This window comes from Zootoca vivipara, chromosome 14 (assembly GCF_963506605.1).
Source record: "Zootoca vivipara chromosome 14, rZooViv1.1, whole genome shotgun sequence".
NCBI lineage: Eukaryota > Metazoa > Chordata > Lepidosauria > Squamata > Lacertidae > Zootoca > Zootoca vivipara.
This window is the reverse complement of record NC_083289.1, coordinates 54321298-54393079: the sequence shown is the minus strand read 5'-3', so window position 1 is coordinate 54393079 and position 71782 is coordinate 54321298. Positions and strand designations below refer to the sequence as shown.

Sequence of the window (71782 nt, the reverse complement as noted above, 5' to 3'; positions counted from 1 at the left end):
AAATTTCCTTTGAAAGAAATATTGCTTCTGCCCCCAAAACACAATTCTAAGCTATCAATTAGTTATAAACAAGTATCAGAGATAAGTGGACACCAGAAGAATGCAAGGGGTATTTCTTCTTCATAAATCATGGGGATGGAGGGTTAGGCAAGTCTTCACTGATTCCACAAGCTGTGGCAGGTGGGGAGCAGGCAGAGAACACTGGACATGTTCCGTGTCAATGCACAGATCTACTTTGTCAAGGTTAAAGTTGTGACTCTAGTTTGCCCAACTCTCTGTGTCCATCTTCTTTCTTCCAGATCTGAGTCTAACTGCTGTTCTGTAGAGGAGCACTGAACTGCTAATAATGGGGAACTGTTGAAATAGACTAGGAATCATTTTATGAAAGAGCAGATGATGTTTCCTACCTGTTTGATTTGAAATCATCCCACCTGGACATGAAGCACAGTCATAGCAACAAAATGGCAGCCCCTCCTCCTTTTTCCGGCTGTAGCCTGGCTGGCACCGATCGTTACACAAACCAAGGGGCAGGACCTGCCCAGAAAGAGGGGAGAAGAGGAAGCTCCCTTTTGCATGGTAAAGAACACAGTTTGAAGCAAAGAGCATTGGCAGAACAAGTCTGGGGGGCACACACAGCCCCTGGATCGAGACCAACCTCTCCAGGTGTCTTCCTAATGAAGCGCAGCCCGGGACGTCCATAAATCTTCAGTCCCAGTGCGCACCAGCGACACTTATCCAAAGATCTGTGCACACTCAATCAGCAGAGTATAGCAGAAATGACGTGGAGCTTAGGTGTGTGCATTCTAAGTATTTTATTAAGCAATATATACAGCATGAAGCAATCATGCCGTCCTCTCACATCTTCTCCAAGGGAGAAAGAGAAAGAAAGTACAAAAGTACAATACAGCAGAGGAGAAAAGACCGACTTCCGTTCTCACACTTTCCAACCCTGGAAAGTAAACATAGACCTGTGATATAACTATCACACATCCAGCAATGGGAGAGTGAAATGCTGACAAGCATTTGGCAGATTTATGTTATTCCAGAAAAGTGGTATATGCATGAATAAATTGTGATGTAAATACTGGGAGTGAAGCAGAAGGGAAATGGAATTTTCCATCTGTATAAGTTGGTGGATGGAAAGAGGACAGGGAAAGACGACCCATTCTGAAATACAGGGAGTTGGCAGAGAAGGCAAAATAGGAAGCATTATACATTAGGCTCAGAGAAACTCTTCCTTCAACACAAATGGAAAACTTAACCTCCCCTTGTCTTCTGAGAAATAAATCTTGCTTGGTTCCATAGGGTTTACTCCTACATTAGGAGCTCTGGTGGTCCTGTAGTCTAAACCACTGAGCCACTTGGGGTTGTTCATCAGACAGTTGGAGGTTCGAATCCACTTGATGGAGTGAGCTCCCACTGCTCTGTCCCAGATCCTGCCAACTCAGCTATTCCAAAGCATCCCAGTGCAAGTCAATAAAGAGCTACCACTATGGTGGGAAGGTAAATGGTGTTTCCGTGCACTCTGCCATTTGTCACAGCCTTTGACTGGACTTAACTGTACAGGGGTCCTTTGCCTTCCCTTTAGCTTTACTCCTACATTAATGTGACCTAGCTAAAGCTGGCAGTGGAGCTTCCCTTATTGTTGGAACCCCTTCAGGCATTAACTGGCCTTAAGAATCTTATTAATATTGAAATTCCTTCGGTAGCACCTTAAAGACCAACTAAGTTTTTATTTTGGTATGAGCTTTCGTGTGCATGCACACTTCTTCAGATACACTGAAATAGGAGTCCCTATTATTAATATTGGACCACCTTATTCTTGTATTTGTATTCTTAATATTAAAGAAATGCTCCCACCTGATTGAATGCTTTGTGCCATGTGATGGCTTCTTCATCCATGCTGAAGTTGACATAGTGCGATTCCTGTGGTTCTGTCTTCCCAACTTTCACTCGCGAGAAAGTTTGGTTGGGGAAAGTAACCCAGTTAAGAACATCAAATCCAGCTGCCAATTCCCCATTCTCATCAAAAGACACAAAGTCCCCAGCGCTGTTGTTGAAGGAGATACTCCTCAGGAAAGAGGGAAGCTAGACAGGATAAAACAAGGCAAAGGAAAAGTATCAATCCATATATGTCACACAATGGAAAGCAGTCAAAATACCCTGGAACTGCCCTCTACAAGGTGGAGAGGTGCTTCCTGGGCTCCGGGAAGGTTGCAGGGGGACCCTGGAATGCTCCCAGAGCCTTGTCATGACCTCCCAACACCCTGGGAAGCAAGGGGGCACCTTCTTTGCTGTCCTCTGGGACGCACCCAATGTCCTTGTGTCTCCTTCTCCGAGGCTGGCATGGAGTGCACTGCCATGCTCACCTGGCTTTGGGAGGGAACCCTTCCCAGAGCCCAGCAAGCAAGGAGGAGGCCTGTACACCCAGGGTCCTCCCTGGATCTTCTGAGAGCCTGGTAAGAAAGGAAGACCTTCTGGGAGGGCAGGGGGAAGGGGGGAAATAAGTAGAGAGCAGGTAATGGTGAGGTTTGTAATAGGGTGCTGAGACACAAACATCGTTAGTTTGTGCAATGTCAAATGGTGAGATGTTGCTCAAGGAAAGTACTGGAGATGTTCTTCCTGGATAAAAACCTCCCACCTTTCTGATATTAAGACATCATGAGGCCCAGTTGAACATGCCTCCTTCTCCACCACTCCTGACATATCAGCATCACAAACACATTGACAGCAAAACATGGAGCTCCTTCCACAACATTGTTGAGTTCTACAAAAAGGTTACATTTCTGTGTGAGGAAGTGAAGGAGGAGATACTTCCACCTCTGTAACTTGAAGGGGAAGGACAAGGAATATATTACTTCTGGCTCCAACTTGGAGGCAAGGAAAAGAACATTTCTTTTGTGTGGAAAGGTAAATACTGTATGAAGTGTTTTTGATTCTATGGACTGTGTCTCTACACCCATCTGATTAGCCCCATGCAAAGATTTATTCCGAATATGAAATCTTACCTGCCAAGGTTGCAGTTTGGGAGGATCGAGCCCACCTCTGCCTGCCATCCTTCTGTGTTTTGGTCTGGATGAGAGAATCTTATGCAAAGTATATGCAATGGCATAAACCGCATTATAGGTACTGTAACTTTGACCAGTCATGGTCATTTCAAAAATATGCCCAGGGAGGCTCTCCAGACTCTCATTGCCAGTGCATGTGTCTCTGCTTTCATTGGGGTCATTGGAAACAGAAAAGAAACAGTTGAATGCCTGTTGCCAGAAAGTCTGGAGGAATCCATCTCCATTTGGAGAGTTGGGGTTTAGGGTCTGCAGGAATTCTGTAAATCCCTGGACATTTTCTGTGTGAATTGCAAAAGACAGGGCACCATCAAAGACTTGAATATCGTAATACCTTTGCATTGCTTCTGATGAGAAGGACCATTGGGCTGTCAAAATCCACACTGTGCCTGCAGAATTCTCTGCAATATCTTCATCTAATGAATAGAAATATTGCAGCCACTTCACAACTGTAATGGTCTGAGGTTCCGCACATAGAACCAATATATTGACTTCTGAGACCATCAGGGACGAGAACTTATCCCGAATGAGTTCCAATGAACTGAAATGATCCATCCCTTGAGATAAGGATGGTACTTTTTCATTGAAGGCTGTGCAGACTTCATGCTGGGACAGCATTGGCCCTAAGATTTGCATAAACTTCTCTCCATTTTCATCATCTGAAGCAACAAGTCCAACCCATGTCCATTGGAAATGAAGCAGCAGCTTGACAATCCCTGCATATTGATATTTCTCATTGGGCACCGTCCGGAAGAAGGTTTGGAGCTGCAACTCGGTCCTTCTCACTGGAGCTAATATGCAATAAGCAATCTAAGGAAGACAACAATCTCACAATCATGGGAGAGTTATAGCAAAAGGTTGGGATTCATCTCACATAACTGCCTGAAGTGGAACCCATGAGAATTTATTGAAGGTAAAACTAGATTCTTTAGTTTTGTATATCAGAGGAATTTGAATGATAGTAAGCACAAGTTCCTTGTTTTAGAGGTATTATAACATAAAACTACTGAATTCTTTACTCATCAATGACAAACCTCTTGGTCAGCTTTATCATTTACCGTGAAGTATATAGAAAGTGAAATAGCTCTTAAATGGTATGAGATCTATGAGGATGAAATGCTCAAATCCTTTGTTTCCTAATGTCATCAATATTGTCATTTTCCTCCCAGAATTACCCTTTTGATTTACTACAGGCATGTCAAACCTGCGGCCCTCCAGATGTTTTGGACTACAATTCCCATCTTCCCCAACCACTGGTCCTGCTAGCTAGGGATCATGGGAGTTGTAGGCCAAAACATCTGCAGGGCCGCAGGTTTGACATGCCTGATTTACTACTTCAGTTTTGCAGTAAGGAGCTGGATAATGTCAACTGATTTCATGGAAAGCATCAGCTATTTGACGAATATTCATTTTCTTCATTTTCTTCTTCAGTGGTTGAATATTTTTCAACCCCATCATAGATTAATCAGTCAGTCAATCCATCAATCTTTAATGTGGTCAAAGACCAGAAAGCAACCACAACATATGCCACATCCACATGAAGAAGCTGGTGTAATTAAAGATTCCCTGTAAACTTATTTATATTAGGTAACATTCCTTCAGATAAAAATCTGTATTCTGGAAATTAAGATCCCCGCTGATTCATCAGCCATCACTGTAACTGCAGCCTGTCTTGTCCTTGTTGCCATAAAACAGAATTTTGCAACAGGCCTGATCATATTCAGATTATTTTGCATTCCTCCCTCCCCATAGGGTATTACCTTGATTGCAACTTCTTGGGAAGGTGAAGAACCCCACTAAAGGAGCACAAGAACTTGACATCTTCCTACAAATTCTGTAACATTGGAAGGAAGGACAGCTCAAGGGAACTGCGGATGGATTGTCTGCCCAGAAACTATTTTGTACTTGGACAACATGTTTTATTTCATGAGTGAGGAACCTACCCCCCCCCCAAAAAAACTTCCTGAACTCCAAGTCCAAGTGGTCAGCCAGATTTCTCTCTCGTTCACCATGAATTGCATTAGGTTTAATGGCTCTGGGTTATTTTTATCAAGGGAAAGTGACAAAGATCTGATCCATGAAATCCTGTGTGTTCAGAATTTCTCAATGGGTCTCTGAATGACACAGGATTTATTTTATATACTTATTTTATGCTTATGGTCTAATAGAATGTATGAGGGATTTGGCAAGATGGACGATAAAACCCAGCAATTTGAAATAATTACTTATTCTGAATGGGTATCCTAAGAGCATTGTGCTCTATGACAGAAGACGCATTATAAACTCATACAGCGAAATCCGGTAGGGAAAGACAGGACTCCACAGCTCCATCTGGTGTTACAGTTTTATACTGCATATACAATAGATATAGAACACTTTTCCTTTACCAATCTAGCTGAGTCCTTAGTCTTACTAACAACTCACTTTCCCCTAGATCTTACAGCACTTGCTTTAAGCTGAGGCTCCTTATCAGAGTACATTCCTTGCATATTATTATTATTATTATTATTATTATTATTATTATTATTATTATACCTGTGGAATCTTGTAGATGCCTAAGATCGTAGTCATGTGAAGGGAGATGTCAGACTCAAGTGCTCCAATAACAGCTATCATATTTATTTCCTTGTCACATTTGAAGTTGGGGACAATCCTGTCTGTGATGGACATAAGTTTCAGGGTGTTCTGATAAGTCATCCTTGTATTTAAGAAGCTATCGTAGAGGTGAAACCCAAAGCTCATATTCGGTACAATGTTAGGGTTCTCATTGATTTCTTTCACAGCAAACACCAGGGAGAGAGTATTTTGGTAGTACTTCAGTGTTGAACTAAAAAAGAGTTGGAAATGTTTTAGAGGTATTCATCTTTTCTGGCTTTTCCCAGCAAATTCCGAAAGATTAAATAACACAAATAAGCAAAAAAAACCTCATATGCATTGTGCTTCCTAACACTTCATAATGGAAATCAATGCTCAATATTCCCTCACCTTTAGGAATATTGCATCTAAAAAGCATTTAGTTTTGTGCAAAACATTCACATCCTGCAACACACACACACACACACACACACACACAAAAAAAAGTTATTCTGTTATTGTTAACAGATCAGACAAACCTAGAGGTATTAGTTTCAACTGGTCTACACTGCACATACCTCAGTTATATACTTTGTTATGAGAAAAAAGTTTGCAACACTTCAGTTAATTATACCCAATATTGTTTAAATGTTCCAGATGGATATAATCCAGAATCTGTGATATTCCTGTCTCACAGCATCTGTAACTGTCAGATTGAATGATGGTGATTGTGAATGTCAGGATCAAGCTTTGCTTCAAAGGAAAACTATCTATCCTTGGTGTGGAAGGAAAGACAGAGGGGGATGAGGATGAAGCATGAGATCAAGTGAGAAAAAAGAGTTCAGGTGAGGAGAAAGCAGAAGAGGCAGAAGACAGAAACCGCCAGATGAGGAATAAAGCAACACAGAAGAAGATGCCGTGATCACAATATAAAGAGAAGAACGTGTATTTTTAACCTTCATACTTGGAAAAGAAGTCAAAGGTTGTAGCCTATAGTAGCATATAGAAGTGTACACTATGAAGGAGATAGTTATTTCCTTACAAAAGGTCATCTGTAAACTTTGTTTTTGGGTGCTCCTGGAAATCTATTTGTTCAGAAAAATAGGCATAATTATTAACAATTCCTCCAATGATCAGGTCCCCTCTCTGATAATACTGGTATGGAAGCTGGAAAGGATCCGTCATGGTGCATCTCTCAGAGTCTTCCTTGCACTCAGTTGGAGGCATCTGCAGCCACAGGAAGAGAAGAATCAGCAGCAGAAATGCTCCTACCATCTTGACCAACAGTGATGCAGAAAGGCAGATTTCTTTCTCCTCCATAATAAATTGCATTACCAGAACTTTCATTTAATAGCCCTGGATTACTGTGATTAAGGGAAGGTGCCAAAGATCTGACCCATGAAAACCTGTGTGTTCAGAATTGCTCACTGGGGCTCTGAATATGACAGGGTTTATATAATATATGCTTTTACACTCTGATACTGACTGGGTTCATGGCCTGACATGGGATTTGGCAAGATGGATGATGAAATCCAGCAGTTTGAGATACCGGTAATTACAGATTCCACAGATTCTGTAGAGGATTGCGCTCTTCGAGAGAAAATAATAACAGTAAAGTAATCATATATATTTCTTGTTGAGAGGAGCACTGGGAATGGCAATTCACAGGAAAGGAAGCAGCCCACCTGAAAACCAGTAATCTGAAGGGAGCTCCCTTGTTTTTCCAGATCTCTTCCTCAATCACACATGCCCCGCATTCCTCAAGTGTACGTGTGTCACCAACGGAGGATTGATTTTTAGGATTTTGAACCTCAGGTGTGTAACAACAAGAGCAGCAGCGACAACAACAACTGGTGTATCCTTGTACACCAGTTATGGGGAGGGAGGAAACAGTTAAAATAATGCTGACTCCAGGTACAGGTGCAATACAGGATGTTACAATTTCCTCACAAAATAGAGAAATGCTTCGTGTTATGTACTGAGCTTGGATCCTAGAACAATAGGCAGGTAGGAACCTAGAATGCAACAACCTGATTGGCCTGCAGGAGCAGCCCAATTAGGCTCCAGGAGGGAAGCAGAATCAACCAATCACATGGGACCCATTGTGTAAGTAATGTCTATAAAGCCTGAGGTTTTGGGGAAAATTCAACCACTGTTTACAAGCTGCAATAAAGAGCATGAAATCACTACCCCCCAGAGAAACCATAACTGGATATGTGACCTCCCCCCACCAGGCTTGCCGGATCTGCAACTTCACAGAGCTGGAGAACATGCTCCGTGACTGCCTCGTGGATGGCCTGAGGGACGAGAAGCTGCAACGACGCCTCTACTCCAAGAAGGACCTGACGTTCCAGCTCGCCCTAGTGGAGGCCCTGACAACCGAAGCCGCCAAGAGGTCAGCACAAGGTTTCTGGCTGAACTCATCATCCCAACCAAGGGTCCACCATGAGGACCTCACCGACAACTCAGAATCCGACAGGGAATAATGCACTGAGTGCAGCGGCGCACACAAGCCGCAAACCCACCACAACTGCCTTGGCCAGAAGAGGGGAACTGCGCAAGCTGCGGGGAGAGCCATGAGCAGAGGACTTGCAGTTTCCACAAAGCAGAGTGCCGACAATGCAAAAAAGTGTGACCTATTGCCCAGGTGTGCTGTACCTGGCCCTCCCGCTGCCCCGCAGCAGATGGCCGACCCAGGAGTACCAGGCCCCACAGTCCAACACACCAAGGCAATGCAATGGAAATCACGGACTGGCAGGTATACCAGTTGCCTCATTCTAACATGGAAAAAAATTACAGTGGTACCTCTACATACGAATTTAATGCATTCCGAACGCACATTTGTAAGTCAGAAAAATTTCTAAGTCGAATCCCATAGGAATGCATTGGGAGAAAAAATTCGTAAGTAGAAGCAACCCTATCTAAAAATTCGTAAGTAGAAAAAATCCTATCTAAACCACATCCAAGATGGCGGACAGAGCTCCATTCATAAGTAGAAACATTCGTAAGTAGAGTTATTCGTAAGTAGAGGTACCACTGTACATTGAAGTACAGATAGGGGAGGCGTGCTGCATGGAGCTCAATACAGGCTCAACCCTGTCCATAACCTCGGCACGGACATTAAGAAAGTTGTGCCCAAAGGGCGTTCCCAAGCTCAGGCCAGCCCCATCCACTCTCCCGGACTTCCAGAAATGTAAGGTCCCCACGGTGGGGGTGGGAACCTTTAAAGTACAATATGGAGGTCGGAAGTGGCATTTGGACTTGATTGTGGTCAAGGGGCCCTACATTAGTTTACCACGTTGGCGTGGTTCAGGCCACTGGGGATAGCCATCACCAGGGTGAACCGCACCAACTCCCACGTGGACGTGGATGCCATATGCAAAGAATTTCTGGAGGTTTTCAATGGGGCATTGGGATGATATACTGCCCCCTCCGTCAGCCTACAACTAGACCCTGCCGTATGACTCAAGGCCTGCCGGGTCCCGTTTGCCCTGAAAACCCTCATAGACGAGGAATTGTACCGGCTCGTAGAGCAAGAAGTGCTCAAGCCAGTGCCCAACGCCCCCTGGGAAACTGCAATCGCCATGCCCGTCAAGCCCAATGGCTCAGTCCGCATCTGTGTGGACTACAAATGTACCCTAAACAAGGCCCTTACGGCCAATGCGTACCCGGTGCCAGTGGTTAGCCATGTCCTCGCTACCCTGGCAGGGTCTAAGATTTTTGGCAAGCTGGACTTGGCCCAGGCCTATCAGCAGTTGCCGGTTGACGAGGCCACCACTGAGACACAGACGATTGTAACACACAGGGGCACGTTCCCTGTGTGCAGACGGGAACTGTACGGCTGAGATTTGGCATCAGTGTGGTGCCAGGCATATTCCAAAATCTAATGGACTCTCTCTTCAAAGGAATTCCCACCATCACCCCCTTCTTCGATGATGTGTTCATTGCCGGAGCCATGCCAGGGGAGTTCTGGGACTGACTCCGCATTGTCCTGCACCGTTTCCAGACGGCCAGCCTCAAAGTGAAGTGGGGAAAATATCTACTAGGAGTGCAACAGGGGGACTTTCTGGGATTTACAGTGGACGCAGATGGGGTCCACCCAACCAGGGACAAGGTGCAGGCTATTTGCAGTGCCCTGGCACCTAAGCTAAGGCTGAACTCCAGGCCATCTTGGGACTATTGAACTTTTATCATGCCTTCTTACCTCATAAGGTGGTGGTAGCAGAGCCCCTACACAGCCTGTTAGACAAGCGGCCCCCGTGGGTGTGGGGGCAGCACCAGGAGGCCACATTCCAAGCAATCAAAGACTTACTCATCTCAAACTCAGTCCTGCCGGTGGTGCTGGCATGCAACGCCTCGCCCTACGGCCTCGGCACCATCCTAGGGCACCAACTACTGGTGCCCTTTTCTCAGACCCTCTCCGCAGCCAAGAGGAACTACTTACAAATAGACAAAGAGGGCCTGGCAATTGTGAAGGGAGTAAAGAAATTTCATGATTTCCTCTATGGGCACCCCTTTACCATGGTGACCGACCACAAGCCGCTGCTTCAAGTAGCTGCATAGTCTCAATCCTAAAGTACAGGCCGAGAGCCTGTCTGGAAGAGGGAGAGACACACGGTTGGGTTTAAAGCAAGAAGTTGTGTTTTTCTAAGCAAAGCTGAGCCTATGCTTGGATGAGCTTACATTTTAATAATGTGTTTCAATATATATTGACCACCTCATGAGAAGAGAAGACTCCCTGGGAAAGACCCTGATGTTGGGAAAGATTGAGGGCACTAGGAGAAGGGGACGACAGAGGACAAGATGGTTGGACAGTGTTATCGAAGCTACGGACATGAGTTTGACCAAACTGCGGGAGGCAGTGCGAGACAGGAGTGCCTGGCGTGCTCTGGTCCATGGGGTCACGAAGAGTCGGACACGACTAAACGACTAAACAACAACACCATCCCTTCTGCAAGTAAAGCTTCTGAATATATAAGGAATTTATGAACAAATCCTAAAAGGGTGTCAGTCTTACATGGGATTCAGCTTCCAAGCTGCTCTGCAACAATTCAGGCCTCCTTGTGAAAGGAGACGGCCCCTCCCTGCTTAGATGAGGCAGTGATAAGACACTTCTTAAGAAAGCCTCCCTTGAAAACTTTAAGGAAAGAATGGGCAGTCACTAATTTGTCCTTCTAGGGCAAAGTTTCTGATCTAGTGGTGATAGGCAGAGTCATAAAAAAACATTTTCTAGAGCCCAGTTTAGGCATGGAAACTGCTTTTATGGCCTTCTATGATAAGCTACGTTAGGAGAGAGATGGGCATAGCTGTCAAGTTTTCCCTTTTCTCGCAAGGAAGCCTATTCAGCATAATGGAATTTCCCTTTAAAAAAGGGAGAACTTGACCGCTATGGAGATGGGGGTTAATGTGTCAATTCTCCTTGATCATTTCCATACTATCAACTATGGGGTCCTTCTGCAGCAGACTGAGTTGGAGGTGAGCAGCACTGCTTCCTAGTAGTTCCAAGTCCTTCTTGGATGGTTTTTATCAGAGAGTGATGCTTGGTGAGTCTCACTTGGCCCCAGGGAGCCTTCTATGTAAGTCCCTTGTTCCATTTTATTCCCAATTTTGTTTAACATCTACATGCGACTGCTGAATAGAGTTATCTAGAGTTTTAGAGCATGTTGTCCTTGGTGGATTTTCTTCCAATAAATATCTGGATTTCTCATAATGCAACAATTAAAGGCTCAGACCAAAGGTTTTACATGTATGCAACTGTGGCGGCTAGAACATTAATTGCCCCAAAGTGGAAATCACAAGAGATACCCTCAATAACAGATTGGCAAACGAAGATGCTAGATTTTATGGAGGTGGCCAAACTGACCTACAGAGTCCAGGACCAGGACGATGAGAAATTTCAGAAAGAGTGGAGTAAATTTGTAGATTATGGTAAAGATAATTATAAAGAGATGAAAACGCTAGCGGCTATGAGATAAATCCTATATCTTTGGTGTTAAGTAAAAATTGGATAATAGCGAGAGGAAAGAATTAATTTACCTGCTTGGGGGGGGAGGGGAGTCAGAGCTGAAAAAAGATATATGTTTTACAGTTGCCAATTAAGCATTGTATAAATTGTTAAAATTGGAAAAAGAAATCAATAAAAAATTATGGTTAAAAAAAATGAAAGGCATCAACACAAGTTGACTCTTATTTGCTCCTCCGAATCAAGTGGTCTTTGCTGTTCGAGTCGGGCCTCAGAATGATTATGTACAATTTGGGGAAGAAGATGCAAGTGAGCAAACCTGCACTGGAGGCCAAGATTCAGAAGAACTCCACAGCCACCATCTGCTTAATAATAATAATAATAATAATTTATTATTTATACCCCGCCCATTTGGCTGGGTTTCCCCAGCCACTCTGGGCGGCTTCCAACAAAAAATAAAATACAGTAATTTATTAAACATTAAAAGCCTTCCTAAACAGGGCTGCCTTCAGATGTCTTCTAAAAGTCTGGTAGTTGTTTTTCTCTTTGACAGCAGATGGGAGGGCGTTCCACAGGGCAGGCGCCACCACCGAGCAGGCCCTCTGCCTAGTTCCCTGCAACCTCGCTTCTTGCAGGGAGGGAACCACCAGAAGGCCCTCGGAACTGGACCTCAGTGTCTGGGCAGAACGATGGGGGTGGAGACGCTCCTTTGGTGCTCAGATAAGAGGGGACAAAGGACAGCCAAACGCTGCAGAACACCAACATGCTGAAAGTGATGAACTTGGCTTCGTTGAAACTGTCTGGCAACTTCCTGGCCAGGAAAGCCATGGTGAAGCTGACAATGGCCAGGAATCCCAGGTACCCCAGGACACAATAAAACATGGTGGCAGAGCCTTCGTTGCATTCCACGATGATTTCCTCCGCCAGAGAGTTCATGTCCACATCTGGGAAGGGAGGAGCCGTGCAGAGCCAAAGAGCACAAATACTGGCCTGAAGTGAGCAGCAAGCCAGAAGAAGAGAGTTGGCAAGAGATTTCCCCACCCATTTCCTCATCCTGGATCCGGGTTTGGTGGCCATGAACGCCAGAACCACCGTGATGGTTTTGGCCAAGACACAAGACACCGCAAGGGAGAGGATGATGCCAAAGACCGTTTGTCGTAAAGAGCAGCTCGCTCGGTGAGGCTGGCCAATGAAGAGCAAGGAGCAGAGGAAGCAGAGCAACAGGGCAAGGAGCAGAGTGTAGGTGAGGTCCCGGTTGTTGGCTTTGACAATGGGAGTGTCCCCGTTCTTAGAGAAGACGCCAAGGACCAAGGCTGTGACCACAGCAAAGAACAGAGTTTCATTGAAACTGCCTGACAACATCCTATTATTAACATTAGTTTCTAATGTTTAATGTTTTACTGTGATTTTATAATATGTTGGGGCTAACTATTCCTGGTAAGGAAAGCCACAATAGATCTGGAAATGGCCAGAAATCACAAGCCCCCTAGGACTCAATAAATCATTATAAGACACCCTTCAATGCATTCCACTATTATTTCTTCTGCTCGAGTGCACATGGCAAAGCTTGGAAGTGGAGGAGAACTAAAGAGCCATATAGCACAAAGAATGACTGGTATGAAGGAGCATCCAAGAAGAATAGAGTTGGCCAGTTTGTCACTCACCTGCCAACCTCAGGGCAGCCCTCGATCTCTCTGGGTGGGCACAATACAAGGCCACCTCAACACACACAGGCCAAATCCCGGCTCAGCACAAGTTGGCCCCATTTTGTCTGGAATATGAGATTTGACCTAGATTATATATCCCACAATTAACTCAGGAGAGTAAGAACATGCCCCTGTGACATTCAGAGTTGTGTGCTCTATATAAATCAGCAGGTGATGTTTTTCACAAACATTGTCACCTGCAATATTTGAAGATCCAGGCACATCAAAAAGCAAAGAACATGGCACACAGGTAAAAAGATGGCAATCCTGCCTGGTGATGGTGTGTCAATCTGTGCTTTATCCTGAAGAGCTGTCTTGCAAGGAGCACAGATGTTCAGTGATGATGTCATAGCTAAAAGAGTGAGATTTTATTATACTTGTGTACTCAAGATCACCTAATACGGAATATTAACCTTTTAAAACCACCTTGTAATCATGGCAGTAAAAGGGAGGGGTGATTGTGCAACTAGGTTGATCTAGGAGGAGATGGTCTTTCCAAAATCCTGGCCCTATGCTGCTTAGAACATTAAGTATCATTATGGGTACTTTGAATTGTGCCTGCAAATGTACTGGCAGCCAATGAGATAGTTTGAGCAGTGGAGTCCCCTTCTCCAGGAAACTGGCCCTGGTCCACAGTCCGACCACAGCATCCCAGGCTAGATGTGGTTTCCAAATACTTTTCAGAGGCAGCCCCACATTAATGGACAAGTCCAAATTTAGTGTTCAAATGTTAAGCATTTCAGTGTGACGGGATACACATAGGATATTTGTCTGGCTGAGCGAGAAACATTTTGTGTGAGTTGATGAGCTCTGCCTGGGTGCTTCTGGCCCCAGTGAGATGTTGATATGATGACACCAAAGCGTCGGAGACAGCAGATGCGTCGCAGAGAGAGAAGAGCAGGTTTCTTTCTCTGCAGGAACTCAATTATCAGCTGATTGCCAAAGTTTATTTCATAATTAGAAAACTGGCTGCCGGCTTTAATTGCGCTTTCTGCTGACAATCATAGCTAACGGCACAGCACAGCCTTGCCTTGGGCTTTGGGGAGTTGAGCCTTTGGGGTTTGGCATAAGGTGGAAAGTACTGTGTCCAGATAAACACATGTTACAGTTAATATCATGTAAAATCTAAATGCTGTTTACAATGCAGGACAGAAAATTGCACAGCAAAGTTTAAAATAAACTAACTAGTTGCCATACTGAATGTCAAGTACAATTACGATAGCTGGATCTGTGACAATTGCTCCTAATTGCAACTTCACATGGCATATGTGATGGCTCTCCATCAATTATCTCTAATTGCAGGGTCTTGACATGGCTTTTGCTCTGGGGAGCTGCCCCTTGGAGAGGGCGCTGCAGATGGCAAGAGCAGCATTCAATTAGACAGTTTGACACTAGGGCACTTGCCAAGGCAGAAAGGAACTTTGATTTAACGTAGATGAGAAAATCCTTTTTTGAAGGATTGCCAACCTAGATCATGGTCTCTTCTAATCCAGCTAGCCCATTCCTACAATGACAAAAGTGCTTTATGTATGTGCAAAAGACCAAAATCATCTGCCATGAAATGTTGGATTCTGTCTTTAAGGCCAAGTCTGGGGAAACAGCCCCAGGGACTGAACTGGACTCTATCTGGTCCTTGAAACTCTCCCCAGGCCACACCCCTCATGGGCCCTGATTCACAGGCTGTATCCAATGCTGGTTATACGCAGAGTAGACCCAGTCCCAAAAATGAGCGTTATTTTCAGTGGGTCTAAGCAGACCTACTAGCATTAGATGCAATCCTGAGTGTTTCTGCCCAGCTGGACAGTTTCAGAGCTGTCAGGGTTCATCTTGGATTGGAGGTGGAGGGGGGACCTCTCCTTAACACCCCAGCATCAACTGACTTGCAGGGAGCTCAATTGAACTTGGTTACATCATGCCCCCCACCCCACCCCCATTCCTGCTGAGAACTGGCTGGCATGGCCAAACCCTGCAGAAAGCTCAAGATGAAACTTTCAATCCTGCCTGGTTTGGGTGCACCAGTGAGTCCCACCTGGGAACTGGCTGGCACTTCCAAATGCTGCAGAAAGTAGGATTCACACACACACACACACCCTCTGCACCAGCTTCTGTGAAAGAGTTCAATCCTTCCTTATTCTACTCTGGCTTCTTACAAGCCACTTAGATTTGTTGGCTGAGCACATGGAAGGCTGAGTTTTCCCTTTGGGTTGCAGACTCTTGCATTGGATAGAGTGGCTGGAAATGAGGATGCAGAACACACCCTGTTGCCCTTTTATCCCTGCCCAAAATAATGATGAAGTTGATGGTGCTTCTCATTTAGGTGGTGTAGTGATGGTTGAGTAGCTCATGTGCCCTAAATTCAGCGTACAGTATGAGAAAGTGCTGTTCTTGGGGAAATTTCAGCACCTAACGCTGGACAGCTCCCTTAGCCTTGAGGTGCCAGTGAGTCCCCATGGAAAACTGGCTGATGTACCCTAACCCTACGAAATGGAGGACAGAAGTGCACATTGACCAATGTGGGGGAGGGGGGGATTCAATCCTGCTTTGGCAATTTGTTCCCCCACCATCCTGGGCTAGCATTAATCGGTGGGCTGGAGAGTCCATTTGGCAATCATGCAGCATCTTTATGATGTCAGATGATTGGCAGGTGGGTAGGACCTCCCTCCTGCCAAAGTTGGCCTGCAAATGCAGGGGAGATAAAGATCTGGCCCACCAGGATGAAAAGGCTCTCTGACCCAACGTATCCTGCATACCAGCCGTCTCCAAGCATATCAGCACAAACATTTTCAGGGGTTCTAGGGGGGAAATGTCTGATCCATGCTATGAGCCATAGTGTGTAGCCATTGCAAGGAGGACAAATTTCAAAAAGTAAAAACCAGGACAAGTTTGGTTGCAGCTGGGGCAGATGAAGGCATCGGTTGTGCTGCTGCAGATGCACCACAGCATCTCTTCTCTCAGCGCTCCTCCCAGCAGCTGTTCCTCTTCTGGTCACTGCTGTGGATGCACCACCTGACCATCTGTCTCCAGTACCATATTGGTTGAGCTTTTTTAAGACAAACCCCAAAGTTACCAAAAAAATGCCATTTTTTATTCCCCCTGGACATCAATTCCGGATATATTGCAGCCCTAATTTAAGGAGCATTAAATAATGTGAAGGTAGAGGAATGAGGTTCATATGCGCTGCCCTGTTCATCATCCTAGAAGAAAGAATGATGTGGAGAAAATGTCATTAATTATAACAGACCATGGGTTTCCGGCCATGTCACAAACTCAATGGCGGGCAGCGAGGAGGTTCAGGCAAGGGAAAGCCAGGATTTATGAGGAAAAATCCTTGCAATGTTCTCCAGTGGGGCCTGGGGAACTCACTGCATCCTGCTGTGCCTCTCAAGCCCATGTCTCCCAACATGAAAGGCAGAGCAGGTGCGACCTGGGAGTGTGTCCCTGTCATGGATGAGCCTCTGTGGATGAGAGCCAGTGTGGTGTAGTGGTGAAGAGCGGCAGACTCGTAATCTGGGGAACAAGGTTCACGTCTCCACTCCTCCACATGCAGCTGCTGAGTGACCTTGGGCTAGTCACACTTCTTTGAAGTATCTCAGCCCCACTCACCTCACAGAGTGTTTGCTGTGGAGGAGGAAGGGAAAGGAGAATGTTAGCCGCTTTGAGAGTCCTTCAGGTAGTGATAAAGCGGGAAATCAAATCCAAACTCTTCTTCTTCATCTTCATCCGTCTCTGGCATGATTTGTGGTTGGTTCCTGCATAATTTGGACAATGTCAGCATAGGGTCAACAAGTGAACACTCACAGCTGACTGATTTGGACGGTGGCCCAGAATTGGGGAATGCAGAGGGGGAGCAGAGTGACCAGTTTAGAGAGATATCAGGAAACAGCTCTCCCAAAGCTCTTAAGATGTCACTTAATAGGAGAAAAAAAGGTGTGGTTCCCACAGAGGGATAAAGGGAGGCGGAACAATGCCGAACACTCAGATGAGTCATCAGACTAGTCGTAAGTCAGTGAGAGCAGTGGCTTGAGACTGTAGCTTGTTGTATTTTGTTACTGTAAATAAAACTTCTCTTCAACGTTGAAACGTGTGGCATAGCTGCCAAGTTATCCCTTTTTTACAGGGATTTTCCCTTATGCTGAATAGGCTTCCTCGCGAGAAAAGGGAAAACTTGGTAGCTATGACGTGTGGGCATCTTGAGGTCGAGACTTAACAGCCAATTGGCATTAAGCAAGAGGCGCTCCTGGACCAACATATGCTAATGGGCTGCAATCAGTCTCCTGCCAAAAGGACTGGGCTTGGCTCTTTGAAGGTATCTGAATGTTTTCTTTGAAGCCTGAGAATCCTTACAACAGCTGGGAAAGGGAGGGGAAGACAAGGTGCTTTGTGCTTTCTTATGGCTTTCAAATGGTCTCCTTTTTTCCTGTCTTCCCCTGATAAGGAAAAGGATGTGTGTAGCCGCTGCTATGTTATTCTGTTGGTTACTTTGGGAAAAGGGGGAGAGGCCTTTGATTTACGCTCAACAAGGAATTTAACAAGGTTTTACTATGCCCCCCCCCTGACCGAAGCTGAATGGACTTTATTTAAAATTATTCCTGGAGTGCTGTTGAATGCAGGTGGGGGGGGGGAGAGAATGAACTACTGCTGACCAGATGTGGCAAAGAGGCTGAAATTGAGAAGAGATTTTGTTTTTAACTGTGTGCTGAGGAAGAACTCCAGAGCAGAATTTTAATGGCGTTTGCATATGCATTCTGTGAGTTATTTATGGCTGCAGCTCGTACACTGGTCGACAAACATTATACCATCCATATAAACACTGCAAATAATTTAACAATGGAAGATAGTCATTAACTCTCCCAGCACACAAGGTCTGGAACCAACACATACGTGAAAGGGAAGACTTTTTTATAAGATGTAATGGAGGTGCAGTTTGTAGGGTGGAAAAAGCGGCCAGCTGGAACAATGGTTTAACAGCAAGTGAAGGATGTCAACTGGCTCTAAGAAATGATGCGGCAATGTAAGGAAATGATGAAGATCATATGTTTGGAACAGGAGTGGGAAACCTGATTTTAAGAAATTGTATTAAATTAAATTAATTTGGTTTGATTTGTAATAATTAATAAAAATGAAAATGAGGGAAATAAATTATAGCAGACCATGACAGGGTTAGCAGGCCAAAGTGGTAAAATGAAGTTTTGGTTTATAACATTTCAAACTCCATATAGGCTGTTTTATGCTTGTCACCCACCGGATGGGGGATAATCCACAGATAAATTCACATATCAAGGGCACAATTCTAGACTAACGTTTCACTGGCATATTATTTTATAAATGCTGGATTTTATTTTGTATGGCCCCCTGGAAATTGGGGTCTATGTATTGCAATCTAACCTCCCAATGGATAGTGCTGAATGTGGAGTACAATGAGAATATCCGTTTTAATGCTGGTTTCACCATACTAGATGGAAGAAGCTCACAATGATGTATCCGTCTGCATGAAGACTGGCCACACTCAATATTAAGTAGTTTTAGTGATTCTAAACCACTTTCCAAGGTGGGAAACTGTTGCAAGGACTGAGTCCCCTAACCTCAATTTCTTGTTCTATTCAATATTCTAGCCTCTGGAATTATACCAGCTGACTTATCAAACTTATCAAACATAATTAACTGGCAGCCCACACAGCCTGCATTGCAACAGTTCAGTCCTGATGTAACCAAGTCATGTCTCACCAGGACCATATTTGTATGTGAAATATACGTGATTTTGTCTGTGACTGATTCCGCTCTTTCCTTGGCCAGAGGTAGCCTGCATCTACCAGGGCATGCCATGTCCTCTTCAAAGGAGAAAATAACACTTGTAGAGTTGTTGTTTTTGTTAATGGGCATATAAACTCTTTTGTCGTGTTATTGTAACACCTCAAAAGTTACCAATCCACTAAGGAGGTGATTATCTCACAAATCATTGTGAAAATTATTGTTTTCCTTCCTGAATCTCAGTAGATTTCCAGAGTCCACTAACAAGATCAACAATAATAGCATGTGGAAATATTATAAATGTTGTTCATAAATGGTGTTGGGGTTACAAAGTGCTTGGTCTTTTGCCTGATCATTTCTCCCTTATATGTTAAGGTGTGCTTTGGCCAGCTGATTCTGCTATGATCTAAAACAAAAAGACTGTGCAATGAGTAATTATGTGCCCTGCTCCTTCTTTTTCTGCAGTTAACCATCCAGTTCAGAGTTTCTTAGTCTAAAATAACGCATCTCTAATCTAGGCCCCCGTGTTATTTTGGACTAGTGTTTTGTAATACTTTCATACTGGTCATTCTTCTTCTGCTTCCATATTTTGTGAGGCAGGGAGAGAAACATTTTGCCCATTTCAAAGGGGCCTAGGTGTGGAGACCCTCAGACAGGCCAGGCTTTCAATCTGTACATGCTGAGTCCTCCGCCATTCATGAAAGACGGCAGCGAAATTCATGCTTTCAGAGAATGCATGAAGGGGAGAAGGCAAACTATGGTCGTCTCCGTCCTGAGGACACATTTCCTCACCAGGATCACAGCAGCAATAGTGCTGCTTCTTGTAATGCTCCCATATAGTGTGTGCAAGGTGCATTCTATTAATTGCAGCATATATGACGATCCCCTTCCTATACCTCACAAATATTATCAGCCGGGTGATTTTGTCATTGGAGAGATTGTTTCTCAGGTCTTCCTCTTTCAAGACAGTCCCTCGTTCACAGAAGTGCCCACACAGATGTCCATTGGTGAACCCGTGTAAGTAAGGAACCCTTTATTTTTCCCAGGTCTTCTGTTGCCTTAGATTATAATGTGGTCTTATCTTTATGTGGTGGATGCTTCATTAATAAGATTCACTTTTCAGTGTGAGGAAAGCTGTATTCCAGCAGTAACCAGTGCTGAAAAATGATTTTGCCTGCCTCTTATTTATGTTATGAGAATATTTTGTGCCCAAGGCCGATAGACATGAATGGAACTTCTGAAACATCTCTAGAGCAAGGCAACAGTGAAGCGTGACCCTAGTGAGTCTTTGAGACATCAGTCCACCATTAGTTGACGCCTGTCTTTCGTTTCAGCTGTCTCTTCCATTCATATCAGTCTGTGTGGGTTTCCCCCCAGAATTGTTTCACTTCATAAGATTATATTGTACAACACAGTAATGTATTAGAATAACAGAATCTTAGAGCTGGAAGGGACCCAATAGTCATCCAGTCCATCCTCCCTGCAATGCAGGAATCTCAGCTATTATCTCAGCTATTATTTTGGAAGCTTTCACCCCAGCAATGTTCCCTGACTGAGTGCAGGTCCAGTCACACAGAATGGAGACAGAAACACTGGCCTGATATGCAAAGCACATTCTAGGTTGCAGAGCATATTCTCTACCATGAAGCTACAACCATTTTCTGACCCCTATTTCCAAATTTCGCTAACTCTTCCCCTATCTAATCCTTATCTTCATGTTTTCATAATGTTTTAAAGTTCAGCTTAATCATGAAAGTAGTTGGTGGTGGGATGCTGAAATCAATACATGCCTTTTCCTTTCAGACAACATCCCACAGTATGCTGGGCTAGATCCTGGCACCATGATGCAGGTTAGCCAACCCTGGTCTAGATCTATTAGTTCCTCATAATGTAGCAGGAAATGGCTCTTTACTCAGAGTCTTTTCGTACAGCGGAATAAATGTTTCAAGAAATCCTCCTTATATATTTCATCTAATAGATTATATCCTGCAATAACTGTATTCTATTTCTCAATATTTTCAGACTTTTTAAAGTTCCAGCTCAACCATGAAAGTAGTCCGAGGTGTAATGATGAAAGCAAGAAATGCCCTTTCCTTTGCCTCATTAAACAGACAGTAACTCTCATTACAGGTCCGTTCCTAAGAACTACCAGCACATTCTGGCTTTGCTGCTTGCTGTTCAAGAGATCAATGAGAATCCCCAAATCCTACCCAACATCTCTTTGGGCTTCCACATCCTCAACAGCTACTATGTGGCAAGGACGACATACAAAGCCAGCCTGAGCCTCCTTTCCACACAACACAGGTTTGTTCCCAACTACAAGTGTGATACTCAGAGTAAACTGATAGCTGTCATTGGCGGACTTGCTACTGAAACCTCTGCCAACATGGCTAGCATTTTTGCCACCTACAAGATCCCACAGGTGAGACAAATGCATTGATGGGAATTTTCCAACAATGGCTCATATTTTTGCGTTCTTTTAATCCATACAACACACCCTCCTTCCTTTCAGCTCACATATGGATCATTTACCCCAGTGCAGGATGACAAAACATTGTTTTCTTCCTTATATCAGATGGTCCCAAAGGAAGCTCACCAGTACATTGGGATAGTCAGGCTCCTTCACCATTTCAGATGGACATGGATTGGGCTCTTTGCAGTGGATGATGAGAATGGGGACAGGTTTTTGCACACAGTGGTTCCACTGCTTGATCAGAATGGCATCTGCTATGCCTTCATACTAAGAACAGCAAAGAGGACATTTATGGAAGAGCTGATAGACACTGTAACTTCCCAACTGGAAAAATACCCACTTCTTCAAGATAGAAAAGTCAGTGCATGTTTTGTATATGGAGAAGATCCTGCCATGCCAGTTTTGAGAATGTTGTTGTTTTTCGCAACATTGTATGCATTGCCACCTGTGGGTAAAGTCTGGATTGTTACATCCCATTGGGATTTCTGTGCAACATCTATGCAAAAGCTTTGGGATATAGAAAGCTTCCACGGTACCCTATCTATCACGGTTCGCTCAAGGGAGCCACTTGGATTCCAAAGTCTTCTTGAGATCATTGAACCTTCTTGGGCAAAAGGAGATGGATTCATTCAGAATTTCTGGGAGCAGTCATTCAGCTGTTCATTAAGACATTCTGATGGGAATGTGGAGGGAAAGAATACCTGCACTGGCCGGGAGAAGTTGGAGAGTCTTCCTAGTACTCTTTTTGAAATGAGCATGTTTGGCCACAGCTACAATGTCTACAATGCTGCGTTTGCTGTGGCGCATGCTTTGCATGTCCTACGTGAATCCAGTCCCAAGCCTAGTCGTTTAGTGGAAGGAGGGAGGCTGACATTTCAAAGTTTGCAGCCATGGCAGGTAATTGCACATTGAAAGCAAAAGTCTATTTTTCAAAACTTTCAAGCGTGCCATGAAATATATTTTAGTATATCCTTAAACTTTCTTGATCTTGCCTAGTTATTTGGAAACCTTTAATTTGAATCTGAGTTTCTTATTTCCTCCTTCTTCCAAATCTACTTTCCTTTTCCATCATATCTCTTTTACACTGTAAGCCTAAAGACCACAGCTGTCTTTTTGTAAGCTGCTGAAAAAGCCATTTTTGGAAGAACATTGGGATATTATATTTCTAAATAAATAATTATTGAAACTAAACAACCAACATTATGATAGCACCTTCTTTCAGCAAGGTGGCACACCCTGCCATTCTATTAACATTTAAAGTTGCACAAGGACTTTATAAACATACTGTATTTTGCCACCAGGATGGCAAAATTTAGATCCTGGAATGTTGTGGCAAAGTTCCTTGTGGCTTGACTCTTGGCAGCTTGGCATGTCTTCATTCCAGAGCAAGGCAGCTTCTATAGCTTCTGCCCTGAAAATCCTGGAGGAGTGGATACAGGCAGTGGAGATGGATAGGGAATATGTATCTGTGAGCAAAGCATGGTCTTCTGGGTCCATCACAGAGTGGCACCAAACATTTTGGGATTTCTGACTATCCTGAGGGTGCAAAGACAAAAATCAGAAAAGGTTTATTGACCTCAAAATATGCTCATGGGTTTTGTGATGCACCCAGATGCCATTGCGGGAAGCAGGACACTGGCCTAAATGGACAGGACAGTTAACATATCTCTCCATAGAGATGGCAGTATTAAGCACTAATACACCTGATAATATCAAGTCACAGTGTGGCATCAAATGTAACTCTGTTGCGAAATCTGATGTAATATGAATGCATTGTTGGGATTTCACTTCTTAACTTTCTTCAGATAATGTCTTGCCAAAACAACAACACCAACAACAACACCTCAATGATGCTTTATTTCATTTATTTTTAAGACAACTTCACAGGGCCATTTCTCCTCTAATTACTGTGTCAGTTTCTTTGGCTGAATCACTGCTTCTTCCTAGCCCTACTTTGTTCTTACTCATTATGATTGTGGTAATATAGTACAAACTCATGATCCGCAATGGAACATGGCGTGGGTGTTTTCCTACTCCGTTCCTTACTGTTCCAGTGGATGTGGAGGGGGTCGGGGTGGGAGAAGAAGCCTCAGAATATGGCACCAGATACAACCTTGGTCAAGAACATTCCAGATAGACATTTGCACCTTTCCTTGCAGAGCTTTTTTATTCCCAATGTGTTTCATTTTCTCCTTCACTCAAGCTGCATGACTATATAGGGAGGATCTTGTTCAACAACAGCGTCGGCGAGAGTGTAGGTTTTGATAGAAATGGAGAACTGATTGCAGATTTTGATCTTACAAACTGGGTCACTTTCCCCAACGGCTCTTTTGTTAGAGTAAAAGTTGGACGATTGGCTCCTCGGGATCCTTCAGGCAAAGAGTTAACAATAAATGATGAGCAGATCGAGTGGCATAGAAGTTTCAACCAGGTGAGATGAAGCTGCAGGTGCTGGAATGTATGAAATAACTGGTAATCGTTCCATTTTTAGCATCTGCCACGGGCACTGCTGCGCGACGGGCGGGCGCAGCTGCATGGCGCCCCCCTGGCGGCCTGGTGCCCTGGCGCCCGGCGCCCTGTTCTTCCAGGTGTGTTGGCAAATGATGTTGATCTCAGTTTCATGTTTTTGGACAGGTTGTGCCCCTTTCTGTGTGCAATGACTACTGCTATCCTGGCTACAGCAGGAAAAAGAAGGAAGGGGAGAAATTTTGTTGCTATGATTGTGCTCCATGTCCTGAAGGGATGATCTCTCACCAGATCGGTAAGAGAAATAATGTATAGTAACTGGGGAAACGGGCAGAAAAAAATAAACTAGCCTTGTTGAGCGCCTGCTTTTAAAACTCTTTGGTGTGCAGAATGAGAAAGCCAAGCTTCTTATGCAGCATGGGGAGTTAGATGTCTTTAGCTGTCAGTTTCTGCAAACGGTTGTTGGTGACACAGCTAAACAGAATGATGGACCACCTCTGAGATGTTCCTTTTCTACAATGGGGAATTCTTGATTCTCCCAAGCACGCCAAAAGATAGGGCTATGAAATCAGAATTGTAACTGCTAATCTGTAGGGGAAGGCATTACAAACATTCCTTAGAGTAATGGACTGAGATGGAGGGCTGACCAAGCCATCTTCATGGATCAGGCCAAAGTCACAAGAGACAAATGCATATTTTAGTTTCATCCATAACCTTTGGAATCAGGACATCCGGAACCATGGCAGCTATTATGAAATACAGGAGGGAAACCCTTCAAATTCCTCTTGGATTCATGAGGTAATTCTATTTACATATTTAAACTTTAGCCATTTGGAGGAGGAAAAAGGCTGTTTGCTGTTTTCCTATGATTTATTATTATTTTTAATAATTTATTATTAATATCCCTTCTTTTTCCCAGATCAGGACTCAAGGCCGTTTACACAAATGAGAACAAGACAGATAAAATGCAAAGAGCTAAAAACATATTTTAAAAAATCATTGCAAATACCGTAATTGAACTGCAATTCTATTAAAATACAGATAATAAAAACAAAACAGCATGGCCCTATTTAAAAAAATCTTAAAAAAACAACAACAAAAAACCTGTCATTCCCCAAAGGCTTGTAAGAATAGAAAAGTATTCACCTCCCGGCGGAGGGACTAGGAGGGAGCCGTTCTAACTTCTCTGGGAAGGAACCTCCAAAGTCTGGGAGCAACTATTAATATAAATTTTGCAGGACCATCCCCTGCTGGGGAAGAAGTAGCTTTTGAATAGAAACAACAAGAAAACTTTCTCTTTTTGTGATTGTGTTACTGCTTCTATTTCTGCTTATGGGAATTTTATTCTTCCCATATCAGATGGGGAGAATCTTAGGCAATGTCTTGTCAAATCTGGTCTGGAACATTCATGGATGTATTCAGATCTGAATACTTTAGTCTCAGTCCTACATGTGAGGTTAAGTCTTGAAATGTTTCAATAGCTCTTTCTTCTTTTCAGACATGGCTGCCTGCATCAAATGTCCGGAAGAGGAATACCCAAATAGTGGCCAAAATCAGTGCATTCCCAAGGTGTCCAGCTACCTCTCTTATAAAGAACCTTTAGGAATCACTCTGGTCATATTGGTTGTTTCTTTCTCTTTGATTACAACTTCAGTACTTGGGATTTTCATGAAGCACAGGGACACTCCCATAGTCAAAGCCAACAACCGGACGCTCACTTACCTCCTCCTCATTTCTCTCCTGCTTTGCTTCCTCTGCTCCTTCCTCTTCATTGGACAACCTGGAAAGGGAACCTGCCTTCTCCGACAAACGGCTTTTGGCATGATCTTCTCTCTGTCCCTTTCCTCTGTTTTGGCAAAAACCATCACGGTGGTTCTGGCATTCATGGCCACAAAACCAGGATCCAGAATGAGACAATGGGTGGGGAAAGGACTGGCCAATTCTGTTATCCTTTCTGGCTCATTTATTCAAGCTGTCATTTGCATGGTTTGGCTGATTACTTCTCCTCCGTTCCCAGATAAGGACATGAACTCCCTGAAAGAGGAAATCCTAGTGCAGTGTAATGAGGGATCAGCCTCCATGTTTTACTGCGTCTTGGGATACATGGGCTTCCTGGGCATTGCCAGTTTCCTGGTGGCTTTCTTTGCCAGGAAGTTGCCTGACACTTTCAATGAAGCCAAGTTCATCACTTTCAGCATGTTGGTCTTTTGCAGTGTGTGGCTGTCCTTTATTCCAACGTACCTAAGCACCAAAGGGAAATACATGGTGGCTGTGGAGATCTTCTCCATCTTATGCTCCAGTGCTGGGTTACTGGGTTGCATTTTTTTCCCCAAATGCTACATCATTATCTTAAGACCGGAGCTGAACAACAGGGAACATTTAACAAGGAGAGAAAAGTAAAGAATTTCAGCTTATAAATTTTTGCTGCTTCATCACACTGTTGACTCATGTTAAGCTTGTGGTCCACCAAGACCCCTAGATCTTTTTCACATGAACTGCTGGTAAGCCAGGTGCTCCCCATCCTATATTTCTGCATCTGGTTCTTCCTGCCTAAGTGCAGAACCTGACATTTGTTGATATTGAAATTCATCTTGTTAGCTTGTGCTCAGTTCTCCAATCTGTTCAGGTCATTTTGAATTCTGATTCTGTCTTCTGCAGCATTAGTTCCCCCTCCCAGTTTGGTGTCATCTGCAAATTTGATGAGCATCCCCTCAATTCCTTCATCCAAGTTATTTATAAAGACGTTGAACAACAACGGGCCCAGTACAGAACCCTGCAGCACCCCACTTGTCACTTTTTTTCTAGGATGACAAGGAACCATTCATGAGTTGGGTTTGGGTTCAGTCAGTCAACCAGCTACAAATCCACCTAAAAGTTACCTCCTTCAACCCACATTTTACCAGCTTCCTCGTGAGAATATCATGGGGGACTTACTGAAATCAAGATACGCTACGCCCACAGCATTTCCCTGATTCACCAAGTTTGTAATTCCTTCAAAGAAAGAAATGTGATTGGTCTGGCATGACTTATTTTTGAGAAACCCATGCTGGGTCTTAGTAATCACAGCATCCTTTTCTAAATGCTCACAGACCGACTGTTGAATTACCTGTTCTGGGACCTTCCCTGGTATCAATGTCAAGCTCACCAGTCAGTAGTTACCTGGGTCTCCCCCCCCCTTTTCATATGTTTTCATGAGTGTTATCTTCATGTATGAAATAAAGCTTTATCCCTTTAACATACACTGCATAATCTTCCTCATACGAACTGTGAAAATGAAAACTCTTTCCAGTTGTGGTGCTTCCTTGCTGAACTGAGATAGCAATGGGCTTTGCTGGTTTCCATATTTAGTTTAAATTAGCTCAAGTGAAAACAAAAAGGAGAGTCTCTTCCCATCAAAAACTGGCTCTCTGTGCCTGAGCTTCTCATCCCTGACACTTGCCTTTCTTCATTCCATTTAATCTATATTAAAAATGTTGGAGTTTCCTCAACAAGGTTCCCAATGGTTGCCCATATGCCCACACATGCAACCACAGCCACAACCTTTGCTCACGTCAACAGCCTGAGCATTAACCACTGAAACATGTAACATGTAAATACAATACAATAAGTAGTGTGTCATGGGAGGGGGTGGGGAGAAGGGTGTTCTGGGTTAGTTTTTCTTCTTGGTTTTATTGTGTATTTTGTGTTTTTTATCTTGCATTTTTATGTTGTGAACTGCCCTGAGAGCTACGAAAGAAAGGTGGTATACAAATTTTAATGATGATGGTGATCATGATAATTACTTACCTACCAAAGGCTTGGCCAAATAAATAAATGACAGCAAGCTTAAGAAAAACTGAAGTGGTGTGCTTGAGTGGTACATCTATCGCCCCCTGCCACCAATATAAACTATATTTATAAAAATTGCCAACATACCCAAGATGACTCGTGAGTGACAGGAAAGATGGGTTCCAGGTTACATTGATTAAAATATAACAACTGTAGAATGTGCAATCAGAATAATTCAACCAAATTAACCGAAGCCAAAGAGGATCCCAACTCTCCCATCTCCTGCGCCAGCTGGCAGCTGCATGCTGTGATCCTGCAGCAAGGCCTGAGGAAACTCCTCCCCCCACTGTGTGCTCCTAGGGTGGATGAAGCTGGGATTTGCACCATGGCCCCATTGGGGAACATTCACCCCAATGTGCCTGACAGGCCCAAACACCAATCGGGGCAGCCTGATCTTAGATATTTCCCAAAATATACAAAACTCACCCACCTGGACCAAATGCCACAGGAGGCGATCAGCTTCTGCTTGTTCTCCTCTACCCACAAAGATACAAAAGCTTAAAAAGCTCTTTGCAGAGCCTCCAGAAAAACAACGTTATGCTCTACAGACAAGTGAACAACATAATATAACTTTGGGGTGCCAAACGTAATGCAACTTTGGGGAATGTATGCACTCCCATGTCCTGGAACACAAGTTTTAATCTTATGTATGATCTTCCTTCCATCAGCCTTATTAGGGCGATGGGCCTCCTGTCAGACCCACTTTTCCAAAAGCTCAGACCACAGAAGCATTATTTGATGCTTTAACTTGCTGGAAGCCGCCCAGAGCGGCTAGAGAAGCCCAGTCAGATGGGTGACATAATGATGATGATGATGATGATGATGATGATGATGATGATGACTACTACTACTACTTCAGGGACAGGGAACTACAACTGCGTCCAACACTCAGACATGCAAGCTTGCTTGTGGGCCCAAAACAAAACTGAATGGCCAAAAAATAGGATAATGGCAAGGTTCAGCAGCCAATGCGGATCAGCTGAAATGAAGAAAACTGTTAACAACCATAGAAGATATAAGCAAGCCTAACTCTTGAAGGCTGCTGACTGCCAAAGGCAATGGCTTGAATACCTTGGCCAGAAACCCTGGCCTGAGCCACAACTGTTGCTGCCCCAGTTCAGAATAAATGCCTGCTGAAAGATCTTGGGTTGCTGTCCATGGCCAACCAGGCCCTTCTAAGTACAGACAAGACTCAGTACTGTGTAAGTGGGGACCAGTCCACATGGATTAAGAAGGGGCCATTGCCCGTGGGCTGAGTCAACACATCCCTTAATGGTCACCACTATACAAAGACAGGGGTGTAGGCAACTGGCCAACTCAACAGTAGCTCCCCGGCCCCTTTGGTCGGCCTTAGTCTGCCTCCAATGCAATTGCACTCCTGTGGAGTGATCACCACGTCTCCAAAAAGCAGCGCTTTGCCAGAGACGTCTTGCAGTTTGCCATCAATTCACTGGAGTGAAAGGCTCCATAAAATGCCAATAAGGCTGCAATAGGAAACAACAAACTCTCATAACTAGATGAGGAGAGGTTAAAAATGATAAAAAACAAAATAATAATAAATGTGTCTTCGGCTATGTCTGAAGGAAGAGGAAGAACAAGCAAGTGGGAGATCTCTGGGTGGAGAAGATGAAGAAATGCTATTGGGTGACAGAGGAGGCAAAACTGCTCGACATTTACTTTGTCTCTGCCTTCACCCAAAAGGAAAGCAGTGCCCCAACCTCATGATAACATAATAAAGGGTGTAAGGCGGGAGCTGTAGGCCAAGGCAGGAGAAGAGGTGGTAAAGGAACGGCTAACTACTTTAAATGAATGTAAATCTCCAGGACCTGATGAGCTGCCCAGAAGGGTACTAAAGGAGCTTACAAATGTAATTTCAGAGTCCTTGTCTATGATCTTTGAGAATTCTTAGCGAACAGGTGAGGTTTCTGCGGACTGGAGGTAAGCAAAGGTTGTCTCCTTCTTCAAAAAGGGGAAGAAAGAAGACTCAAATAACTACCGACTAGTCAGTTTGATGTTGATACAGTACCAGGAAAGACTCTAGAACAGGTAATTGAACTGCTGGTCTGAGAGCACTTAGAAAAGGATGCTGTGATTACTAAGACCCAGCATGACTTTCTCAAAAACTAGTCATGCCAGACCAATCTCATTTCTTTTTTATAAAGTTACAGGCTTGGTGGATGAGGCGTAGCGTATCTTGATTTGACAAATCCCTATAATATCCTTTCAGATAAGCTGGTAAAATGTGGACTAGATGATGATTGACCAAATGCAAAGAGTGCTCACTAGTACATGTGGAAATGATCCAAGGGTCTTATCAGTCTTCAAACTTAACATGAGTCCACAATGTGACGTAGCAGCAAAAAAAGAGCTCATGCTCTTCTAGGTTGCATTAACAGAAGCACACCATCCTGACCAAGGGAAGTCAGAGTCCCACTCTATTCTGCCTTGGTCAGACCACAACTGGAATCCTGTGTCCAGTTCTGGGCACCACAGTTCAAGAAGGATGTTGACAAGCTGGAAGGTGTGCAGAGGAGGGCAACCAAGTTGACCAAGGGCCTGGAAAGCAAGCCTCATGAGGAATGGTAGTTTAGCTTAGGAAAGAGGAGACTGAGAGAAGACATGATAGCCAACTTCAAATATCTAAAGGGCTGTCCCATGGAAGATGAAGCAACCTTGTTTTTTCCGGGGGCTAGAACCCGAACCAATGGACTCAAGCTGCAAGAAAGGAGATTCTGACCAAATATCAGGAGGAAATTTTGACAGTAATCTCTGTTTGACAGTGGAACAGACTTCGTCTCCTTCTTTGGAGTTTTTAAAGCAGAGGTTGGATGGCCATCTGTCGTGGATGCTTTAGTTGAGATTCCTGCACCGCTGGGGGTTGGACTAGATGGTCCTCAGTCTTGCTTCCAAGTCTAAAATTCTTTGATTCTATTGGATTTGCCTACTATTGGATCTACCATCGACCACCTGGTCCTCAGGCTTAAAAGTATCAATGGGCACAAACCATCACTTTGTGGAGACCTTGAGAACATGGGAAACTCCAATTCCCAGCAACCATAGTATAGCATAGGGGTGCCATATTTCAAAAAGTAAAAACCAAGACACCAAAAATATTGAGCTTTTTAAAAAAGAATCCCCAAAATTGTTGAGCTTTTCAACTGACTTCTCTAAGATCCAGGACAAAGCGCTGTTTTTTGGAAATCCCCCCCAGACATCCATTCCGCCTCTGAAATCCCAGTAATGTCCAGAAAAATCCGGCCGCAGGACAGCCCTAATGTAGAGTCACTTCCTCTGGACTATTGCATGGCAAATGAGGAGCAGGGCTGAGTTACTCTCTGCAATTCTGCCATTGCTTGAAGCAGCAGCAAAGTTTTTGCAGTGATGAAAACCACCTGCCATCTCCCTTTAAAAGTATTCCTCAAACTACCGTTAACATATTTTTCCAACACAACACCTAAAACTGCTGAATATATTTTCATAGGGGACATAATGTTTCCCAAAATAGTAAGAATGTTAATATAATCTGAACCCCAGCAATTTAAGGCTTTGAAGGTGATTAGAAGCCAGTGATACTGAAGCAAATATCAGGCCACAGAATCTAACGTCTGGCTCCACAATATTCTATTTTCTTCCAAATACTCTTCAGTGGCTGCAGTGGTCCATTCTTCATGTAATTAATGCATATCTTGTCATATTTGTTATGTGAAATAAAAATGATTTGGTGGCCAGAAGTAGCCTAAAGCAGGAACAGGGCTTGGGGAGATATCCTGGCTCTTTCATCACGTTGTGGCAAAGCCAGATTGACCAAGAATACATTGGGGAGATGATTATCTCTCCAACAACTGTAAACATTACTGGAATAACAGCTTCTAAAAGGTGTTATAAAACCACACATGTTGTTCTAAACCAGGTTAGGAAACCATTTCAGCTTTGACAATTTCACCTTTGTATTGTATTTTATTTTCTGTTAGCCTTTTAATATTTTAGGGTGTTTCAACATTTCATTCTTCGATGATTTAAAACGAAAGAATTATATCGTGAGAAACTCAGTTATTTCCCCATTTCTTCCATCTCCAGTTCCTTGTTTCTGGGTATAAAAAGCTTCATCTCAAAAAGGAGGTACAGTATGGACTGATACTTGCCTAACCCTATAAATACTTTCTGATCCTGTGCTCTTTTGGAGGAGTGTTTTCCAATTATTTCCATTATCCTGCCGCTTCCATTTGGGGTGGGGGGAATGTGTGAGGCGGAAACATTTCTGGCCGTTTGAAATGAACACACACATTTGTGAATCTCACAGGCCAAGCTTCCTTCGAAATTATGTACCATCAGGTTCATCTGCCATTCACAAAAGACTGAAACAAAACTGAGACTGTATCAAAGGGACTCATGGCAATATCCAGCTTGATGGGCTGTTTGGTCATCAGGATCACAGTAGCAATAGTGCTGCTGTTTGTAATGTTTCCTTACACCGTATGCAAGAATCAGCCCATCAGTTGCATCCTAGATGATGATCCTCTGCCAATCCCTCACCAATTTTATCAGCCGGGTGACTTTGTCATTGGAGAGATGGTTTCTCAGGTCTTCCTCTTTCATGACAGTCCCTCGTTCACAGAAGTGCCCACACAGATGTCCATTGGCGAACCTGCGTAAGGAACACTTCATTTCCCCCCTTTCTGCTGTTCCTTCAGATTACAAGGATATCCTATCATTATGTGACAGGATACTTCGCTAATAAGATTTGTGTTTAAGTACAGTATGATGGAAGGCTATTTCCAGCAGTCACTGGAAGTTGACAGCTATCTTGTGTTCTGTATGTTGGTGGCTGTTGGGCACAATCCACTGGGATGTTCAGTGGCCCAAAACGTGGACTTTGTGGGGCTTTTACAGAACAATGTCCCAGGGATTGTTCCCTTTGTGAGTCTTGGACGTGTCGTTTCCGTGCATTCAGTACTTCATTGTCTCTCACCTTTTGCTTATTCTCTCCCTCCTGTTTGCATAATTTAAAAATATTGTTTCACTTCATATTATTATATTGTACAATATGAAAGGTTTTATTATTGTGCTTTATTCTTATCGCTTTCATCCCAGTAAAATTTCCTGATTGAGTGCATGTCTCTTCACATAAAACAGAGGTGGAGACTCTGGTCCGATGTGGATAGCACACTTTGCAAGGAAGATTCATTTGTGGGGCAAATCAGACAACATCCCACAGTAGGCTGGGCTAGATCCTGGCACCATGATGCAGGTTAGCCAACCCTGGTCTAGATCTATTAGTTCCCCATAATGTAGCAGGCAATGGCTCTTTACTCAGAGTCTTTTCGTACAGCGGAATAAATGTTTCAAGAAATCTTCCTTATATATTTCATCTAAAAGGACCTAAAGAGGTTTTCTGCACTGGTCCAGTAAAAACGCTTTTGCTGCGCTATACAGACCAGAAACAGTTCTCTTTGCAGAGCATTAAGCACAGCGGCTGGATTCTTCTTGTTGTAGAATTCTTGTAGCTTTGCAGCAGAAAACGACTCACCAAAACTCAACTTTTGAAGACAGCTTTATTGCAGAAAAATAACAGAAACACCTCCAGAGCTTTCAGACATGACTGCTCCACACCCCACAGGCAAACAAAAAAAGACGCTCTATATATACTGAGCATCTTAACGACTTAACAACTTAAATCACATGACCTTGCTAATTTGCCAGTGTCTCAGGTTTAAAGTCCTAACACCCCCTCTCGCTGGCAAAAAAAAAGAATTCTACAAAGTTATTTCAGACCCATTCCTTCACAAAATTCTTCATGATGCTGAAACCCAAGCGGTTTTGTAAATCCATCAGCTAAATTTTCATGACTTGGACAGTAACTTAATTTAACAATTCCCGCTCTCACTGTTTGACAAACATTTTGAAATCTGATATCCAAATGTTTTGTACGACCTTTAAATTGACCATTCTGTGCTAATTTAAGACATGGCTGATTATCACCCCATATAGTGATGGGCGTGATGGACTTTTCACACATCTCTTGTGCCAGACATTTGTAAAATTCTAGATCTCTACATAATTCAGATAAGGCACAGAATTCGGCTTCTGTCGACGATAAAGCAATCAGGTTTTGCTTCTTCGAACGCCATCCAACCAGAGAGTTTCCAAATTTTACTACACAGCCAGACACTGATTTTCTATCCCTTAAATTTGCCCAATCGCTATCTGCCCAGCAAGTAAGCTGTGCTTGCCCTTCAGAAGACAATTCAAGGCAAAAATCTTTGGTGTATTGTAAATATCTTAAGACTCTTTGAATTCCTTTCCATGCATTTACACTAGGTTTTGAAGTTTCCCTGCTGAGTAAGTTAACAGCGTAAGCAATGTCTGGCCTACTCCATTGCGAAAGGTACAATAAGCTTCCCAGGGCTGATTGAAAGATTTCAGGACGTTTGAACTCAGCACTATCCTTGAATTCACTCTCTTTTACAAAACCCATTTCCATAGGTGTTCTAACACCTGCACACTCTGCCATGCCAAACTTTTCCAACATTTGCAATATTTTGCCTTTTTGATTCAGCAAGAAACTGCCATTTTTGGTCCTATCTATCTGAACACCAAGATAGACCTTTACAGCACCAAGATTCTTAATTTTGAAGTGTTTACTTAACTCCTTGGCCAGCTTTTCCACCTGCTTTTGTGTCTTTGAAGTATAAATCAGGTCATCTACATAAACAAGCAAAGATTCTTGAGTGTCTCCTGAACCTCTGAAATATAAGCAGTTGTCAGCTTTACTCCTGCTAAAGCCAATGGTTACCAAAACATCATTTAGAAATTCATTCCAATTATGAGCTGACTGCTTGAGTCCATAAATAGACTTGTGTAACTTCCAAACTTGATTTGACCTATCACCTTTCAATCCTGGCGGTAGCTCCATATAAAGTTCTTCAGCTAGACCTGAATGAAGATAAGCAGTTGAGACATCAAAGTGATTCACGTTGAATCCTCTCTGAGCAGCAACCGCTAGGAGTACACGTAGAGTTTCGCTCCTTGAAGTGGGCGCATAAATTTCGGAGTAGTGTACCCCTTTACTTTGTGAAAAACCCCGAGCTACAAGCCTCGCTTTGTACTCTGGTTTCCCTGTTACTGTTGTCTTTATTCTATACACCCACCGGCAACTTATTGCCTTGGTACCTTCTGGCAGTTTGGAGATGGAAAATACACCAAGCTTCTTCATAGAATTCAACTCTTTCTGCATGGCCTCGTGCCACCTACTGGCCTCCTCCTTGGGTAATTGCTCTACCTCCTCAAAACTTTCAGGTTCGCAATTCGCCAATCCTACCCAAACACTAATGGCTTGATACCTTTCTGGAGGTTTTCCTTTGTTTGTACGCTTGGAACGCCTTGGCAGCTCCTGCGATGCTCCATCAGTTGCCCCCTCTGACCCAGAATCACTGGTTGTCACCTGTTTGTCACTAGCAGTTGAAGGACTTTCTGATTCTGACTTTACTCGTCTCCCTTGCTGTACAGGTAAACCTACTGGGCTAGACGATTCTGACTTTTCAAACTTGTGTGAACTAGAAGGTTTCTCACCCTCATCCTCAGACTCAGATTCCTCAGCCTGTTCTGGAACTAATTCTCGCCTTGGGACCTGTGTCTGATCTTTTTCATTTGACACATCAAATAGTATGTCAGAATTACCATGGATTCTATTCCAACCATCTTGTTCACAAAATTCAGCACTTCTGCTGATTGTGATTTTTGTTTGATTACCTCCTACATTTACAAATCTCCAACCTTTTGTGTTTGCTTGATAACCACAGAAAATCATTTCTTTAGATCTGGGATCACCTTTCTTGCGTTGTGCCCTAGGCACCAGCACATAAGCACGACATCCAAAAACTCTTAGATGGTCAATTTTTGGTTTCTTACCAAACAACATGAAGTAAGGAGTGTTGCCTACTGTGCTGTTGTACACTCCATTAAAGGAATAATTTGCATACAGCGCAGCCTCTGCCCAAAAACGCTGTGGTAATCCAGAATCAAACAGTAAAGCAGCAATGGCTTCTTGCAATGTTCGGAATTTTCTTTCCGCAACTGAGTTCTCCTGTGGTGAATAGGGATTGGTAAGTCTATGGACTATACCTTTGCGTTTTAACCATGTCGCTAGCGTGTGGTTCACATACTCCCCACCACGATCCGATTGTATCTTGCGCACCCTAGTGTCAAATTTACACTCTACTTCTTCAATCCAATCCATCAGAATTGATGCTGCTTGCGATTTTTCTTTCAGAAAGAAAACCCAACTGGCCCTTGAAAAATCATCCACCAAAATTTGCATAAATCTCGCACCTCCAAGGGACTTGACCGGAAAGGGTCCACACACATCTGTGTGTACTAGCTCAAAGGGTTTCTTGCTTACTCTATCAGATCTAGGGTAGTTACATGTCTTAACCTTAGAGTGTTTACAAGCACAACAATCCAAAAAATTCGAACAGGGTTTAAGGTTACACCCCTCAGCTAAATCTGGCATCTTGCTTACATACTTAAAGCATATATGAGCTAACCTTCTATGTAGTAGATGCGCACAACCTGTATGAGGAGCCTTATTTACACATTTAGCTTGTGCTTCACCTGTTGAACAGCTGCCTGCTGCCAACTGCTCTTGAGCTTCACCTGTTGAACAGCTGCCTGCTGCCAACTGCTCTTCATCCAAAACAAAAAGCCCTTCCTCACAGGGAATTTTAACTAGCTCCTTCCCCTGTTTTGAAATAGTGCACACATCTTTTTCAAACTTAACCTTAAAACCACTTTTTACCAGGCATGACACACTCAAAAGTCCATTCTTCATTCCTGGAAGAACAAAAACAGGAAGGTTAGTTTGCAAACAATTAACATAAATGGTGCCTTTAAGGTTCATTTCTCGTTTGCTTTTGTCTGCTATAGTCACAGTTTTTGCAACTGGTAAAGTCTTGCAGTTCCTAAGACTGCCACAAGATGTCGCCGGTATTAAACTGTGCGAAGCCCCACTGTCAATTACCCATTTCAAGGTTTGTGGGTTCCTTTTAGAGTTCTGTTGTGCTACCATTGCAAACAGTCCCTTATTAGCACCTTCTCCCCCTCTGGGTCGTTGACTCTTGTAGTTCTCACGTCGTTTTCCTCTGTAGCTCTGGAAACTGGCCTTAGGCTGCTGAAACTCCTGTTGCTTTTCTGGGCACTTTGCTATTAGATGAAATCTGCTGCCACATCGAAAACACGACTTGCTGGCCATAGCAGACACTTGTGAGACTTCCTTACAGCTCTGCCTGCCAGTTCCCCCACACTGGGAATTCACCTTCTCTCTGGGCGTGGCTCTATGGTGAATATGCTTAAGGGCTTCCCAAATTTCAAATGCAGACCTTAAGCCTTCCACATGGGGCAGTTGAGAGTCATCTATTGATACCATTAACATGCATCTAGCTTTAGTATCCATTTTATCATGTTCTCTATTCTGAGCATGTGCAGCAGCCTGTTGCTCTGCTGTGGCATCTGCTGCAACAGCCACAATTGGCTTTCGCCTCTGGACATAGTCTGCCCAAACTTCTTTGGCTTCCAACCAGACTTGAGCCCTCTTAGACCACTGCACATAATTAGCAGAGTTCAGCTTTGGAAAGGGAACCTGGAAATTTTCTGCTGCCATTATTGGGGTCTATCGCCACCCCCTCTGAGTGCCCTTGCTTCTCTTCCCCCTTGGGATTTACTTTACTCACTTTTCAGATGCTTCAAGCCTTCTCTGAAGCCTTTTAAACTTTTCCCCTCCGTGTCTTCACTAGCAATCTGCCACCGTCTTGTGTTTATTGGCAAAAAACACAACGGGAGATCAAACTAGCCTTTTGCAGTTAATTAAAGCTGTAAGCCTTCACTTACGCAGCTCTCTCGGTTCCTCCCTTGTTTTATGGCTTGATTTACGACCAAGCAGGTCTTCTCACATCCGAAGCCACTTTCACTGCCTCTGCACACGATACAGCAATCAGCACATGAGAGTCCACAGCATTAGAATCCAAAACATAACTCAGTCCATAACCTAAAGAGGTTTTCTGCACTGGTCCAGTAAAAACGCTTTTGCTGCGCTATACAGACCAGAAACAGTTCTCTTTGCAGAGCATTAAGCACAGCGGCTGGATTCTTCTTGTTGTAGAATTCTTGTAGCTTTGCAGCAGAAAACGACTCACCAAAACTCAACTTTTGAAGACAGCTTTATTGCAGAAAAATAACAGAAACACCTCCAGAGCTTTCAGACATGACTGCTCCACACCCCACAGGCAAACAAAAAAAGACGCTCTATATATACTGAGCATCTTAACGACTTAACAACTTAAATCACATGACCTTGCTAATTTGCCAGCGTCTCAGGTTTAAAGTCCTAACAGGACCTGCTAATAGATAAAATCCCACAATAGCTGTATTCTATATCCCAACATTTTCAGACTTTTTAAAGTTCCAGCTCAACCATGAGAGTAATCCGAGGTGTAACGATGAAAGCAAGAAATGCCCTTTCCTTTGCCTCATTAAACAGACAGTAACTCTCATTACAGGTCCGTTCCTAAGAACTACCAGCACATTCTGGCTTTGCTGCTTGCTGTCAAAGAGATCAATGAGAATCCCCAAATCCTACCCAACATCTCTTTGGGCTCCCACATCCTCAACAGCTACTATGTGGCAAGGATGACATACAAAGCCAGCCTGAGCCTCCTTTCCACACAACACAGGTTTGTTCCCAACTACAAGTGTGATACTCAGAGTAAACTGATAGCTGTCATTGGCGGACTTGCTACTGAAACCTCTGCCAACATGGCTAGCATTTTTGCCACCTACAAGATTCCACAGGTGAGACAAATGCATTGATGGGAATTTTCCAACAATGGCTCATATTTTTGCGTTCTTTTAATCGATACAACACACCCTCCTTCCTTTCAGCTCACATATGGATCATTTACCCCTCTGCAGGATGAAAAAACATTGTTTTCTTCCTTATATCAGATGGTCCCCAAGGAAGCCCACCAGTACATTGGGGCTCCTTCACCATTTCAGATGGACATGGATTGGGCTCTTTGCAGTGGATGATGAGAATGGGGACAGGTTTTTGCACACAGTGGTTCCATTGCTTGATCAGAATGGCATCTGCTATGCCTTCATACTAAGAACAGCAAAGAGGACATTTATGGAAGAGTTGATGAACATTATATTTGCGCAACTGGAAAAATACTCAATTCTTCAAGATAGAAAAGTCAGTACATGTTTTGTATATGGAGAAGATCCAGCCATGCCAGTTTTGAGAATGTTGTTGTTTTTCGCAACATTGTATGCATTGCCACCTGTGGGTAAAGTCTGGATTGTTACATCCCAATGGGATTTCTGTGCCTTCTCCATTCAAAAACTTTGGGATATAGAAAGCTTCCATGGTGCGCTATCTATCACGGTTCGCTCAAGGGAGCCACTTGGATTCCAAAGTCTTCTTGAGATCATTGAACCTTCTTGGGCAAAAGGAGATGGATTCATTCAGAATTTCTGGGAGCAGTCATTCAGCTGCTCATTAAGACATTCTGATGGGAATGTGGAGGGATAGAATACCTGCACTGGCCAGGAGAAGTTGGAGAGTCTTCCTAGTACTCTTTTTGAAATGAGCATGACTGGCCACAGCTACAATGTCTACAATGCTGCGTTTGCTGTAGCGCATGCTTTGCATGTCCTACGTGAATCCAGATGGAAACATAGCAGACTGCTAGAGGGAGGGAGACCAACGGACTGTAATGTGCATTCTTGGCAGGTAGTTACACCTTTAATACAACACACAGAGAGACAAATATATTCAAAGCAGGAAGGTATGCTGTAAAACAGGCATGTCAAACCTGCGGCCCTCCAGATGTTTTGGACTACAATTCCCATCTTCCCCAACCACTGGTCCTGCTAGCTAGGGATCATGGGAGTTGTAGGCCAAAACATCTGGAGGGCCGCAGGTTTGACATGCTTGCTGTAAAAGATACTTAAATGTGTCTTTTCCCCCACAGTTCCTCATTAGAACAACTTGTGATTTGTAACCTGAAACTTAGTCTGCTTAGTCCCTTCTCCTTTCCTATCCAATTTCATGATGTTCCATGTCTTTTTTTTAATTGGAAGTCTGAAGGCCATGGTTTTCTGCACTGGGTCCATTTTGTTTGGCTGAGTATCTCATTTAAAAAGTAACAGATAAATAATATAACAAACTCACCAATAGCTGTATCAAATCCATGGCTCCCTTAACTCACTACCTTCTGTCTGTGGTTCCCCTGTGGGGCTCTGGAGCCCAGTTAGGTCACCCCTTGCCTGCAGAGCTGGCGGCCTCTCCCCCTTTTTCAAACACCCTCCCTTGCGGAGTGTTTCCTCAGCCCCCTCTCCCCTCTCCTTGGCAGTCCTCCGGGCAGCTAGTGCTGCCATCCCTGGTCTCTGAGCTGCCCCCCACCCCCACCCCAAAGAGAGGTGCCTCCCAGAGGCAGCACTCGCCTGCGGAGCTTATAGCCGGGGCTGCTGCAATAAACAGCCGTGCAAGCCTTTGGGAAGCAGAGACATGAGAGGGCATCCGAGGAGGGAGGGAGGGAGGGAGGGAGGGAGGGAGGGAGGGAGGCACAGAGGCCAGTGAGCCTGCGGCACCCTGACCATCATTCAAGGAACCCCAGGGGGCCACGGCACACGGGTTGAACACCACTGAGATAAACTGTTTAGCTTTAGCTGTACCGTAATATAGGGGGATATCAACATTCCTTTTGCTGCTGGCATCCGTGTGTCTTGAGAGCAATGAAATGCGTCTCCCGAGGTGAATTCAAACTCCTTCATTAATAATATGATGCCACAATGTGCTGAATTATGCAACACTATTGTTAAAGCCGAACCACTACAAAAAATGAATCTTATGTTTGGATTTCATTAACGCTTATATAATGCCTTCCAAAGCCGCAAAGATGCTTTATTGAAAAGTGGAGCAAAACTCTACATAGTGCTGCATGCCATTTGGTGTTGGTGTGTATCAGATATAAAAAGTAGAATCCCCTGCATATCTGATCAGAAGTCAACCCCATGGAGTTCAATCAGATTTAATTCCAAGGAAATATGCTGAATCAGTGGAATTAGTAACCGATTCAAATACATTCTTGAGCAAAAACAACCCAGTCCTGGAAACAAAGAGATTTTAAAAGGATGACTGTAGAGGTTTCAATATGGTTACAAAAGCTGGGTGCCTACCCCTCTCTCTGCCAAATGGTGGCAAGACCCCATGGGGTCAGTGTCCCTTTGGAGAATAGAAGACACAGCAGAGACTGTCGTGCTTTGAGAAATATGCTTCATTCACCTCTTTACACCTTACGTCTGCATGGAGGGAGTCCTGATCTTATGGCATAATCATTCCAAGAGGGAGCAGCATAACCTGCCTGCAGGCAGCACCCTCCAAAGATGGATCTCAACCCTTCCCCCTCCTTCTTCCTCCCAGAAAACCCTGCTTCAAAACACACCCCTTCACACCCCTGTCTCTCTTCACACCCCAGGGCAGGGGAGAAGTCCTCTTGCACTGGCAATGGCCCTCAATGGCCCCTCAATGGCTCTCTATTGTTCCCTTGGCCAGGCTGGTTTGCATAAAGCAGCCCAGGAATTCCCTGTCTGGCACAGCTCTGCAGTTGGTGTCTTATTCCATATCCCAATTACCGTAATCAAAATCCTAGCATTTATTCATTCCTAGGGTTTAAGGGGACCACCACCCCGATCTATAACACCATTTTATCCTGACCAGGCTTCATTTTCTCTTTCACTCAAGCTCCATCGTTTTATAAGGAAGATCATGTTCAACAACAGTGTCGGAGAGAGCATACATTTTGATAAACATGGAGAACTACTTGCAGGTTTTGATCTCACAAACTGGGTGACCTTCTCCAACGGTTCTTTTGTTAGGCTCAAAGTTGGAAGACTAGACCCGCTGGATCCACAGGGGAAAGAGTTAACCATTAATGAGGACCAAATAGTGTGGCATAGAAGCTTTAACCAGGTGAGATGAAGCTGCAGGTGCTGGAACATGTGCGAGAATTGAAAACAGTTGCATATCTGTGAGTTCAGTTTTCTACCTGCCCTCAAGTGGTTAATTCTGCTGAGAAGGATCGCGTTTTCCCATTCATGGCAAAACAAACTGGGGGAAATGCTGCTCTGCATTTTCACTTGAAGTCCACCACATTTCCTGGGTAGATCTGAGTAAACAACCTCATCAACACATTTTAAAAGTCCTGACCTCGCCAACAATTCACTTCTTCACTTCTTCATGAAATTAATTTCTGGCAACAATTAAGTCAGGGTTTCCTCTCTGAAGCAAATTTTCACCTAAGAAAACTATTCACACGTTTAGGGCAGGAGGATAAATATAAACTTCTTGATGCTAATCTCATTTGTTGCATTTCTGGACAGGTTGTGCCTCTTTCTGTGTGCAATGACAACTGCTATCCTGGCTACAGCAGGAAAAAGAAAGAGGGAGAGAAATTCTGCTGCTACGATTGTGCTCCATGTCCAGAAGCGATGGTCTCTATGCAGATGGGTAGGAAATACAATAGATGCCAACTTGATGGGGGTGGAGATCAGGCCTTGCTGAGCCTCTGTCTTATAAGGTTGCTTGATATGCAGAATGAACTGCTGAAGCTTTTTACGGAATCACCTGCCCATTTCTGCAAAACAAAATGTAGTTAGTGCCATAGCTAGACAGAGCACTGGACATGCCATGATTCCTTCCTTTTCTACACTGGTTTGAGGGAATTCTCAGTTCTCCCACTTACTTCAATAGACCAGGTCCTGCAGTTCAGACTTTGGCATCCAACACAAAATAACATTAACCAGGGAGATTGGGCATTGAATCTGAAGTCCTAGGAAGACGAATCAGACTCATTATTCAGTTCTGAGCATGCCCAGATATGTTTCTTTGGAAAGCCGCCTACTCAGCAGCCAAGAAGGCCACATTCTGCTGAGAGCCAGACAGGGGGGTTGCTAGCTAGCTTCCTTTTTAACTGCCCCCCCCCAGTTACTCACTTGACCAGTGAGGGATCTTTGGAGCAAGGACACAGTGTATCGGCGGACAAAGAAAGTGTGAGCCAGTTTTATTTAGTTCTGTTACAATTGCTTTGTATTTGGCGAATGGAGCTTTGCTGGGAGGAGAAATGAATGGCAGATGAAGTACCTATATCTTCTTGTTGGAAAAGCTTTCTGTGCTTGCTTGTTACAGGTAGGTAGCCGTGTTGGTCTGAGTCGAAGCAAAATAAAAAAATTCCTTCAGTAGCACCTTAAAGACCAACTAAGTTTATATTTTGGTATGAGCTTTCGTATGCATGCACACTTCTTCCACCCAATGGTCAAATCCTGTCCATGAGGGGTTGGATTGATCACTATAGAATACAGTAGTACCTCCGGTTACGTAACCCTCTGATTACGTATACTTCAGGATGGAAAGCAGCAAACCCAGAAGTATTTGACTGAGTTTCACTGCATGCGCATGTACAGAAGCGGTTCTCAGGTTGCGGAAACCTCGGGATCCAACCGGACCACCGGAATGGATCCCGTCCACAAGCAGAGCTACCACTGTAGATGAATCAAAGTCTTGAAATATTTACGTACCTTTCCTTTATTTTTCAGACATGGATACCTGTATCAAATGTAAAGAAGATCAGTATCCAAACTACAACCAAAATCATTGCATTCCCAAGTTTTACACATACCTCTCCTACAAAGAACCTTTAGGAATCACCCTTACTCTGCTGGCTTTTTCTTTCTCTTCGATCACAACTTTAGTACTTGGGACATTCATGAAGTACAAGGACACTCCCATAGTCAAAGCCAACAACCGGACCCTCACTTACCTCCTCCTCATTTCCCTCCTGCTTTGCTTCCTCTGCTCCTTCCTCTTCATTGGACAGCCTGGAAAGGCAACCTGCCTTCTCCGACAAATGGCTTTTGGCATCATCTTCTCTCTGTCCCTTTCCTCTGTTTTGGCAAAAACCATCACGGTGGTTCTGGCATTCATGGCCACAAAACCAGGATCCAGAATGAGACAATGGGTGGGGAAAGGACTGGCCAATTCCATTGTCCTTTCTGGTTTATTTATTCAAGCAAACATTTGCATAGTTTGGCTGATTACTTCTCCTCCGTTCCCAGATAAGGACATGAACTCCCTGAAAGAGGAAATCCTAGTGCAATGTAATGAGGGATCAGCCTCCATGTTTTACTGCGTCTTGGGATACATGGGCTTCCTGGCTATTGCCAGCTTAACCATAGCTTTCTTTGCCAGGAAGTTGCCTGGCAGTTTCAATGAAGCCAAGTTCATCACTTTCAGCATGTTGGTGTTTTGCAGTGTGTGGCTGTCCTTTATTCCAACGTACCTGAGCACCAAAGGGAAATACATGGTGGCTGTGGAGATCTTCTCCATCTTATGCTCCAGTGCTGGATTGCTGGGTTGCATCTTTTTCCCCAAATGCTACATCATTATCCTGAGGCCTGAGCTGAACAAGAAGGAACATTTATTAAAGAAAGAAAAGTAAGCAATATAAGCTTGTCCCTGTATATTCTGCTGTAATAAAATTCAATTGATCAGGGACAATACATGGTGGCTGTGGAGATCATCATTAGACAAGTCAAATTTCTCAAGTTCTTCTTTGAAGGCATTTTGGTTTAAGCAATCCAGAATTAGTTCTGATGTTGTTATGAGTGTTTTGTTCATCTGCGATATAAATTTTAAATTTAGATATTTGCCACACAATATTCATCAGAAGGATATAAATGTACTTTAGCAGTCAATCAGAGCAAACAGCAATTTGGGTTTTTTCTGGATTGACATTTGCTCTGACTTAGCACTAAAGAGTGGGTTTTCTCTGAGGAAGGAGTAGAGAGAGCGGAAAGAAACTTGGACCCATGCCTAGAAAGTGTGGGTCAAGCAAAAAAACATGGTGCAATGGTAATATACTGCTACCATCTAAAACCTGTAGCAGTGAAATTGACTTTACTTAACGTATTACATTGTGTATATTGCTTATCTCTCTCTCTCTCTCTCTCTCCACATTTTTTCTTTTCTTTTATCACTTTAATCCTTTATAAATGAAAATATTTCAATTAAATATCAATTAGATGATTAGAGCATGGTGCTGATAAAGGTTGTAGGTTTGATCCCCATTGTTGTTGTTGTTGTTTAGTCGTTCAGTCGTGTCCGACCCTTCGTGACCCCATGGACCATAGCACGCCAGGCACTCCTGTCTTGCACTGCCTCCCGCAGTTTGGTCAAACTCATGTTCGTAGCTTCGAGAACACTGTCCAACCATCTTGTCCTCTGTCGTCCCCTTCTCCTAGTGCCCTCCATCTTTCCCAACATCAGGGTCTTTTCCAAGGATTCTTCTCTTCTCATGAGGTGGCCAAAGTATTGGAGCCTCAGCTTCACAATCTGTCCTTCCAGGGAGCACTCAGGGCTGATTTCCTTAAGAATGGATAGGTTCGATCTTCTTGCAGTCCATGGGACTCTCAAGAGTCTCCTCCAGCACCATAATTCAAAAGCATCAATTATTCGGCGTTCAGCCTTCTTTATGGTCCAGCTCTCACTTCCATACATCACTACTGGGAAAACCATAGCTTTAACTATACGGACCTTTGTAGGCAAGGTGATGTCTCTGCTTTTTAAGATGCTGTCTAGGTTTGTCATTGCTTTTCTCCCAAGAAGCAGGCGTCTTTTAATTTCGTGACTGCTGTCACCATCTGCAGTGATCAAGGAGCCCAAGAAAGTAAAATCTCTCACTGCCTCCATTTCTTCCCCTTCTATTTGCCAGGAGGTGATAGGACCAGTGGCCATGATCTTGGTTTTTTTGATGTTGAGCTTCAGACCATATTTTGCGCTCTCCTCTTTCACCCTCATTAAAAGGTTCTTTAATTCCTCCTCGCTTTCTGCCATCAAGGTTGTGTCATCTGCATATCTGAGGTTGTTGATATTTCTTCCGGCAATCTTAATTCCGGCTTGGGATTCATCTAGTCCAGCCTTTCGCATGATGAATTCTGCATATAAGTTAAATAAGCAGGGAGACAATATACAACCTTGTCGTACTCCTTTCCCAATTTTGAACCAATCAGTTGTTCCATATCCAGTTCTAACTGTAGCTTCTTGTCCCACATAGAGATTTCTCAGGAAATGATCCCCATATGAGGTTTTATTATTTTATCACTTTTTCTTTGCCACCTTGGGCTCCCCTGCAAGGAAGGGTGGTATATTTATAACATAACATAGCATAGCATAGCATAGCATAGCACAGCACAGCACAACACAACACAACACAACACAACACAACATAACATAAAACATAACATAACTATTCCAGTGGATTAAAAATAGACAACATTTAAAATTATGTAAGCAATGTGGTTGATGTGTTGTGAGTCATGCTGTTTTATGTGTGGTGTGAAAAATGAAAATTAATACAAAATATTTTTAAAACATTTAAAATTATGTGTGATGAAGTTTTTGTATACTCATGATAATGACCTACCTGTGGAATCCTGTAGATGGCAACAATATTGGCCATAAAGGCACAGGGTTCAGTCACATATCCTCCCATGACACTAATTAATTGTTTCTGATAAACACAGATGAAATTGAGGATGACAACTGTGGTCTACAAAGCAGGTTCAGGATGGCTTTCTAGGTCATCTTTGCAATGTAATAGCCATTGATAATGTGGAATCCTATAGTGATGTTTGGCAAGAGTTTGGGATTCTTCTCGTTCTCCTTTACAGCAATTGCCAAGGCCAGAATGTGCCCGTGCATCTTTGAAATGGAACAGGAACGAGAAGCGTCTTTATTGTCTTTTATTAGCTCAATACAGACTGTGTCCTTGTGCTGAACTTGATACCCACATTACATAATTAGGTGTACAATTAAGGGTTTCTAAGTAACCACTTGAACTTATCAATATGATCAGGTTCCACTCGGGGGACGTATTGGGACACCTGATGTCAGTGATCATGGGTAGGAGGAGGACCTGCTTGAGGACCAGACCATGTCATTTCTGAGGAGGCAGGCTCAGTTGATGTCTGAAGACTGTTCCTGCCTCTGGGTCTGATCCTGGCGAGGAGGATACACCTATCAACAAGGGTGTTCCTTAAAGTGTCACCCATGACTTGATCATGGATGGGGAAATGGACCTCTCTGTTGGAATTCTGTTGTCTCACTGTGCAGCTCTTGGACAGTCACAAGTCTGTCTGTTTACATGTTTCAGCAAAAGGACTGCTGGAAGTCACAGGGAACGGATGTTGTTGTATTCTGTTTCCTGCTGTGTGTGTCCCCCCCCCCTTCTCTCCGACTGAGAAGACATGATCACTTTCTGTTCTGTCTAGATTTAGAAATAAAAAGTAGCTAGTGCACATCTCATGGCTCACTGCTGTGCTTATTCGCTCTGCAAGATTTATGGAACATGTGTCTGAGAGCAAAGCAGCTTCAGACCCCCAAGGCATAGCTCCACTGATTCTATGCGACCGGTTCCAGTCTGCTTGGCAGACCAGTCCTGAACACTCTCCAGAAATTGTGCTTTACTCCTCAAGCCCTTTTAAATTTGGGCCTGGGGCAAGCAAGATCTGAGGTCAGGCAAAGAATCACGGATTCCGAGAGACAACAGGACTGCTTGAGGTCCCCTGATTTTATAATTGCAGAAAACGAGAGAGAAGTTGCTGCCCCGGGAGCATACCTCTGTTTCCTCGAATCCAGAAACACAAGAAGGGCCTTTACTCTCACCCGAAGTTTGGCATTGCCCTCACTGGTTTTGGAAGGATCTTTTGGGAAAGTCTCATATGCCCAGAGATTTTGTGCCTGCCCACTAGGGGAAATAGGAAGCCCCGAACATTTGCTTTTTAGATGCCCCTTTTATGACAAGGTATGCAGAGATACCATTGCCCCCCAACTGGAGAGGCTTGCTGACCTTCCGGATAAGCCTAACTTAATGCTCTCCTCTTAGGCAAAGATCAAAAGATGACATGGATGGTTGCCAGATTCTGCGCGCAGATTTGTAGGCACAGACCACCCCCCAAAACAAATTAGACTGCTGGGAAAACACTCCAGGTGAGCCTCCAGGGTGTTAGGGCCAATCTGTATGGTATCTCAAACTTTAAATTTTAGGTTCTCACGTGTCTATGCATTTAACTTAATTTTAATTCTAAAGCTGTTTGCTGTATATTGTTTTAAATGCATATTTTATTCTTGTGAAAGCTGTCCTAAATGTGCCTTTCGAGCTGGTCTATAACCGTAATAAACAAATGAATGAGCAGGGTAGGAATCTTTCTTGTTTTGGTGGGTCACAATCAACAATAATGTAGATTGGATCAATTATATATTATAACCAATAGAGCTTTCTGAATTATACCAGAGATGAAGTGAAAGGAATAGCTGACCAATTAGATGCTACAAACAGGATGGCTTGGGAAAATAGGGTGGACTTAGATATGGTATTGGCAGAAAAAGGAGGCGTGTGTGTAATGTTTGGTGAAAGATGTTGTACCTTTATTCCTAACAACACAGCACCCAATGTATTTTTTTAAAATACTTTATTAAATATTAAACACATTTACCATAAAATCAACATAATTCAACGTAACATAAATCAATACAAATCAAAAAGAATCAATATAACACAAATAAGAAAGCAAATCAAAATTATGCAAATTATACAAAAACCAAACTTAACTTATTAGCAAAAAATAAAAATAGAAAGAAAAAGGAAGAAAAAAGAAAAAAGAAAAAGAAAAACAAGACAAAAGAAAATACAATAAACTTCCCAGCATTTCCATATCGATTCCCTATTATAGTGAGCACTACTATGCTTTCCCTTATAAACTTATCTTTTAACTCCATATCTCATTTTATTCTCCTATTCCTACAATTCCAGTAAACTTGTGTGAATTTAATCAAGGCAAATTACCCATCTAGCACTAATACCTTCAGCCCGAAGGTAATCCTCTACGTATTTCCATTGTTAATTGCGCAGAATTGGAAGGGAGAGAAGCTACCGACTATACAAGATTGGCGTATCAAGCTAGTGGAATTTATGAATTTAGCTAAATTAACAGCGATAGTGGGGAAAGTCCCCAGACAGAAATGGATAAAAGAACACAGCACCCAATGGAACCATCACGAGAGCCTTGCAGGGTCTTACTATTTTAGCAGGGGAATTAGCAGAAAATTCAGGAATAGACACATCTCTGACTGGAAGGTTAGAATCTTGGTTTGGGAAATGGAAAAAATAGTAGTAGTAGCAGTAGTATTTATTTATACATACATACATACATACATACATACATACATGCCCCACCCATCTGGCTTGGGATCCCCAGCAACTCTGGGCAGCTCCCAACATAATGATGATAATGATGATGATGAAAACATAAAACACCAAACATTAAAACTTCCCTAAACAGAGCTGACTTCAAATATCTTCTAAAAATAGGATAGTTGCTTATTAGCTTGACATCTGGAGGAAGGGCATTCCACAGGGCGGGCACCTCTACCAATAAGGCCCTCCGCCTGGTTCCCTGTAGCCTCACTTCTCGCAGGGAAGGAACTGCCAGAAGGCCCTCGGAGCTGGACCTCAGTGTCCAGGCTGAACAATGGGAGTGGAGATGCTCCTTCAGGTATACTGGGCCGAGGCCGTTTAGGGCTTTCAAGGTCAGCACCAACACTTTATTGTGCTCGGAATCATACTGGGAGCCAATGTAGGTCTTTCAGGACTGGTGTTATGTGGTCTCGGCGGCTGCTCCCAGTCACCAGTCTAGCTGCCGCATTCTTGCATTTCTCCATATCTTTACAAATAAATAGTCAGATTAAACTGTTGGTTCATGCAAGAAGGGTTTTCTGAAGTGTTTAGAAACACAAATGTCTGGCAAACACTAACCATTTCTCTATTTTTTAAGGGAAGTTAACACCCTGTATTGCACATGCAACTGGAGTCTGCCTTATTCTAACTGTTTCCTTCCTTTCCTTAACTGGTGTACAAGGATACACCAGTTGTTGTTGTTGTTGTTGTTGCTGCTGCTGCTGCTGCTGCTGCTGCCGCCCCTGGGGTCCAAAATCCTGAAAATCCTGTCTCCATTGGTCATACTTGAGGAAAATGTGTGATTGAGGAAGAGATTTGGAAAAACTAGGGAGCTCCCTTCAGATTACCGGTTGGCAGGTGGGCTGCTTGCTTTCCTGTGACTGGCCAGTCCCAGTGCACTGCTGAATGAGAAATATGTATGATTACTTTGCTGTTATTATTTTCTCTCAAAGAGCGCAATCCTCTACGGAGATAACTTTGGAACCAGTAATTAAATCAAACTGATGGGTTTCATCATCCCTCTTGCCAAATCCCATGTCAGGCCATGAACACAGTCAGCATCAGAGTGTAAAAGCTTATATTAAATAAACCCTGTGTCATTCAGAACTTCTGTGAGAAATTCTGGACACAAAGGATTTCATGGGTCAGATCTTTGGCACCTTCCCTTAATCACAGTAATCCAGGGCTATTAAATGAAAGTTCTGGTAATGCAATTTACAATGGAGGAGAAAGAGATCTGCCTTTCTGCGTAACTCTTGGTCAAGATGAGAGGAGCATTTCTGCTGCTGCTCCTTCTCTTCCTGTGGCTCCAGATGCCTCCAACTGACTCTGAGAGATGCACCATGACGGATCCTTTCGAGTTTCCATACCAGTATTATCAGAGAGGAGACCTGATCATTGGAGGAATTATTAATACTTTTGGCTATCCATCTGAAGGAAAAGATTTCCAGGACCACCCAAACACAAAATTTACAGATGATCCTTTGTAAGGAAATCACTCTCACCTTCATAGTGTACACATCTATATGCTGCTATAGGCTACAACTACACTGTACAAACCATGGCATGCTCAGAAAACATTTGCATATGACTTTTTACAAGTGGGAAGGTTAAAAATACACTTCCTTCTCTTTATATTGTGATCTTGGCATCTTCTTCTACGTTGCCTTATTCCTGATCTGGAGATTTCTGTCTTCTGCCTCTTCTGCTTTCTCCCCACCTGATCTATTCTTTCTCCCCTGATCTCATGCTTGATCCTCCTCCTCCCTCTGTGTTTCCTTTCACACCAAGGATGGACAATTTTACTTCGAAGCAAAACTTGATCCTCACATTCACAATCAGCATCATTTAATCTGACAGTAATAGATGCTGTGAGACAGGAATATCAAAGATTTTGGATCATATTCCCAGCTGGACCATTTAAACAATATTGGTGGTATATGCAGAGTAAACTAAAAGAAATCAATACCTCTAAGAAGAGATAAGCGAATAATGTTTATATGTGTGTGTTTCTTTTGCATGGTCTATGACTTTTCCTTCCTCTATTAATTTTTCTATTGTCTTTTCTTTTTGTTTTTTCTTTAGTTGCCATGCTAACATTCTTCCTGGCTTGTTAGCAACTTCAAAGCTCTTTTGGATTTACATACATTATTTTACCTCTTTTTTTAGTTATGTCTGATTAAATTGAATATTTTTTATTTCTTTATGTTATAATAATTTTTATTGGTTTTCCATTTAGTAATACACAATCCCAACATTGTTATCAACTTTACTTCTCTGGCTGTTTCAAACCATTCAACTTCCTTCCTCCCCACCTCATGGCTTTCAAATTTAACCTTTGTATCATTGCGTTTTATATGTTTTCCAATTTTAAGTCCACTAATACAAAAAACATTAAAAGTAAAGTTAAAATAAAAAGGAAGAAAATTTCACATTACAAGTCTTCACACAACCCTGCTAGTGATGTTAAATGCTTACAGTGATCTTTCCAATACAATATTTATTTCCTCCAGTCTTTTTGGAGTATTTGACCTTGCTGGTTCTAGATTTTCCCTGTCAGTTTCATCAGTTCAGCAAAGTCCATCATTTTTGTCTGCCACTCTTCTTTCTTTGGTGCTTCTCGTTGTTGCATTTTGAGGCTAAAAGAATTCTTGCTGCAGTTGTTGCAAACATCAAAAGTATTTTATCTTCACCTAGTTGTTGTTGAGTCGTTTAGTCGTGTCCAACTCTCCGTGACCCCATGGACCATAGCACGCCAGGCACTCCTGTCTTCCACTGCCTCCCGCAGTTTGGTCAAACTCATGTTCGTAGCTTCGAGAACACTGTCCAACCATCTCGTCCTCTGTCGTCCCCTTCTCCTAGTGCCCTCAATTTTTCCCAACATGAGGGTCATTTCAAAGGATTCTTCTCTTCTCATGAGGTGGCCAAAGTATTGGAGCCTCAGCTTCACGATCTGTCCTTCCAGGGAGCACTCAGGGCTGATTTCCTTAAGAATGGATAGGTTTGATCTTCTTGCAGTCCATGGGACTCTCAAGAGTCTCCTCCAGCACCATAATTCAAAAGCATCAATTCTTCGGCGTTCAGCCTTCTTGATGGTCCAGCTCTCACTTCCATACATCACTACTGGGAAAACCATAGCTTTAACTATACGGACCTTTGTAGGCAAGGTGATGTCTCTGCTTTTTAAGATGCTGTCTAGGTTTGTCATTGCTTTTCTCCCAAGAAGCAGGCGTCTTTTAATTTCATGACTGCTGTCACCATCTGCAGTGATCAAGGAGCCCAAGAAAGTAAAATCTCTCACTGCCTCCATTTCTTCCCCTTCTATTTGCCAAGAGATGATGGGACCAGTGGCCATGATCTTGGTTTTTTTGATGTTGAGCTTCAGACCATATTATGCGGTTCTTTAATTCCTCCTCACTTTCTGCCATCAAGGTTGTGTCATCTGCATATCTGAGATTGTTGATATTTCTTCCGGCAATCTTAATTCCGGTTTGGGATTAATCTAGTCCAGCCTTTCGCATGATGAATTCTGCATATAAGTTAAATAAGCAGGGAGACAATATACAACCTTGTCGTACTCCTTTCCCAATTTTGAACCAATCAATTGTTCCATATCCAGTTCTAACTGTAGCTTCTTGTCCCACATAGAGATTTCTCAGGAGACAGATGAGGTGATCAGGCACTCCCATTTCTTTAAGAACTTGCCATAGTTTGCTGTGGTCGACACAGTCAAAGGCTTTTGCATAGTCAATGAAGCAGAAGTAGACGTTTTTCTGGAACTCTCTAGCTTTCTCCATAATCCAGCGCATGTTTGCTATTTGGTCTCTGGTTCCTCTGCCCTTTCGAAATCCAGCTTGCACTTCTGGGAGTTCTCGGTCCACATACTGCCTAAGCCTGCCTTGTAGAATTTTAAGCATAACCTTGCTAGCGTGTGAAATGAGCGCAATTGTGCGGTAGTTGGAGCATTCTTTGGCACTGCCCTTCTTTGGAATTGGGATGTAGACTGATCTTCTCCAATCCTCTGGCCATTGCTGAGTTTTCCAAACTTGCTGGCATATTGGGTGTAGCACCTTAACAGCATCATCTTTTAAAATTTTAAATAGTTCAGCTGGAATATCATCACTTCCACTGGCCTTGTTATTAGCAGTGCTTTCTAAGGCCCATTTGACTTCACTCTCCAGGATGTCTGGCTCAAGGTCAGCAACCACACTACCTGGGGTGTACGAGACCTCCATATCTTTCTGGTATAATTCCTCTGTGTATTCTTGCCACCTCTTCTTGATGTCTTCTGCTTCTGTTAGGTCCTTACCACTTTTGTCCTTGATTATGGTAATCTTTGTACGAAATGTTCCTTTCATATCTCCAATTTTCTTGAACAGATCTCTGGTTTTCCCCATTCTATTGTTTTCCTCTATTTCTTTGCATTGCTCATTTAAGAAGACCCTCTTGTCTCTCCTTGCTATTTTTTGGAAATCTGCATTCAGTTTCCTGTATCTTTCCCTATCTCCCTTGCATTTTGCTTGCCTCCTCTCCTCCGCTATTTGTAAGGCCTCATTGGACAGCCATTTTGCTTTCTTGCATTTCCTTTTCCTTGGGATGGTTTTTGTTGCTGCCTCCTGTATAATGTTACGAGCCTCCATCCATAGTTCTTCAGGCACTCTGTCCACCAAATCTAAATCCTTAAACCTGTTCCTCACTTCCACTGTGTATTCATAAGGGATTTGATTTAGATTGTATCTTACTGGCCTAGTGGTTTTTCCTACTTTCTTCAGTTTAAGCTGGAATTTTGCTATAAGAAGCTGATGATCTGAGTTACAGTCAGCTCCAGGTCTTGTTTTTGCTGACTGTATAGAGCTTCTCCATCTTTGACTGCAGAGAATATAATCAATCTGATTTCGATGCTGCCCATTTGGTGATATCCATGTGTAGTCATCTCTTGTATTGTTGGAAAAGAAAATCTTCACCTACTACACCTAATAAAAAGGCTTCTGGTTTTTTAACAAAAGTACTTTTTAACATTTTCTTTAACTCATTATATATTATTTTCCAGAAAGCCTTTACCACTTTACAGGTCCACCACATGTGGTAAAAAGTACCTTCTTTCTCATTACATTTCCAGCATTCATTAGTTCTTGTTCAATACCATCTATACATCATTTTCATAAAAACTGAATGCTATTTAGATGCTATATTCCTAAAGCTGACTGAATAGTGACCATGGATTTCCATTATCAAGTGTTAGGAAACACAATGCATGTGAGGGTGTTTTTTGCTTATTTGTGGAATAAGCCAGAAAATCACCTACAACTCTTTTATTAGTTCAACACTGAAGGACTACCAGAATACCCTCTCCCTGGTATTTGCTGTGAAAGAAATCAATGAGAACCCTAACATCGTACCGAATATGAGCTTTGGGATACACCTCTATGATAGCTTCGTCAATACAAGGATGACTTATCAGAACACTCTGAAACTTCTGTCCAGCACAAGAAGGATTGTCCCCAACTTCAAATGTGACAAGAAAAGAAATATGATGGCTGTTATTGGAGCACTTGACTCCGACATCTCCCTTCACATGACTACGATCTTAGGCATCTACAAGATTCCACAGGTATAATAATAAAATAATAATAATAATTAATAATAATAATAATAATAATAATAATAATAATAAATAATGTGCCAGCCATCTTACTGGGTTGATCCAGTCACTCTGGGTAGCTTCAACCAAGTTATAAAACCACAGCAAAGCATCAAACATTAGAAACTTCCTGATAAAGGGCTGCTTTCAGATGCCTTCTAAAAGTCAGGTGGTTGTTTATTTCCTTGACAACTGATAGGAGGGCGTTCCACAAGGCAGGCACCACCACCGAGAAGGCCCTCTCCCTGCTTCCCTGTAACCTCACTTCTCGCAGGGAGGGAATTGCCAGAAGGCCCTTGGAGTTGGACCTCAGTGTCTGGTCTGAATGATGGGGGTGGAGCTCCTTCAGGTATACTGGACGGAGGCCATTTAGGGCTTTAAAGATCAGCACCAACACTTGGAATTGTGCTCAGAAACATACTGGGAGCCAATGTCAATACTTTAGGACCAGTTTTATATGGTTTTGGCTGCCGCATTCTGGATTACAGGTAGGTAGCCATGTTGGTCTGAGTTGACACATGGACAACAGACCCTGGAAACCTTCCACCAGACATTCAATGACTTTCACCCCACCATCAACCTAACAATGAACCAATCTATGCAAGAAATACATTTTCTGGACACTACTATGAAAATACAGGATGGACGTATAGACACCACCTTATACAGAAAACCAACTGACCGACAAACATATCTACATGCTTCTAGCTACCATCCCAAACATACCAAACAATCCATCATATACAGCCAGGCCCTACATTACAACCACATCTGTTCCAACTCTACAGACAGAGAATCTCACCTAAGAGATCTACAGCAAACCTTTTTAGAACTAAAATATCCACCTGATGAAGTTAAACAACAGATCAACAGAGCCAGACTGATACCTAGAGAGAACCTGCTGCAAGACAGACCCAAAAAAGAAAATAACAGAACACCACTAGTCATCACATACAGCTCCCAAGTTAAAACAGTACAACGCATCATCAGAGATTTACAGCCTCTCCTGGACAATGACAGCTCCCTTTCTCAAGCTCTGGGAGGAAGACCTTTCATTGCCTACAGACAGCCACCCAATCTTAAACAACTCCTCACCCACAATAATACAACCACCAGACTTAACATGGACACTGGTACCAGAGCCTGCAATAAACCCAGATGCCAACTTTGCTGCCACATACACCCAGACAACACCATTACTGGCCCCAACAACATCCAACATACCATCTCAGGACTATTCAATTGCTTATCTTCTAACATTGTGTATGCCATCAAATGCCAACAGTGCCCTTCAGCTCTCTATATTGGACAAACAGGCCAAACCCTACGCCAAAGGATAAATGGACATAAATCTGACATCAAGAACCACAAGACAGAGAAACCAGTAGGAAAACACTTCAATCTCCCAGGACATTTTATACGAGATCTCAAAGCAGCTGTTTTATTACAGAGAAATTTCAGGAACAGAGAGGGAGGTTGGTGCAGTGTGAATGCACTAGTAGGAATCCTCCTCCCAGGAAGCTGCACAACACCAGTTGCGAGAGGGCAGAGAAAGGATGCTACCCCTCCCCACCAGCTACTGCTGGAGATCTGCACTAGTTTGTGTGGCAATGTCCCCCCTTCCCCGTGAAATAAGTCGCAAGACACAATGAATAGATTTAAGTGGGCGAAAAGGCCACAACTTTATTGGTTACGAATGTTGAGCGGTATTGGCTTAGGCATTGGACCCTAACCGACTATATCCGACTGCAACCCGTGTGTTGCAGTCTGGGAGAAATTAACCTCCAGAAAGGAGCCCAGTGATGTACATCTACCGGAACTCCTCCTGTGGCCACCGTTGGGGCGTGCCTTACGGCCCTGACCTCACCAGGCTGTGGACCAAGCTCCGCCCCCGGAAACCTTTAACGGAAATTACAGTATCATTAGGGAACAAAAGATTGGAGCATTTAATCCTCATAGATCTAATATCACTTGAGAAATATTTCACTTTCTACATACTTCATTGTAAATGATAAACCTGGCCAAGATGTTGTCATTGATGAGTAATAGATTCAGTGTTTTATGTCCTAAAACCTGATGCATAGAAGACATCTGAGGAAGATTTTAATGTCTGATGTTTTATCATGTCTTAATATTCTCTTGGGAGGCGCCCAGAGTGGGTGGGATGTAAATAATTTATTATTATTATTATTATTATTATTATTATTATTATTATTATTATTATTACTAATATTGATATAATTATTACATTCATTCAAATTCCTCGTTATAAAAAACTAAAGAATATATTTGTATCTTCAATAAATTCTCATGGGTTCCACTTCAAGCAGTTATCTCAGATGAATCCAACCATTTACTATAACTCTCCCATGATTGTGAGATTGACTTCTTCCTTAGATTGCTTATTGTGCATTAGCTGCAGTGAGGAGGACCGAGTTGCAGCTCCAAACCTTCTTCCGGACGGTGCCCAATGAGAAATATCAATATGCAGGGATTGTCAAGCTGCTTCTTCATTTCCAATGGACGTGGGTTGGACTTGTTGCATCAGATGATGAGAATGGAGAGAAGTTTATGCAAATCTTAGTGCCAATGCTTTCCCAGAATGGAGTCTGCACAGCCTTCAAAGAAAAAGTACCATCCTTATCTCAAGGGATGGGTCATTTCAGTTCATTGGAACTCATTAGGGATAAGTTCTCGTTCCTGATGATCTGTGAAGTCAATATATTAGTTGTATATGCAGAACCTCAGACCATTGCAGCTGTGAAATGGATGATTTATTGGTCCTCATTAGCTGAAGATATTGCAGAGGATTCTGTAGGCAAAGTGTGGATTTTGACAGCCCAATGGGCCTTCTCATCAGAAATGTTGCAAAGGTTTAGCGATATTCAAGTCTTCGATGGTGCCCTGTCTTTTGCAATTCACACAGAAAAAGTCCAGGGATTTAAAGAATTCCTTCAAACTCTAAACCCTAACTCTCCAAATGGAGATGGGTTCCTCCAGGCTTTTTGGGAACTGGCATTCAACTGCTTATTTTCTGTTTCCAATGACCCCAATGAAAGCAGAGACACATGCACTGGCAATGAGAGTCTGGAGAGCCTTCCTGGGCACATTTTTGAAATGACCATGACTGGTCAAAGTTACAGTACCTATAATGCGGTTTATGCCATTGCATATACTTTGCACAAGATTCTCTCATCCAGTCCAAAACACAGAAGGATGGCAGGCAGAGGTGGGCTCGATCCTCCCAAACTGCAACCTTGGCAGGTAAGATTTCATATGCGGAATAAATCTTTGCATGGGGCTAATATATTGGATGACTGAATACACACAGAAGAAAAAACCTTTTACAGCATTTTCCTTTTCAGTGCTTCCCTGTTTTCCTTGCCTTCAAGTTGGAGCCAGAATCAATATATTCCCTGTCCTTCCCCTTCAAGTTGCAGAGGTGGAAGTATCTCCTCCTTTACTTCCTCACACTGAAATGACACCTCTTTGTCAAACTCAACAATGTTGTGGAAGGAGCTCCATGTTCTGCTGTCCTGTGTGTTTGTGATGCTGATATGTCAGGAGTGGTGGAGAAGGAGGCATGTTAAACTGGGCCTCATGATGTCTTAATATCAGAAAGGTGGGAGGTTTTTATCCAGGAAGAACATCTCCAGTACTTTCCTTGGGTGGCATTTAGGTTTGTTCAGGGGCGTAGCCAGGATGAAAGTCAGGGGGGGCAAGGGGCGGGGAGCAAGGGGCGGGGCCAAGGGGCGGGGGCGGGGCCACATCGGATCAGCCCGAAATCGGGCTGCTCCGACTCCCGACTCCCCCTCCGCGATAGGAAGGGACGAGGGGGAGCCAGGATCAGCCCAAAATCGGGCTGCTCCGACTCCCTCCTCCCCCTCCGCGATAGGAAGGGACGAGGGGGAGCCAGGATCAGCCCGAAATCGGGCTGCTCCGACTCCCTCCTCCCCCTCCGCGATCAGAAGGGACGAGGGGGAGCCAGGATCAGCCCGAAATCGGGCTGCTCCGACTCCCTCCTCCCCCTCCGCGATCGGAAGGGACAAGGGGGAGCCAGGATCAGCCCGAAATCGGGCTGCTCCGACTCCCGACTCCCCCTCCGCGATAGGAAGGGACGAGGGGGAGCCAGGATCAGCCCGAAATCGGGCTGCTCTGATCCCCTCCTCCCCCTCTGCAATCGCTGGGGCAGGTGGAGGGAAAGCCCCAGAGCCGCGCAAAGCGGTTGCCTGGCTTTCCCTCCGCCCGCCCCACAGCCAGCCGGCTAGAAGGGACGTCTCCCTTCTCCCTTGCTGGCTGTGGGGCGGAGGGAGGGAAAGCCAGCCAAACGCTTTGCGCGGCTCTGGTGCTTTCCCGCCGCCCGCCCCACAGCCAGCCAGGGAGAAGGGAGACGGCACCGGGCGGGCAGTGGGGCAGGCTGGCCAGTGGCCCTGCTTCTAGGGGGGGCAATTGCCCCCTCCTGCCCCCCTGCCTACGCCCATGGGTTTGTTTCTGACCCTGACTGCCCAACCATTCTATCCACCACCATCAACTATCTTCTAGAGACAGCAGTTGGTTCTGCACCAAAGGGGAACATATATGGCTATTTTCAAATGTAATTATCTGGTCATTATTGTATCTGTGCCTAGCAAAGTTCATTGATTGTAGTGTTCCTACAAGTTATGCTCACATTACATATGTGATTGCAACCTCATGTTGGTGGGGGAAAGTAAATAAAGAATGGAGTGCCGCGAAAACTCACCATCACCTGCTCTCTATTTATTTCTCCCCTGCCCTTACCAGGCTCTCAGAAGGTCCAGGGAGGGCCCTGGGTGTACAGGCCTCCTCCTTGCTTGCTAGGCTCTGGGAAGGAGGCATGAGGGAGCTTCCCTCCCAAAGCCAGGTGAGCATGGCAGTGCACTCCATGCCAGCCTCGGAGAAGGAGACACAAGGACACTGGGTGCGTCCCAGAGGACAGCAAAGAAGGTGCCCCTTTGCTTCCCAGGGTGTTGGGAGGTCATGACAGGGCTCTAGTAGCATCCCAGGGTCCTCCTGCAACCTTCCCAGGCCTTGGAAGCCCCTCTCTGCCTTGTGGAGGGCAGTTCCGGGGGTTCCTGACTTTGCACGATTTTGCCTTTGCACATGAACCCCCTGAGCCTAACCCTCAAATACTTAAGGGCCTGGCCAAGTGGACTTCCCAGAATTCCATATGTGCTCCAAAGGTGGACCACACCATTTTGACTCCTTTCCAATATGTGACAAATATTGATTGATACTTTTCCTTTGCCTCATTTTATCCTGTCTAGGTTCCCTCCTTCCTGAGGAGTATCTCCTTCAACAACAGTGCTGGGGACTTTGTGTCTTTTGATGAGAATGGGGAATTGGCAGCTGGATTTGATGTTATTAACTGGGTTACTTTCCCCAACCAAACCTTCTCACGAGTGAAAGTTGGGAAGACAGAACCACAGGATTTGCACTATGTTGACTTCAGCATGGATGAAGAAGCCATCACATGGCACAAAGCATTCAATCAGGTAGGAGTGGACTCTTGGTTTTTAAAATACGGTAACGTTTTAAATTATTGTTAAGAATACAAATACAAGAATAACGTCTGATATTAATAACATTCTTAAGTCCAGTTAATGCATGAAAAGGTGGCTACAATAGAGTAAGCTCTCCTGCCAAGCTTAGCCAGTCACATTAATGCCGGAGTAAAGGGAAAGGGAAGGTCAAGGACCCCTGGACGGTTAAGTCCAGCCCAAGGCAAATATCGGGTGCAGCGCTGTAGTGTTCATAAAATTAATATAAAGAGATCTTGAACTCATATGATCATTTGTGTCGGTTTGAGGAGGACATTTTTTTGGACATAAGTCCAGCGTAATGGACTCCTTCCGGCTGGATCATATTAGAATAGGATTTCTTATATGAATATTACAGATGCTGCATTGGCTGTATTTTAACTTTCATTCTCCATTAAGTCTCACGTTCTCAGCTTGCCAGTTTCTGCAGGCAGGCACAGAAGAAAATTGCTGCAAGCAAACATCCTGTGGATTAACTCCTGGCTTTGATCTGTGTCTTTCACAGGGAAATGATAGAAGCCTGTCTTCCTTTTCTGTGCGTTTGTCTTACGTGTTCCTGAAGTGGAACTGTTGTTCTTTGTTCTTTCTCTTTCTGGCTTGTGATGCTAAAGGGAGGGAGCCATGATGAAGAGCTCTCTGTGTGTTTATACCGTATATAAATAAACTAGTTTAGCCAAGATGCTGTGCTACTGAGTCTGTTACGCAACTGCACAACCTCTGCGTATCTGTAAAGTGCACTGGTGTTCGACTGGCACCAATCACTGTGATGTTCGGGCTGGAGAATGCTTATGAACGATCGCCCAGGAGGGGGAGAACATGTCAGCCGGGCATGTGTCTCTGCCAGGGTCCTATTCGTCTGTAGGTCTTATCCTGACATAGGTTATGGGCCCAGGGATTGGGGCGATAGCCTCAATGCCAGCAAAGAACTGGAGGCTGAAATTGTCCCTTGGAAGAGTCTCCTGGAAAGAAGCAAGCCGAGACGGAAGGGAAGGAAGCTGCATTGGAGACTGTGAGTAACACAGCAAAATCTTTCTGCCTGAAATCGAAAGTAGAAATTAGGCAGACCAGGCTGTTTGTGCAGCTGCCAATATAGCATGCACAGAGAAGCAGCAAAGATTTATGACTGCTTAAATGTTCCTGCAGCAGATAATCTCCGAAACAGAGATGAGCAGGAATGGATTTATTTCCCTGAGTTTGCATGGAGGGAACTCGGAAGGAGGAACACGTCCCTTCCCCGGAGTTTTGGGAAACGGGGGGGGGGGGTGTCCCAATGCCTGCACAGCAGAAGCGAAGCTGGGTTTTCATGCCAGCAAGGCAATTTGCCACTGTGTAGCCTGATTTATGTGCTACAGAAGCCCAACGCTGCATAAAGTAGCAAGCTTGAACTTTAAGAAGACAAGATTCTTCTGATCCATTCCCTGATAGTTTGGGAATGTGTGGGAGCTGTGTTCATGTTCCCAGAAAGCTGTGAGAAGTAGTTTGGTTGCTGTGCTACAGAGACGCCAACAGCCATACAGTGTGTGTTCTGTAGGAATTTAATCTACGCCACACTGGACATTCTAAGATGGCGAGAAGCTATCTCTCCGACGTCCACGTGATGTGGGAGGCAATGTTTCCTGAAGCCAAAAGCCCCAGTCGTGTTTTGGCTGAAGATGGAACTGTTTCCTGTTCTGGGGGAGGACGCTTCAGAGCGGGAGGGAGTTGACTTGTAACGTCATCTCAATCATCACTGCAACCAGCAGGTGGCACTGCTGAGGATCCAGGCAGTGGAACTTTTGTCCTGTGAGGCCAAGACTTTTGGACACTAGCTGCAGCGTGTCAAGAGGACCAGCAGCAAAGGAGCAGAGCTTCAAAAGGGGACATTTGCTGTAAGCAGACCTCTTAAGGGTGCACAGCACCAGGAGCCATGGAACTGGAAAGCATTTGTGGTTTAACATGTTTTTTTCATTCCAGGTCCAAAACGCAGCGTGTATGTTCTGTTTCAGGTCATAAACAGAGCGCAACCATCCACCAGAAGAACCAAAGCAACAATTAGTTTGTTCTTTACTATGTTGTGTTGTTGTGTAAACATGGGGGGGGGTGAAAAGGTTACAGCAGCATATCATGTATTGTCTGTTAACCATATTTTCCCATGCAGGTTGTAAGCATGAAGACTCCCAGATGCAGATATGTCTGTCACCAAAATGGTCAAAGGACCAGTGTTCAGAATGTCGCAAAGGAGGAGAAGTTGGTGTTGTCAGTGACACAAAGAGTACCCGGAAAAGGTCGTGATACCAGTGACAGGATCTGACATGTGGGTTCCAAAGTCACACACACAGAGCACAATGCTCAGCAAACATAGTTTGCAATTTTTTCCCTAGATAGGGACGTGACAAACCCGGAAAAAGCCAGATTGCCAATGTGTGCTTCTGACATGTGGGTTTAAAAAGTCACAAACCAAGGAGCATAGATTCTTCCTGAGGTACTGAGGCATGTACAGAGTACTAAAGCCTCATACCGAATTGTTTTTACTCTATTGAGTGCAGTGTGGCGTGGGAAGGAATTCTAAAAGTTTTCCTAGGCAACCCCATTGCTGGTGACTTACATAGTAAGTTTTTCGCTGTTATAAACAGCAGATGTGCTCACATGAGTTTCCACTGCCACAGTGAAAGAGTTTGCTAACACAATTCTGATTGGTCCTTTTTGAATTCTGTAATGCAATCCCTTTGTGTGTAATAAAAAGGACCTGGCACGAGGGGGGAGACAGACTCCACTCTCCACATGCACTGGGGACGTGCTCAGAGTCTTTTGCTGGTCAAAGTCTCTGTCTGTCTTTCTTTCCCCCTATCCCTATTCTTCCCTACACTCATGAGCAAACCCCACACTGCGCTCATCTCGCTTTTCAGGCCAAGGAAGCCGGCATTTGTCTGCAGATGATTTTCGGGTCATGTGGCCAGCAGGACTAAACCGCTAATGGCGCAACGGAACACCGTGACAGAAGCCAGAGTGCAACAGAAACACCATTTACCTTCCCGCCACAGCGGTACCTATTTACAGTGGTACCTCGGTTTAAGTACACAGTTGGTTCCGGAAGTCTGTACTTTACCTGAACTTTCCCACTGAAAGTATTGGAAAGTGGATTAATCCGTTCCAGACGGTCCACGGAGTACTTAAACTGAAGCGTACTTAACCTGAAGCTAATTTTCTCATTGAAAGTAATGGAAAGTGGATTAATCCATTCCATATGGGTCTGCGGAGTACTTAAACTGAAAGTACTCAAACCGAAGCGTACTTAAACCAAGGTATGACTGTATTGACTTGCACTGGTATGCTTTTGAACTGCTAGGTTGGCAGGAGCTGGGACAGAGCAATGAGAGCTGACGCTGTTGTGTGGATTTGAACAACCTTCTTATGAACAAGCCCAAGAGGCTCAGTGGTTTAGACCACAGGACCACCTAATGTAGGAGTAAATTCTGTGTTACCAAACAATACTTATTTCTCAGAAGACAAGGGGAGGATAAGTTACCCATTTGTGAAAGAAGCGATTCTGTCTTGTTGTGTTTCTCTGAGCCTAATGTCAAATGTATATGCTGCCTATTCTGCCAACTCCCTTTATTTCAGAATCGCTGTTCTCTTTCCATCCAGTTTCCCTCCTGCTTCACTCCCCGTATTTACATTACAATTTATTCACACATACAGCACCTTTCTGGAATAACATGAATCTGCCAAATGGTCTCTTCTCTTTGGTTCAAACTGTGTTCTTTACCATGCAAAAGGGAGCTTCTTCTTCTCCTCTCTTTCTGACTAGGTCCTGCCCCTTGGTTTGTGTAACGATCGGTGCCAGCCAGGCTACAGCCGGAAAAAGAAGGAAGGGCTGCCATTTTGTTGCTATGACTGCACTTCATGTCCAGATGGGATGATTTCAAATCAAACAGGTAGGAGACATCATCTGCTCTTTTATAAAATGATGCCTAGTCTATTTCAACAGTTTCCCCTTATTAACAGTTCGGTGGCACTGTGGGTTAAACCACAGAGCCTAGGGCTTGCCGAGCAGAAGGTCGACGGTTCGAATCCCTGCGACGGGGTAAGCTCCTGTTGTTCAGTCCCTGCTCCTGCCAAACTGTTGTTTAGTCGTTTAGTCATGTCCGACTCTTCGTGACCCCATGGACCAGAGCATGCCAGGCACTCCTGTCTTCCACTGCCTCCTGCAGTTTGGTCAAACTCATGTTCGTAGCTTCGAGAACACTGTCCAACCATCTTGTCCTCTGACGTCCCCTTCTCCTAGTGCCCTCAATCTTTCCCAACATCAGGGTCTTTTCCAGGGATTCTTCTCTTCTCATGAGGTGGCCAAAGTATTGGAGCCTCAGCTTCACGATCTGTCCTTCCAGGGAGCACTCAGGGCTGATTTCCTTAAGAATGGATAGGTTTGATCTTCTAGCAGTCCATGGGATTCTCAAGAGTCTCCTCCAGCACCATAATTCAAAAGCATCAATTCTTCGGCGATCAGCCTTCTTTATGGTCCAGCTCTCACTTCCATACATCACTACTGGGAAAACCATAGCTTTAACTATACGGACCTTTGTAGGCAAGGTGATGTCTCTGCTTTTTAAGATGCTGTCTAGGTTTGTCATTGCTTTTCTCCCAAGAAACAGGCGTCTTTTAATTTTGTGACTGCTGTCACCATCTGCAGTGATCAAGGAGCCCAAGAAAGTAAAATCTCTCACTGCCTCCATTTCTTCCCCTTCTATTTGCCAGGAGGTGATGGGACCCGTGGCCATGATCTTGGTTTTTTGATGTTGAGCTTCAGACCATATTTTCCGCTCTCCTCTTTCACCCTCATTAAAAGGTTCTTTAATTCCAACCTAGCAGTTCTCAAAGTGCAAGTAGAAGGACATGGCATTTCCGTGTGCTGCTCTGGTTTGCCAGAAGCGGCTTAGTCATTCTGGCCACATGACCCGGAGGCTGTACGCTGGCTTCCTTGGCCAATAGAGCCAGATGAGCGCGACAACCCCAGAGTCATCCGCAACTGGATCTAATGGTCAGGGGTCCCTCTACCTTTACCTTTACTCACTCCTAAACAGAACAGCAGTTGCACTCAGATATGGAAGAAAGAAAACAGATGCAGAGAGTTGGGCAAACTAGAGCCACAACCTTAACCTTTCCAAAGTAGGCCTGTGGAAATTGGCATGGATCATGTCCCGAGTTCTCTGCCTGCTCCCCACCTGCCACAGCTTGTGAAGACTTCCCTAGCCCTCCATCCTTATAGTTTTAGGGGTGAGAGCCAGAAACACAAATTCAAATTCTGCTGCTCCAAGATATCATAGTGGGCTTCTCACTTTTCAGCAGAGACGACCGTTTGCTCTTTCAATGGCACCGTATTAACTGTCTTCAATACTTTGCTTCCTAAATTCCTGGTGATTTGATTGCTTTATGAAGAAAAAATACACATTGCATTCTACTGGTTTCCACTTATCTCTGATACTTGTTTATAACTAATTGATAGCTTAGAATTGTGTTTTGGGAGCAGAAGCAATATTTCTTTCAAAGGAGATTTGAGATACCATTGGAGATGGAGGAATCCATTTCATTACAAAGAATGAAACATGCCAGAAGAAAAAGGTTGCCTAGTTGTGGAAACTCATATATCAATAATCTGATTCATTTATTTTTTTAGATTCGGATTATTGTTTCAAATGCCAAGACGGTCAATTTCCAAACCGCCACAGAGATGATTGCATTCCCAAGAGCCAAAATTTCCTTTCCTACGCCGAGCCTTTGGGATTCACATTAGCTGCCTTAGCTCTGCTCTTTGCTGTGGTCACAGCCTTAGTCCTTGGCGTCTTCTCTAAGAACGGGGACACTCCCATTGTCAAAGCCAACAACCGGGACCTCACCTACACTCTGCTCCTTGCCCTGTTGCTCTGCTTCCTCTGCTCCTTGCTCTTCATTGGCCAGCCTCACCGAGTGAGCTGCTCTTTACGGCAAACGGCCTTTGGCATCATCTTCTCCATTGCGGTGTCTTGTGTCTTGGCCAAAACCATCACGGTGGTTCTGGCGTTCATGGCCACCAAACCCGGATCCAGGATGAGGAAATGGGTGGGGAAATCTCTTGCCAACTCTGTTCTTCTGGCTTGCTGCTCACTTCAGGCCAGTATTTGTGCTCTTTGGCTCTGCACGGCTCCTCCCTTCCCCGATGTGGACATGAACTCTCTGGCGGAGGAAATCATCGTGGAATGCAACGAAGGCTCTGCCACCATGTTTTATTGTGTCCTGGGGTACCTGGGATTCCTGGCCATTGTCAGCTTCACCATGGCTTTCCTGGCCAGGAAGTTGCCAGACAGTTTCAACGAAGCCAAGTTCATCACTTTCAGCATGTTGGTGTTCTGCAGCGTTTGGCTGTCCTTTGTCCCCTCTTATCTGAGCACCAAAGGGAAGCAGATGGTGGCTGTGGAGATCTTCTGCATCTTGGCCTCCAGTGCAGGCCTGCTTGCTTGCATCTTCTTCCCCAAATTGTACATAATCCTTCTGAGGCCTGAATTGAACAGCAAAGACCACTTGATTCGGAGGAGCAAATAAGAGTCAATTGCGTTGATGCCTTTAATTGTTGCATTATTGGAAAATGCAGACATTTGTTGGAATAAAACTTGCCAAGGAAATCCCTTGTGTGTCCCATTTATTATCTTTTTCATAATCAGTTTTTTTCTCTCCTCTCTTGTCACTGTTTATTTACATACAGCATTTTTCACAATCTGTGCTCAAAGTGGTTTGCACAAAAAGACAGTATTACATAAGAACATTGGGAGAACTTGTTGGATCCGGCCCATGACACATCTAGTCCAGCATCCTGTTCTCACAAGGGCCAACCAGATTATCATTAATATCAACATTTTTCCCAATTTGTATACAATCCATCATTTATGGTCATGGTTACTGTTCCCTGTCCCTTTGATTGGGTTGTCCCAGGCACTCTTGGGGGCTTCCAACATATATAAAAATATAATAAAACATTACGCACTAGAAGGCTTATTGATACTGGGCTACCTTCAGATGTCTTCTAAAGGATATATAGATATTCTTCTCCTTGACATCTTACGAGAAGGCGTTTCACAGGGAAGTGCCACTACTGAGAAGGCCTCTGCCTGGTTCCCTGTAATCTCACTTCTTATAGCGTCAGGGACTCACCTTAGGAGGAATGGTGAAGGCCGCCTCCCCAGCCTGACCTCTCCAGGGAGCGGGGAGAGGAAGACAGTGTAGATTGACAAAAGGGGTTGACGGAGGTCACAGCTCAGAGGCAGATGAGGGGGAAAGTTGGGAAATAATGGGAGAGGACGAGGAGGAAGCAACAGGGGGAGACAGCTGACAGATACAGTGTCTTTAGAAAGTATTCCAGACCCACTTCTCTCCCAGAACCTGGCGAGTCTTAAAAGTAGGAGAGCAAAGAACTCAAAGACAGGGGGCACGTAGTGGCACACGTAGCAGTGACAAATGAGAAAGTGGGAGAGACAGGGGTGGAGATTCACTCGGTACAACACCATTATCCAAGAGGCTGGGTTCTATAGCCTCTCTCTGTAAATACAGAATAAAAAGAAGATGGTAAGAAACATTCCCTTGTCTTTGTATGTTCCTGGGCAACCAGCCAGGAGTTGCTGACAGCAGACAGACATGCAATGAGGGAACCACCAGAAGGCTGTCAGAGCTGGACCTCAGGCTGAATAATGGAGGCTCCTTCAGGTATACACCCATAGATCTCAGGGTTGTTCACCGCATGGAGTTGCAATATTAAAACCACAAAGTATATAATAACATTAAGAACAACAACAATCCAATTATCCCCCCTTCTGCAACACATTTAAAAGAGCACTAGATAAGTCAACCAGCCTAAGGCCTGGTTGAAGAGGAAGGTTTTTGCCTTCTGGTCTAACCTGGAGGTTACCACAACAAATGCAACATATGTTAGGCTTTACCTGGCCATCAGCTGAAGCTGATGGAAGACGCTCTGCAATATGGAGGCCACCTCAGCCTCAAGCACCAGCCGTTGATCGAGAAGTACCCCTAAGCTGTGAACCTGCTCCTTCAGAGAGGATTCAGCTCCATCAAGAGCAGACAACCTCCCATCCACCAGGTCTAAGGAACCACCGTCAAACTGTCCCTCACTCTTGTCTGGATTGAGAGTCAGATTTAGTGACTCTCATCCTGTCCATTACCAAGACAACAATCCAGCCACACAAACTGCCACTCTTGCAGGTGAAAAGGAGAAGTAGAGCTGTGTGTGATCAGCATATTGCTGAAGACATGCTTCAAAACTCTAGATAACCCTCCTCAGAAGTCACATGTAGTTGTTGGGGATATATTTGAACCCTGCAAGAGCCCCACATGGAAGGCTCCCTGGGGCCAAGTGAGACTCCCCAAGCATCACCCTCTGATAAAGACCATCCAAGGAGGACTTGGAACTGCTAGGAAGCAATGCTGCTCACCCCCAACTCAGACTGCTGCACAAGGACCCAATAGATAGTATTGAAAACCTCTGAAAGATCAAGGAGAATTAACAGGGAGACATTAACCCCACCTCTCTCCTAACAGAAGTTGCCATAGAAGGCCACAAAAGCAGTTTCCATGCCCAAACTGGGCCTAAACCCAGACTGAAAGGGCTCTAGAAAATGGTTTTCATGCAAGAGAGCCTGGCTCTGTCCATCACCACTTGCTCAGGAACCTTGCCCAAGAAGGGTAGATTAGTGACTGGCCAGTCATTCCTTAAATCTATCAAGGGAGGTTTTCTTAAGAAGTGGTCTTATCACAGCCTCATCTAAGCAGGCAGGGGCCGTCCCCTTGCGCAAGGAGGCCTGAATTGTTGCAGAGTAGCGATACTGAGCAGCTTGGAAGCTAAATCCCATGGAAGACTGACACCCTTTTAGGATTTGTTCATACGTTCCTTTAATATTCAGAAGCTTTACTTACAGAAGGGATGATAAAGGAATAATATATTGAAACACATTCTAAAAATTCCTTCCAGCAGCACCTTAGAGACCAACTGTTCTGAAACCATATGCCACCAGTGCTCCCAGCTACGTACATGACACCCCAGATTTTCTGAGGAAAATACAATCTTTGAATAATCTTCCTAACAATACTATACTAGCCACTATGGATGTGGAATCCCACACAATGATGGTTTACAAGCCATAAGGAACACCGTTTCAGATAAAATCACAGCGGACATTCCCACCACCCTTCTGAGTAACACCCCTCCCCACCCTCTCACTATATATAAGGGCCTGGTGACTTCTGTTTCAGTGTATCTGAAGAAGTTGTGCATGCACACGAAAGCTCATACCAATGACAAACTTAGTTGGTCTCCAAGGTGCTACTGGAAGGAATTTTTTTCTTTTGTTTCGACTACGGCAGACCAACACAGCTACTTACCTGTAACATTCTAAAAATGTAAGCTTATGCAAGCATAGGCTCGGCTTCACTTAGAGAAACACAGCTTTTTGCTTTAAACCCAACCATGTGTCTCTCCCTCTTCTAGGTATGCTCTCAGGCTGTACTTTAGGATAGAGACCATGCAGCTATTTGAAGAAATCCACTTTCAATTTCCGTCCTTCTCTCTGTTTCACTTCAGAAACCTCACTCACCATCATTCTGCTCTCTCTCTATTCATTTGGAGATCAACAGGGTTTCTTCTCAATAGTGTCCAGAGAAGATCCCAAGACTTCTTTCTGAGCTATGTTCTTTGCACAACCATCTTCCTGCGCTGTGTCATCACAGGGAAGTCACTCACACCAAAGGGAATCTGTGGCTTGGTGCTTCTCATGTGACCCGTTAACCAACCACACAAGAGCCACTAGACAACATACTAGAATTAACTGTTTAACCAATCAAAACTCAAAGTGCTTACTGTAACTACACAGCAATATATATTTGAACATTCCCCTCCCGGCCCAGCTGGTTGTCCTCTCCTTGCTCGTTTTTGTCAGCCAGTAGGGGCAAGGGGCAAATATAAATGGAACACAAAACTCACTGTTAGAGGTAAATGTAACTGCTATTGGAAAACACAACTCTGTAAAGCGTAACTGTAGAAAGCATGAAACTACTGAAAGGGCAACTGTAATAACTAGGCTGGAAAATGTAAAAAGCAGTAATAAACAGAATGTATCCTTTCTGCAATGACCACTCCACACATCAATGGGGGGCGCTTTTTGCGTGGACGCGCGCAGCCCCCTGATCCCAGAGGGCGGCTCCCTGGAAGTTCAGGACTGGCACCGCCTTCCCAGGTAGGGTGCCACGGGTCTCGGCCTACCCAAGCCTGGCATCCAATCCTGCCTGGGGAGGTGTTGCCAGGGGATGGCCAGGTAAGGAGAGGGACAAACCGGCTTGGACAATAGCATTTAAATCTTGCCTCCAAGCACCAGTTGGTTCCAGAGCTTCTCCCACCCTCCACACCCTTCATTCATGTTCTTTTGCAGGTTAACCTTTTCTCTACAGGTTCTAAGGCGCTGCTATGCCAAGGCTGCTGTTGAAGGGTCAGAAAGGAATTTCCCTGCATTGGCAGGTTTCGCCTTTCCCATAGCAATACGTCACAACTTGGCGGTGTCAGGCCTTGGGCGGAATTCTTTGGCGATTTTCCTAGAGGGAGGGGCGTGAGGCGGAGACCTCACCCCCTTTGCAGCAACAAGAGCAGGGTATTGGGGGAAGCCTTGACCATGCCAATAGGCGTCATCACTTCCCCCTTTCAGCGGCGGCGAACAGGGGGCGGGCTCTCTCTGCTTGAGCATATGTTCTCCAGAGCCAGCCCCAACCCCCATACATGTGGATGACCCCGAAGACTCCCAGAACCCCGGCTGGGGACTGGGAAGGATAACGCCCAATGCCTGAAGCCAAGGTCTCCCTACATCTGAATTTGAATAACGTTGTGGCCAATTTGAATCCCATAGCACGTTGTCTTGTGTATTTATTCCGCTCGGGGGGTCACCTGCGGGTTTGGGGGACTCCGCCTGTCCACGCAAAAGGATTGCAATCTGTCAGCTTTGACAAATTTGACAGATATGTAGTGCCACCTACTGGGTCCATGGCAAAAGCCACCAATTCAACTGCTTTACTGAATGGTTCATTCAGAAAACAGTGCAGGCCATTCATAAAAAAACCAGCAGTTCATTCATAAATATATCTGCTGTATTATCGCAACTACAGGAACTAACAGGGAACGCCTGGCTCCTTGATTTTTCTTTCTTCTCTGAAAGAATCACCACATGCACAACTATCATATCTGTCCCTGCAACCACAACACAACACAACACAAAATCCAACATTCCTCTGGCTTTCTGTTCTTCATGGAGCTGGGAAGGTTCATAAGAACCCAGGTTGCTCGCCTAGGATCCACACTGAGAAGAGCTCAAGGGAACTTCTAACACCTTGCCACCCTTTCTCATCACCCAGTAGAGCCT

At 44.0% G+C, this 71782-nt stretch overlaps 3 protein-coding genes across 4 annotated transcripts; all 3 read left to right on the top strand.

Moving 5' to 3' along the window:
- Window positions 1-12676: 12676 nt before the first annotated feature.
- LOC118092897 (vomeronasal type-2 receptor 26-like) lies at window positions 12677-26394 on the top strand. The gene is made up of 5 exons (XM_035131566.2): window positions 12677-12777; window positions 21186-21477; window positions 23732-23959; window positions 24163-24289; window positions 25493-26394. The coding sequence occupies exons 1-5, from the start codon at window positions 12677-12679 to the stop codon at window positions 26392-26394; spliced, it is 1650 nt and encodes a 549-aa protein (XP_034987457.2).
- A 5997-nt stretch (window positions 26395-32391) lies between these two features.
- LOC118092898 (vomeronasal type-2 receptor 26-like) lies at window positions 32392-44369 on the top strand. Its single transcript, XM_060282423.1, has 4 exons — window positions 32392-32471; window positions 38373-38664; window positions 42256-42382; window positions 43468-44369. Exons 1-4 carry the CDS (start codon window positions 32392-32394, stop codon window positions 44367-44369), a joined length of 1401 nt encoding a protein of 466 aa, XP_060138406.1.
- A 15561-nt stretch (window positions 44370-59930) lies between these two features.
- LOC132593182 (vomeronasal type-2 receptor 26-like) lies at window positions 59931-66990 on the top strand. 2 transcript variants are annotated; one of them, XM_060282664.1, is made up of 3 exons: window positions 59931-60317; window positions 64150-64276; window positions 66016-66990. In XM_060282664.1, the coding sequence occupies exons 1-3, from the start codon at window positions 60276-60278 to the stop codon at window positions 66915-66917; spliced, it is 1071 nt and encodes a 356-aa protein (XP_060138647.1). In that variant the 5' UTR covers window positions 59931-60275; the 3' UTR covers window positions 66918-66990. The 2 variants fall into 2 exon arrangements, with proteins under 2 accessions (XP_060138647.1, XP_060138648.1); XM_060282665.1 differs by lacking the exon at window positions 59931-60317 and adding an exon at window positions 61140-61371.
- The last annotated feature ends 4792 nt before the right edge of the window (window positions 66991-71782 follow it).

Coding starts and splice junctions, on each gene's coding strand:
- LOC118092897 (XM_035131566.2), top strand. CDS start 12,677: ATGAACGCCAGAACCACCGTGATGGTTTTGGCCAAGACACAAGACACC. Junction 12,778..21,185: donor CGTAAAGAGCAGCTCGCTCG/GTGAGGCTGGCC, acceptor CTCTCATTACAG/GTCCGTTCCTAAGAACTACC. Junction 23,960..24,162: donor GGCATAGAAGTTTCAACCAG/GTGAGATGAAGC, acceptor GTTTTTGGACAG/GTTGTGCCCCTTTCTGTGTG.
- LOC118092898 (XM_060282423.1), top strand. CDS start 32,392: ATGGTTTCTCAGGTCTTCCTCTTTCATGACAGTCCCTCGTTCACAGAA. Junction 32,472..38,372: donor ATGTCCATTGGCGAACCTGC/GTAAGGAACACT, acceptor CTCTCATTACAG/GTCCGTTCCTAAGAACTACC. Junction 38,665..42,255: donor CCACCTACAAGATTCCACAG/GTGAGACAAATG, acceptor ATTTCTGGACAG/GTTGTGCCTCTTTCTGTGTG.
- LOC132593182 (XM_060282664.1), top strand. CDS start 60,276: ATGGATGAAGAAGCCATCACATGGCACAAAGCATTCAATCAG. Junction 60,318..64,149: donor GGCACAAAGCATTCAATCAG/GTAGGAGTGGAC, acceptor CTTTCTGACTAG/GTCCTGCCCCTTGGTTTGTG. Junction 64,277..66,015: donor GATGATTTCAAATCAAACAG/GTAGGAGACATC, acceptor TTATTTTTTTAG/ATTCGGATTATTGTTTCAAA.